This window comes from Elephas maximus, chromosome 9 (assembly GCF_024166365.1).
Source record: "Elephas maximus indicus isolate mEleMax1 chromosome 9, mEleMax1 primary haplotype, whole genome shotgun sequence".
In the NCBI taxonomy this organism is placed as follows: domain Eukaryota; kingdom Metazoa; phylum Chordata; class Mammalia; order Proboscidea; family Elephantidae; genus Elephas; species Elephas maximus.
The window spans coordinates 108,867,914-108,924,923 of NC_064827.1; the positions used below are offsets into that span (position 1 = coordinate 108,867,914).

A 57,010-nucleotide genomic window follows, 5' to 3' on the forward strand; every position below is an offset into this window, starting at 1 on the left:
AAACAAAAAATTAATAACAGAAGGAAAACTGGGAAACATACAAATATGGGGAAATTAGATAACATTCTATTTAAAAAACCCAACTGATCAAGGGAGAAATTAGAAAATACTTAGAATTGAACAAAAATGAAAACACAACATACCAAAATTTATGAGATGCAGTGAAGACAGCACTCAGTGAGAGATTTAGAATGGTAAATGCCTACATTAAAAAAGAAGAAATGCAACGATAAAAATAATGCAAGAGAGATCTCATGTCAATAAACCTAATTTTACAACTAAAGGAATTACAAAAAGAGAAAACCAGGCCCAAAGTTACCAGAAAGAAGGAAATAACAAAGGTAAGAACAGAGATAAATGAAGGAGAGAATGCAGAATCAAAGAAACCATAGGTTGGTTTTTTGAGATCAATAAAATTAACAAACGTTTAGCGAGACCGACAAAAAAAAGGCAGTGAAAGATCTAAAATTAGAAAATAGAGACATTACACCTGACTCTACAGAAATAAAAAGGATCATAAGAGAATACTTTGAAAAACTGTAGCATTAATAGATTAGATAACTTAGAGGAAACGGACAAATTGCTAGAAACACATAAACTTCCTACATTTACTCAAGAAGAAATAGAAAATCTTAATACGCCCATAACAAGTGAAGTGATTAAATCAGTAATTCAAAACTTCTCAAGAAAGAAAACTCCTTGACCAGATGGCTTCATTGGGAAAATTCTATCAAACATTTATAGAAAAGTAAAAAAAAAAAAAAAAAAGTTTTTTTTCACAACTGCAATACTGATTAAACATTTCAAAAAAAATAGAAGGAACACTTCCAAACTCATGCTATAAGGCCAGCATTACCTTGATAGCAAAGCCAGAGAGACACCACAAGAAAACAGCAGACCAATATCCCTTATGAATATAGATGCAAAACCCTTAAAAAAATGCTATTAAACTGAATTTTAAAAAGCTAACAAAAGGATTAAACCCCATGATCAAGTGGGATTTATCCCAGGACTGCAAGGGATTCAGTGTTAGAAAATAAATTGATGTAATACACCACATTAGAAGAACAAAGGAAAAGAATCGTATGAACAACTCAATCAACACAAAAAAGCATTTCACAAAATCCAGTGCCCCTTCACCATTAAAACACTCAACAAGCTATGAATGGAACGGGAATTTCTCATTATACTAAACAGTATTTATGAAAAAACCCACCGCTAATACCATACTATATGGAGATCCTACCCCTTAAAAACAGGAATAGGACAACAATACCTGCTCTCACCACTGCTACTTAACATCATTCTGGAAGTCCAACTTAGATGAATTAAGCAAGAAAAAGACAGAAAGCCATCCAAAACAGGAAGCGAGGACGGCAAGACTGTTGTCTCGCTTACGCTGGACATTTAACCAGGAGGGACCAACTGATGGAGAAAGACATCATGCTCAGCAGAGAAAAACAGAGGGTCAACAAAAAAGAGGGAGACCCTCAGTGAGATGGACTGACACCGCAACTGCAATAATGGGCTCAAACATAGCAACAAATGTCGGGACGGCAACAGCAACTAAGAACAACAACAAAGCAGGAAGGAAGTAAAAGTATTCCTCTTTGCAAATGACATGAACCTATATATAGAAAACTCCCAAGGTTCCACAAGAAAGCTATTAGAGCTCATAAATGAATTCAGCAAAGTGACAGGATACAAGGTCAACCCACAAAAACCAGTCAGGATTCTATACATTAGCAATGAGCATTCTGAAAAGTAAATTAAGGAAGCAATTCCATTGATAATAGCATCTAAAAGAATACATATCACACAATAAATTTAACCAGGAAGGTGAAATGCTTGTACACTAAAAACCATAAAACATTACTGAGGTTTTAAAAACAAATAAATGGAAGGACATTTTGCATTCACAAATTGGAAGACTTAATGTTAAGATGCTAACACTACCCACAGGCATCTACAGATTCAATGCAATCCACATTAAAACTCCAACAGCCTTCTTCGCAGAAATGTAAACAATCCTCAAATTTATGTGAAACATCAAGGTGCCTCCAGTATCCAAAACGATCTTGAAAAAGAACAAACTAAGATGACGTATACCTCCTGATTTCAAAACATACTATAAAGCTACAGTAATCAAAACCAGCCTGGTACTGGTAAAATGTTACACATGTAGACCGATGGAATAGAACTGAGTAGCCAGAAATAAACCCATACACCTACGGCCAACTGATGTTCAACAAATATGCTAAATCCAATCATAATGCTTCAGGACCTAGTTTTTGCTTCAGGGTAATGCTTCAGAACCTAGTTTTTAACAAATGAATTCTTAGATGTCACACCAAAAGCATAAGCATTAAGAGACAAAAGCAACAAATTGGACTTCATCAAAATTAAAAACTTTGATGCATCAAAGTGAAGTGATAACCAAGAGACCAGCAGAAAAATTTTGCAACCATGTGTCTGCCAAGTGTTTAAAATCTAGAATATATAAAGCACTCCTGCAACTGAAAACAGACGATGAACAGCCCATTCAGAAAATGGGTAAAGAACATGAATAAACATTTCACTGAAGAGAATATACTCATGGTCAACAAGGACATGAAAAGTTGCTGAACATTATTAGTAATCAGGAAATGCAAAACAAAACCACAATGATACCACTTCACCCCCACTAGAAGGGCTATGATGAAAACAAGAAACACCAAAATGAAAACAATAGGTGTTGGTGAGGATATGGAGAAGTTGGAACCCTCATCCATTGCTAGTGGGGATGCAAAATGGTATGCCTATGTGGAAGAGTTTGATAGCTCCTCAAAAAGTTAAACACAGAACTACGATGTGACCCAGCAATTCCAATGTAGATATATACCCAAAACAATTGAGAGCAGGAACACAAACAGAAACTTGTACACCAATGTTCACTGCAGCACTATTCACAATAACCAACAGGTAGAAACAACCGAAATGTCCATCAACAGATAAATGAATAAAGAAAATGCTGTATATACATATAATGGAATATTACTTAGCCATAGAGAAAAGAAATTCTGATAAATACTACAACATGGTAGTAGTATGAACCTTGAAAACATTATACCAAGGAAATCAGTCACAAAAGAACATATTGTATGAGCCCACTTAAATGCGATAGGCTAATGTCTGGAGACCAAAATTTATTAGTGGTTACCATGGTGGGAGGAAGTGGCGGGGGGGGGGGACAGTCATTGGTTAGGAATTGATTTTCTGTTAATGGTGGTGGAATAATTTGGAAAAGGATAGTAGAGATGGTTGCACATTATGAATGTAATCATTGTCACTGAATTCTACATATAAAGATTGTTGAATTGACAAATGTTTTGGCATATGTATTTTTAATAGGCACAACTATCCACCATTTTTTCAAAGTAAATTCAAGAAATATTAATGATGGTAGTGGTGGTTCATAATAAAACAGTACCTAACACATATATGACAACTGCCATGTGCCAGATGTTCTTCCATTTGCATTAGATAAATTTAATCACCATAGCAACCTTACAATGTAGGTGATAAAAAAAACAAAAAACCTTACAATGTAGGTGATATGATCCCAATTTTGCAGATGGGGACACTAAGGTACACAAATAGTGTCCTATCCAATGTCCCACAGGGATCTGGTATTTCAGCACATGGAGTCTAGCTGCAAGTACATGTTATCAACCACTATGTTATATATATCACCAACCCCTGCAAGAAAAGAGCAGAGGACCCTACGTGACACTATCATAAGACAGCACAAATGTAGATACTGCATGGGTTATAGAGGATTAGGATTTACACAATGCAACAGCATTATTTGCCTAGGATGGCCATAACAGAGTACCACAAAATGGGTAGCTCAGAAATTTGTCGCAGTCCAGGAGGCTAGGAGTCTGGCAACAGGGTGTCAGCCATGTTGATTCCTTCTGACAGCTCTAAGAATCTCTTCCATGTCTCTCACCTATCTTCTGGTGATGAATGGCTTCCCTTGGCATTCCACGGTTTATAGATTCATCTTCACATGGCTGTCCTTCCTCTGTCTCTGTCTCTCTTCTCTCTTTTATAACACCACTCATATCTGATTAGGATATACCCTCTCCAGTGTGATCTCATATTAACATTTTCAAAGACCCTATTTTTAAGCAAGGTCACATTTGGAGGTACCGGGGGTTGGGAGTTCAACATGTTTTCAGGGTACACAAATTCAATCCACGACACCAAGCTATGCAGGCACTTCACTGAAGCATATAAAGAATATGGAAGATAGAGGCTATTTTCTTACTGGGCACCACTATTCACAGCTACTCTTCAAATTAATCAGGGTCATTTTTACAATAACTGTTTGTGGCCTTTATATTTTATATATTGGTAACACTAAATGCATTGCTGACCCTGAAGCAGTACAAAAGTTTACAGAAAATATCGTTTGGCTTTTTTGCCAAAGAGGCCATCCTGTAACAACGGTTTTTCCTATACACAAATGCGAAGACAATAGCAGAAAGGGGATGAGGGATGGCACTTTTTTTTTCAAACATTTCTCAGAAATGGTTTATTGGTCAAGAGCTATCTGGAAAAGCTAGGCTTATATCATGGTAGTTATTAAGCACAGAGTACAGAATTCCTTCTACAATGACGTGGGCTCCATCACATATCAAATAGCTATTAAATGGCATGCGTACATACAGACAAGTCCTACAAAGCCCAGGGAATATTCACGTACACATTTAATGCTCTGGCTCTGGTAATGCACTTTATTCCTGGTTTTTCAGAAGCTTTCTATACCCAGGGCATGTCTATAAATATTTTGTAGTGTTATTAAAAGTTCTGACATTACATATAAAGAGCTGTGATGTAAAAGTCTCTAGATAAAGGTTTCTACACACATTTTCCAAGTTGATAGATTTCCCTCAGAACAATCGAGATAAAGTTTGAAAATTTGTTGAAAACTTCCACATATCCAGAACAATTTATATCCTTAATTACATGATATTTAATGAGAAATTTCTTGGTAAAGACTGCCCTGTGTCTGCTGAAATGCTGGACTTCTCCACTGGTATTAATACATCATTAATAACGAACTGTGGATTAAGACTTAAAATCACTTAAGGATGTGGTGAGGACTCTCTCCCGTGTGGTTTTTCCATTATACACTGAGTCTTGACTTCAAACACAACCATGTTCATAGGCTGTATTAACTGAGGGATCTCTACATAACTAGTACAGCCAAACCTGAAAAAGCTCAGTAGAAAATAACTTATTTCTGTATCACCAAAACTTCAACACTGTACATGGGGGGAATTTCCTCGGTCACTCTTGGACCCTGGCTTCTTCCATTATGTGGCCTTGTATCTTCTGTTCACGCGTCCCAAGGTCTTCAAGTGAGTAATTTCTATTCCATTTTGATGAGGAACATACACAGAACATGGAAGATTTGAAGGGGTATCTTTTATAGGACTCATCACTGACCCCCACATTATAAAATGAGTCATAAATTAGTGACATACCCCACTTGAAAGAAATACTGGTTGGGAAACTTACAACAGGCGTGAGCTTAGGGAGGAGAAGAAATGGTTATTGGTATAAAATTAGTCAATATATGACATATGGAAATTACCAGTGTGTAAGTCAAGTTGAAAGTTGACCTCTGGTATGAAGGACGGTCCACATCCCTGATCTGCCTAAGATTGCTTTTGTATGTGTGTTGATATACTATGATATCTGTACCCTCTGAGAATTTTTTGCTGTATTGAGAAAGGTGGCTTCCAATTACTAGTCATCACACTTCACATTCTAGGTTTTCTTTACTGTGTCATTCCTCTGATGTTCAATGACCTGTGAGATTTCCAGAAGAATGTCTGCACATTTACCTTGCTTTTAGAGAACTTCTGTGAAATATGAGTTTTCTGAGGGCTAAGTTCATACTTTTTCCTATATTACCTTCAACAGCTTTCTTGCCTGGGTGGGTAAAAAAGTGAGGTCTGACTTTCTGTGAAATGTCCCATATTCATTACATTCATAGGGCTTTTCTCCTGTGTGTCTGCTTATGTGCAGTGAGAGTCGCTTTTTTGAAGAGATACTTCCCACAGACATTATATTCATAGGGTTTTTCACTATATGAGTTATTTGATATTTTCTTATTCCTGACTTTGGCTTTGGCTGAAAGTTTTTCCACATTCACTACACTCAAAGGGTTTCTCTCCTGTAAGTACTCTCTTATATAGTAAGAGGGATGACTTCCAGCTACACGTTTCCTGTATTTGTCACATTTATAACCTGTGTGAGTTCTCTGATGATCTCCAAGATGTGACTTCTGGCTGAAAGCTTTCACACATTCATCACATTTACAGGGTCTATCCCATGTGGGAGTTCTCTGGTGACTTCTGAGGTATAACTTCTGGGTTAAACCTTGTCCACATTCATTACATTCATAGAGTTTTTCCCTGGATGTGTTGTCTAGTTTATAATCTGAAGTCTGATTGACAGTGGAAATTTTTCATTACTATCCTAGGGTTTCTATTTTGTGTGCATTCTCTGATGGACTCTGAGGGTTGCCTTAGAGCTTAAAGTTTTCCCGCATTTATCACATTTATATGGTTTTTCCCGCGTATGTGTTTTCTGATGACCTCTAAGATGTGACTTCTCTCTGAAAGCTCTCCCACATTCATTACATTCATAAGGTTTCTCTCCTGTGTGAATTCTATGATGTCTCATCGCTCTTGATTTCCTGCTAAAAGTTTTCCCACATTCAATACATTCAAAGGGTTTCTCCCCTGTGTGAGTTCTGTGATGTACCGTAAGGTTTGACTTCCAGTGAAAAGATTTCCCACATTCATTACAAACATAGGGTCTCTCACCTGTGTGAGATCTCTGATGTTGTGTTAGCTCTGACTTATTCCTGAAACCTTTTCCACATTCATCACATTTACAGGGTTTCTCCCCTGTGTGAATTGTCTGATGAATTCTGATATATGATTTACAAGTGAAAGATTTCCCACATTCATCACATTTATAAGGTCTTTCCCCTGTGTGAGTTCTCCGATGACCTCTGAGAATTGAGCTCTGGCTGAAACCTTTTCCACATTCAAGACACTCATAGGGTTTCTCCCCCGTGTGTGTTCTCTGATGACTTCTGAGGATTGAGTTCTGGCTGAAACTTTTCCCACATTCACCACATTTATAGGGTTTCTCTCCTGTGTGAGTCCTCTGATGTTTCCTTAGGGCTGATTTATCACTGTAAGTTTTCCCACATTCATTACATTTAAAGGGTTTCTCTCCTGTGTGCATTCTCTGATGTAGTGTGAGGTTTGACCTCCTGCTAAAAGATCTCCCACATGCATCACATACATAAGGTCTCTCACCTGTGTGAGTTCTCTCATGTTTTCTTAGGTCTGACTTATACCTGAAACCTTTCCTACATTCATTACATTCAAAGGGTTTAACCCCTGTGTGAGTTTTCTGGTGTTCACTGAAGCGTGACTTCCAGCTGAAAGATTTCCCACATTCATTACATTTATAAGGCTTCTTACCTGTGCACTTGCTCTGATGTTTGCTTAGGTATGACTTCAGCTCGAAAGCTTTCCCATGTTCACTGCATTCAAAGGGTCTCTCCCCCAGGTGAGTTCTCTGATGGTTACTTTGTTCTGAGTTCTTCGTGAAAGTTTTCCCACATTCATTACATTCACAGTGTTTCTTCTCTGTGTGAGTTTTCATATGGAAAATGAAGTATGACTTCCTAGAGAAAGATATTTCACATTCTTTGCACTCATAGGGCTCTATGCTTGTATGAGTTCTCTGATGTATGTTTAAGGCTGACTGGAAGTTAATGGTTTCTCTGCATTTGTTATACATACAGGATTTCTCTGCTATGTGAGTTTTCTCACATACTGTAAGGGCTGAGTTATGGCTGAAGCTTTTTCCACATTCAAGTGGTTTCATCCCTGTGTGAGCTGTCTGATGTCCTCTGAGATCTGAGTTTTTGCTGGACATTTTGTTTACTATGTCTTTTCTCTGAAGTTGAGTTATCCTAATGAAATTAACCCCATTTTTGTTAAATTCATTTTCATTAAGTTCACAGGTACTCTTCTCTTCTGTGTGAATGCTATGAGAGACAAGGGTTGACTCATGTAAGTTTATACCATATTTATTATAAGTATAGGATTTTAGTTTTATGTGAGCTGTCCTAGGTGTAATGAAGGTTGCCTTCCCATAGAAGGCTTTTCCATTTTCGTTACATTCAAAAGTTTGCCCAAAAGTCTGAATTGTCTGATGCTGAACACACGCATCCTCCTGACTAAGGGTTTTCACGTCTTGATTATAAGCTAAAGATTTCTCTCCAGTATTCGTTCCCTTATCTCGAATAGTGAGACACTTCTCACATGCATTAAACTCATAATCTTTCTTTCTTGAAGACCTACAATGTGGAACCAACGGTATGAGACTCTGGTAATCAGGCCCTGTAATGTCACACTTACAGGGCATTTTTCTTGAAGTAAATGTATCTATGCTCTGTGTACATGGTTTTCCTGAAATTTTCTCTTGTTCAGTTGTCAATATTTTATTGGTGGTGAATAAAACTTGCCAAAGATGTTTGTCTTGGTTTTCCGGGCTCTTCTCTAACCAGTCATCATGTTGGCAGTCTTCTAAAAATTAGAAAATTAAAAACAACATATGAGACTGAACATATTTTTCATTGCTTAAAGTCTCCTGGTGGGTAAAAACATACTCAGTTGAAGGACATCATTGTAAAGTAGGGGTTGATAAACATTCTTTGTAATGTCAGGATAGAAAACGTTTTAGGCTTTGCAGGCTACACGGTCCCTATCACTAGTCAGCTCTATTGTTGTATGAAGGCAGCAACTGACTATATATAAAAGAACTAGCACGGCTGAATTCCAAAAATCTACAGGTAAGAGTTCAGATATGGCCCAAAGGGCTACAACGTGCCAACCCTTGTTCCAGAGTCTCAGCTGCTATCCACTATATTTGGTATAAAACCAGAGAAACATATTAGGGTCTACTACATCTAATGCGCTTCTGTTTCTCCTTAAATCATTTACAATTGTTGATTGATAGATCTTGATGATATTTATTTGTTGCATAAATAATCAAAAAATTTATTCTGTCCTTTAAAAATGGTCTGTATTTTATAATTATTATTCAAATGACCTCTGTAATGTATTTAATTGTGCCCCCCAAAAGAGTATGTTAAAAGCCTAAACTCTGTGCTGGTGAATGTCACCCTTGTTTGGATACGGGATCTTTCTTTGGAGATATTACCAGTCAAGTTAAAGAGGTCATACTGGAGTAGGGTGGGTCCTAATACTGAATGGTGTCTTACAAAAGCAGAGATCAGACATGGAGACAGAGTCACACACATAGGGGAGGGTGGCAGGTGAAGACACATCTACAAGCAGTAAAGGAATGCCAAGGACTGCAGGCAGCCACTAGAGGCTAGGAGAGAGGCATGAAACAGTTCCTCACTCAGAGCCCTCAGAAGGATTCAACATGGCCGACATACTGATTTAGACTTCAAGTCTACAGAATTCTGAGGCAATACATTTTTTTGTTTAAAGCAACCCACTTGTGGTATTTTGTTACAGTAGCCCTAGGAAACTAAGATATCTTTTTTCTAATTTAATGTTTTGCCTGAATTCAATCTTAAGTGATAAATAAAAGATCCCTGCATTATTTCTATGATTATTGGTTCATTAATTCACTACAGGCAGTCCCTGGATTACCAACAAGTTCTGTTTCTAACTCTGTCTTTAAGTCAAATTTGTACATAAGTCAGAAGTTAGATATGGTTTGTATCTAATACCACTTAGTCAAATGTTTCTCTTAGTATATAGTAGAGTGTGCCTTTCTATGCATAAAAACATTATAAAGAAACACTTCCAGATACACTAAAACATCTCCAACATAATACATAATAATATTTTAATGCACCTTGCAAAGTAGTGCCCATTTGTTATTATAAACCATTTTATGTACCTCAAATTTTTATGGGAGTTACTTCATAACCATGGGATGTATGTAAGTCAGAAGTTCCTAACACAGAGACTACCCATATTTTATATATTAAACTTTCCATATAATTTTTTAGGTAGATCTCTTTGGTACAATATGATAGCAATTTCTCTTATTGGTGACTCTAACACAAAGACATTAGTTGATATGGCAGATATGTTATCTTAAGTTATGCAGAGCTTACAAGAGTTCTGATTTTGTTCTGTTAAGTTTTTCTTCTAATAATCAGGAGGGTTGTACTGTTGCTCTATTAGGTAGCTTTCTAATTACAAACATATATTTCATTAATCATCTATCGAGAGAGTATCTAATTGCTATGGGTCAAAAATGGACTCAATGGCACCTAACAACAACAGTAATTCTGCTGCAGGTAACCAATGAGAAAATTGTTTTCTCTCTCTCCCTTCCAATCCTTTAACTCCCATTTTGAGTTGCTTTCACAATTTTATTTAGTTTTTAGCACTTTACTATTAAATACAACTCTATTCCTTGGTTTGTGAGCTGTAAATAATTTATTTCGGACCCCAGCTTTTGAAGATGAGAAAATCAACACAGTTATATTGATCACCTTCCATATTTTATTGGATCTATGCTTTATAAATTTCCAAACAGAAAGGGCTCTAAAAGCATCCACTTCTAGCTGATCACTGTAGATTCAATTTCTCCTGAATACCTTCTGTTAGTATTAAATATCTCACCTGGGTAGCTCCTGTTTAGAAAGTCCTCGTCTAATAAGCTTGGATCTTTTGCTTGCTCCAGCTTTAAGATCACTTCTGGTTTTGTAAAGCAATACCCTGTAAATAAGAAATGATTCAGGATTTGATCAGGTGATGGGCTTCTATACTTATGAATGGGAAGGAAGGTATAACTTAGCTGCTGCACATTAAATGTGATAATTTGATGCTTTTGGGGGTAAGGTAACAAAAGGAATAAATCTCCTTATTCCCTGAATCTCAACCCTAACTAACATCAAATTTTAATAACAGTCCAGGTGTACTGGGTTTTACAAAAGGGACTACAAGGGACTTACACTTTTGGCCATGATGAAGTATCAGGGACCAATTTACCTTGCCATGTCCAACTGATAACCATATAAAATTAAACAACAGGAAGTGCAGAGCAGGGATTCCTAAGAAAAGAGAAACAAATTAGGTGAGTCCTATGACTGCCACAGCTTATAGCCTGGAGAGTTTCCAGGCCAAGCACAGAAAGAAGAAGCCAAAGGAGAGCCTGAGAGTCTCAGTAAGTTAAGGAGCTACTGCTGGGAGTTTAGGAAGTTCAAGGCAACTAGAATTTGTGGGACAAAATACTGAAAAAGAAAGAGCTGTACTAAGGGAGAGCCATGGGGATTTGCAGTAAGGTCTCTGTGAATCTTCCACGGGGTACTAACTTTTTCAACAATATAAGGAAACTACCAAATGTTGGTGGAAAAAGCACCAGAATAGAATAGGCTGAAGGGGCCCTGGTGGTGCAATGGTTAAGTGCTCGGCTGCTAACCAAAAGAAAGACCAGCAATTTGAACATACCAGTGGTTCCATGGAATAAAAGATCTGGTGATCTATTCTCGTAAAAATTATAGCCTAGGAAATGATACAGGGCAGGACTACTCTATCACGTAGGGTCACAATGAGTCGGAATCGACTCAGCACACAACAACAACAGAGTATGCTGAAAAGTCACCAAAGAACATAAAGAGGTGGGAATAGAATAGAAAAATCTCTTTAACAGTCTGATAATGCAGTAGAATAATATAATGAGTACTTCCTTAGTAGAAGGACCAAATTAGTCCTATACTAAAAGGTGCTCTGAATCCAAGATAATAAAGCTTAAAAGTAAACCCTGAAATGATTAAACTAGCCCAAGTAACTACATTCCCTAAAAAGTACAAAAATATTTAAAAGAATTCAACACATCTGTGAACGAACAAAGTAAAATTCACATCATGCGGCATCCAATCAAAAATTACCTGGTCTGCAAAGTAGGCACATATGACCCTCAAACAGGAGAAAAGCTGATCAATAATTTAGTGGGCAGAATTGTGTTCCCTAAAAAGTCTTAACAGCCGAGATCTGTGACTGTGATCTTATTTGAAAATTAGGAGATGTAATGAAGATGAGATCATACTGCATAAGGGCAGGCCCTAAATCTAATAAATGACATCTTTATAAGAAGACAAAGATTTGGAGAAGAAGAAAAACACACAGAGCCAAGTGAAAACAGAGGCAGAAATTGGAGTGATGCACCTACAAACCAAGGAACGCCAAAGACTGCTGACAATCACCAGAAGCTAGGAAGAGACAAGGCAGGTTTCTTCCATAGAACCCTCAGAGGGAGCATGGCCTTGCCAACAGTAGGATTTTGAACTTTAGTCTTCTAGTCTCCAGAATTGTGGGAGAATAAATTTCTGTTGTTTAGCCACCAGTTTATAATCATTTGTTAAGACAGCCCTAGAAAACCAATAGCAATCAAAAGAGAATAGAAAGTGACACACAGGATAAAAAAGCAACATTGAAGCACAAAAGAACAAAGAAAACTGCATTCTACAGAGTTACACGGTAACGTCTGCTCACCCACTGAGATGAGGTGGCTGTAGTTCTCCAGCATCACATCTCTGTATAGGATCCTCTGAGCAAGGCTCATGTACTTCCACTCGTCTTGGGTGAACTCCACAGTCACATCTTTGAATGACAACGATGCCTGTAAAAATACATTTTTGGTCAGTCTGAAGAGTTCAGAAACAGGCGACATGCAACACACTTTTGGAAACGCATCATATCTACTGTTGAAAATTTAAAACAAAATATAAATGAGTTTTTCTTAGACCTTGGAAGTATCACACAATTAGTACAAACATTATTCTCATGTCCTAATTTGTTTGTATTTCGTTATAAAATATATGCATACACTAGCAGTTAATATATTACTGGATAAAGCTTACCATCTTTGTTTTAGATAAAGTTATTATAAATAGGCTTCCAGTAATCTTCCAGATACCCTAATACAATCAGGACTGTCCTGAGCACTTTCTAGGGTACACACAACCAATGCTCTCTCATGGTCTCAATAAAGACCTTGATGTAAGCCCTGGGGTTATCACACACCATCAAACTTGTATTTCAGAAGCAATGTTCAAGAAGTATAGAGTATTTTAAAAGCAGTTAAAAAGAAGAGACAAATTCAAGAGATGAATACCTATATTAAGGAAATACAATAGGGATAAAGATAGGAAACTAATTTTAGAAGAGAAAGAAACAAAATTTGATCACTGATTTATTGGGCATTTACACAGAAAAAGCACATAAGCAGTTAGGTAGATGTTGATGTCATTAATTGAGGCTGGAAGTATAGAGTTGGGCAGAGGATCAGTATACAATCTTGCTTTAATCTTAGCTATGGAAAATATAGGTGGAATTATCCGTGAGCACATAAGGGAAGTCTAGGATGAAGATAAAAATTTAGGAGCCGTTAGCCATTAAGGGGGTAACTAAAGTCATAAGAGAATATTCACTGTCTCAGAAAGAATCTACACACTGAGGAAAGAAAATGACCACGTGCAAAATTCAAGAGTGCACCAATTTTAAGAGGCTGGCGGAAAAAGAATAGGCTAAGGAGTAAGTTTCTAAATGGTGAGAAGAAAAACCAGAGTGAGTAGAGTGTTAAAAATTAAGAGAGACCATTTCAGCATAAATGATTCCTCTAGTTTAAGATAATAACTGTTGTCTGTTTGAGGACAGACTGTAGTGGAGCAATGCTGGAAGCAGTGACAATTCAGAAATGATTTCCATAATCCCAGCAAATGGTCATGGTGTTAAGGGTGTTAGCAATGGTATTACTTTAAACACCTCAGCTTTTGAATGTATCTTGCAGGTAGAGTCAGCAGTATGAACGCGCCTGTTTAACCACAATTTGCAAATGTGTGTACTGTCAATCTAATTTTTGTAAAAATAATAAAGTCAGAATTATCTTTTCTTAGACATAATCCCATAATATTACCTAAACAAAGGAAGAGAGAGATTTGTGCTTACAAATTGGAAAACTCAATATGATATCAATTCATCCCCAACTGATCTACAGACACAGAGTACTCACAATTAAAATCCAGGAAGCTTTGCTCAGATACATTATAAAACGTATACAGAAAAGCAAAGGACCTAGAATATCCAAAACATTTTCGAAAAAAAGAATACATTTGGAGGACTCACATTACCTGATTTCAGAACTACCTGTACACAAGCAACAGTAATGAAGAACATACAGTATTATCAAAGAAAACAGATTCAGCTGGAACACAATATAAAGTCTAGAAATACGTGTGTGTACTATCTACTGATTTCCAAAAGAGGTGCCAAGGCAATTCAATACAGAACGTTTATACTTCTTAACAAATGGTGCCGTAACTTTCAAAGTGGACTTGAATTCAATGTAAATGTACACTGCAAATTCTAGGGCAGCCACAAAAATAATTATAAAATGATGGAGAATTGAAATGCTAAAAGATGAAAGAAAATGGAAGACTATAAAACACTCAATTAAAACTGAAGACAGGGATGGGGACCAAGATGGCTGACTAGGTAGAAGCTTCTGCTGATCCCTCTTGCAACAAAGACTTGAAAAAACAAGTGAATCGATTACATACGTGACAATCTACGAACCCTGACCATCAAGCATAGAACTAAGGAGTTGACCTGAGTGACAGCGCAGTGAAAGGCCATGAACTGAGGCAGCGATCACTTCCAGAGCCAGCATGCCATGCCACAGCCTTGGGCCCTCGCAGTTCCCTGGAGCCAGAGCTGTGGGGCTGATCGCAGCTTATTGAGACGGGGCAAGCATGGGACGCAGCCCTGGCTCCCTGGAGTAACCTTGGCGGGGACCCAGCCAGTGCACGCAGGCTGCATGCTGACATGGCTGATAGAAGAACGAGAAACCACAGGGGAGCAGCGACTGGTTTCAGAGCCTGGCGTGCGGCGTCCCAGCCAGAAAACCTTGGCGCTGGGCTTTGGCCTAAACGTGCAGGAGCTGATCACGGCTTCCTGAGATGGTGCAGGCACGGGACGCTGCCCTAACCTCTGGGGGTGATCTTGACCCAGCCAGCGCACACAGGCTACACGGCCCTCTGGAATCTCAGATAAAACAGTCCTCACCAAACAAGATCAGTAACTTTGTCTATCTTGCTGGCGCTACTCTCTCCTATCTATCTGATCCCTCCCCTCCCTGCCCCAGCTGGCTTCATTAACATTGGAATTCCCTGGGCCAGGAAGTGAAGTGCTCTGTGGGGGGAAGGGGATTTTTTTTTTCTAACCCATTCTCCTGGCCTGAGAGAAGCAGCAATTAACAATCAGGGGGAAAAATCCTACCCTGACTTCCCTAAGCTGGAATAATAACACAGAACCAGCTCCAGCCAAGAATAAGAGATCCATGGTCTTTGGCTTTCATCCCTACAGGGAACCAGGTGGCTATTATAATGCAAAGGCAATTCTGATAGAGATCTGACTGTAATTGTTTTAGCTGAGCAGTAGAAAGGCAAGTTTTGGAGGTCTGATACCTCTACCTATTCAACAGAGCCCTCAGTGATCCACAGCAGGGAACTGAGGGCTAAAGCTCCACCCACACCACCTAGCCACCTGCTAAAGGAGTCTGAGGATAGTGACGTCTACCAATCTTTAGAGGTACAAGCATTGGGTGCCTAAGGTACAGCTGCAGAGCACACCCACCACAGTACTCTAAAGAACAGACACACTCCCAACTCACTGACACGTGGGGGAAGGCTGTCAGCATCCTGCCCTCCTCGGAGTGTGACCCCCTGCCGTTACTAGAATCTAGTACATACAACCATTGCCACTACTCCTCTAAGTTAATAAGTGACAGTCTACACCACACACTTGGTGACCCAAAATCAGGACACCTAAGCTGATTCTATTCAAGAATAGTGAATGGACTCATAGGCTCATGTATCTGGTAACAGCTCAAACCAGCTGGTAACAGGACATAAGCGATTCAAAGGGTACAACAATCAAGGTAGCACAATCTAGTAGCCCATCTGGGTATAATGAAAAAAACAAGAAGATAAGACTCAGTGAGCAAATATAAAATAAATCATTACAATATCTGATAGATGGCTTGGAGACAGCAGTCGATATCAAATCACATAAAGAAGCAGACCATGATTCCTTCTACAAACCACCAAATCAAAGAATCAAAATCTTTCCCAAATGAAGATACATTCCTGGAATTGCCAGGTGTAGAATATAAAAAACTAATATACAGAATGCTTCAAGACATCAGGGATGACCTCAGAAATGAAATAAGGCAGGCACTCTACAGAAAAAGCAAAGAAACACACTGATAAAGCAGTTGAAGAAATCAAAAAGATTATTCAAGACCATAGTGAAAAAATTAATAAGATGCAAGAATCCACAGAGAGACAGCATTCAGAAATCCAAAAGATTAACAATAAAATTACAGAGTTAGGCAACACAATAGGAAGTCAGAGGAGCAGAATCAAGGAACTGGAATACAGAGTGGGGGAGTTGGAGGATAAGGCAATTGACACCAATATAAAAAAAAATTTTTTTTTTATAGTTGAAGAAAAGTCAGATAAAAGAATTAAAAAAAATGAAGAAACCCTAAGAATCACGTGGGACTCTATCAAGAAGAGTAACTTGCGTGTGACTGGAGTTACAGAACAGGGAGGGATAAAAGAAAATACAGAGGGAATAGTTGAAGATCTGTTGGCAGAAAACTTCCCTGGCATTGTGAAAGATGAAAGGATATCTATCCAAGATGCTCATCGAACCCCATACAAGATAGATCCCAAAGAAAATCACCAAGGCATATTATCATCAAACTTGCCATAACCAAACAAACATAAGGAGAAAATTCAAAAAGCAGCCAGGGATAAACGAAAAGTCACCTACAAAGGAGAATCAATAAGAATAAGTTCAGACTACTCAGCAGAAACCAGTCAGGCAAGAAGACAATGGGATGACATATATAGAACACTGAAGGAGGAAAACTGCCAGCCAAGAATCATATATCCGGCAAAACTCTCTCTCAAATATGAACGTGAAATTAAGACATTTACAGATAAACACAAGCTTAGAATTTGCAAACACCAAACCAAGGCTACAAGAATTACTAAAGGAAATTCTTTGGTCAGAAAATCAATAATATCAGATGCCAACACAACACAAGGTCGCAGAACAGAATATCCTGATATCAACTCAAATAGGGAAATCACAAAAACAAAATAAGATTAATTAAAAAAAATGCTGAAAACGGAATCATTGAAGTCATTACGTAAAAGATTACAATAATCAAAAAAGAGGGACTAAATACAGCAGGCACAGATCTTCCATATGGAGAGGAAACTAAGGCAATATAGGACAACACAAGTTAGGTTTTTACATAGAAAAATAGGGGTAAATATTAAGACACCACAAAGAGGTCTAACAATTCCATACTTCAGAATAAAAACCAAGATAAACATAACGACTCAGCAAAAACAAATTCAACTACTATGAAAATGAGGAACTATTTATATAGAAAAACTTCTCCGCACAAAAAATTAAGTGGAAAAATGAAATTGTCAACAACACATAAAAAAAGGCATCAAAATGACAGCGCTAAACTCATCTATAATTATGCTGAATGTAAATGGACTAAATGCACCAATAAAGAGACAGAGAGTTGCAGCTTGGATAAAAACAACACAATTCGTCTATGTGCTGCCAACAACAGACACACCTTAGATTAGACTTAGGTTGTAGTTGTTCTTAGGTGCCGTCAAGTTGGTTCCTACACAGCGACCCTATGCACAACAGAATGAAACACTGCCCAGTCCTGAGCCATCCTTACAATCGTTGTTATGCTTGAGCTCATTGTTGCAGCCACTGTGTCAATCCACCTCATGGAGGGTCTTCCTCTTTTCCACTGACCCTGTACTCTGCCAAGTATGATGTCCTCCTCCAGGGACTGACCCCTCCTGCTAACATGTCCAAAGTATGTAAGACACAGTTTTGCCATCCGTGCCTCTAAGGAGCATTCTGGCCACACTTCTTCCAAGACAGATTTGTTCATTCTTTTGGCAGTCCATGGCTCATTCAATATTCTTCACCAATACCACAATTCAAAGGCGTCAACTCTTCTTCGATCTTCCTTATTCATTGTCCAGGTTTCACATGCATATGATGTGACTGAAAATACCATGGCTTGGATCAGGCGCACCTTAGTCTTCAGGGTGACATCTTTGCTCTTCAACACTTTGAAGAGGTCCTGTGCAGCAGACCTGCCCAATGCAACACGTCTTTTGATTTCTTGACTGCTGCTTCCATGGCTGTTGATTGTGGATCCAACTAAAATGAAATCCTTGACAACCTCAACCTTTTCTCCATTTATCATGATGTTGCTCATTGGTCCAGGTGTGAGGATTTTTGTTTTCTTTATGTTGAGGTATAATCCATACTGAAAGCTATGGTCTTTGATCTTCATTAGTAAATGCTTCAAGTCTTCTTCACTTTCAACAAGCAAGGTTGTGTCATCTGCATAACGCAGGTTGTTAATAGTCTTCCTCCAACCCTGATGCCCCGTTCTTCTTCACATACTCCAGCTTCTTGGATTATTTGTTCAGCATACAGATTAAACCAAATCAAAACCAAGCCCAGTGCTGTCGAGTCGATTCCGACTCATAGCGACTATACAGGACAGAGCAGAACTGCCCCATAGAGTTTCCAAGGAGCACCTGGAGGATATGAACGGCTGACCCTTTGGGTACAGCTGTAGCACTTAACCACTATGCCACCAGGGTTTCTGCAGATTAAACAGGTATGGTGAAAGAATACAACCCTGACTCACACCTTTCCTGACTTTGAACCAATCAGTATCCCTTTGTTCTGTCCGAAAAACTGCCTCTTGATCTATGTAAAGGTTCCTCATGAGCATAATTAAGTGTTCTGGAATTCCCATTCTTCGCAGTGTTGTCCATAGTTTGTTATGATCCACACGGTCAAATGCCTTTGCATAGTCAATAAAACACAGGTAAACATCCTTCTTTAAACATCCTTCTGGTATTTTCTGCTTTCAGCCAGGATCCATCTGACATTAGCACGTCCTCTCCCGAAATTGGCCTGAATTTCTGGCAGTTCCCTGTCGATATATTGCTGCAGCCATTTTTGAATGATCTTCAGCAAAATTTTGCTTCCATGTGATATTAATGATATTGTTCTATAATTTCCACATTCATTTGGATCACCTTTCTTGGGAATAGGCATAAATATGGATCTCTTCCAGTCAGTTGGCCAGGAAGCTGTCTTCCATATTTTTTGGCATAGACCAGTGAGCACCTCCAGTGCTGCATCTGTTTGTTGAAACATCTCAACTGATATTCCGTCAAGTCCTGGAGCCTTGTTTTTCGCCAATGCCTTCAGAGCAGCTTGGACTTCTTCCTTCAGTACTATCGGTTCCTGATCATATACCACCTCTTGAAATGGTTGAATATTGACTAATTCTTTTTGGTATAATGACTCTGTGTATTCCTTCCATCTTCTTTTGATGCTTCCTGCATCGTTTAATATTTTCCCCATGGAATCCTTCACTATTGCAACTCGAGGCTTGAATTTTTTCTTCAATTTCTTTCAGCTTGAAAAATGCCGAGCATGTTCTTCCCTTTTGGATTTCAATCTCCAGCTCTTTGCACATGTCATTATAATACTTCACTTAGAGACAGAAATAAACTAAAACTCAAAGGATGGAAAAAAATATATCAAGCAAACAACAATCAAAAAAGAGCAGGAGTGGCAATCTTAATTTCTGACAAAATAGACTTTAAAGTTAAATCCACCACAAAGGATAAAGAAGGACACTACATAATGATTAAAGGGACAATTTACCATTAAGATATAACCATATGAAATATTTATGCACCCAATGAAAGGGCTGCAAGATACACAAAACAAACTTTAACAGAACTGAAAAGTGAGATAGACACCTCCACAATTATAGTAGGAGACTTCAACACACCACTTTCAGTGAAGGATAGGACATCCAGTAAGAAGCTCAGTAGAGATACGGAAGATTTAATTGCTACAATCAACCAACTTGACCTCATAGACTTATACAGAACACTCCACTCAACGGATGCAAAGTATACTTTTTTTTTTCCTAGTGCACACGGAACATTCTCTAGAATAGATCACATTTCAGGTCATAAAACAAACCTTTGCAGAATCCAAAACATCGAAATATTGCAAAGCATCTTCTCAGACCATAAGGCCATAAAAGGAGAAATCAAGAACAGAAAAATCAGGGAAAAGAAATCAAATACCTGGAAACTGAAAAATACCCTGCTCAAAAAAGACTGGGTTACGGAAGGCATTAAGGAGGGAAAACAGAAATTCATAGAATGCAACAACACTGACAACACTTCCCATCAAACCTCTGGGACACAGCAAAAGCAGTACTCAGAGGTCAATTTATATCAACAAATGCACACATACATAAAGAACAAAGGGCCAAAATGAGAGAACTGTCCCTACAACTTGAATAAATAGAAAGAGAGCAACATCAGGCACCAGAATAAAACAAATAATAAAAATTAGGGCATAATTAAATGAATTAGAGAACAGAAAAACTACTGAAAGAATTAACAAAGCCAAAAGCTGGCTCTTTGAAAAAATCAACAAAATTGATAAACCATTGGCCAGACTGACTAAACAAATACAGGAAACAAATAACCCGAATAAGAAAAGAGATGGCCCATATCACAACAGACCCAACTGAAATTAAAAGAATCATATAAGATTACGAAAAATTGTACTCTAACAAATTTGAAAACCTAGAAGAAATGGATGAATTCCTAGAAACACACTACCTACCTAAACTAACACAAACAGAAGTAGAACAACTAAATAGACCCATAACAAAAAAAGATTGAAAAGGTAATCGAAAAACTCCCAACAAAAAAAAAGCCCTGGCTCGGACAGCTTCACTGCAGAGCTCTACCAAACTTTTAGAGAAGAGTCAACACCACTACTATTAAAGGTATTTCAAAGCATAGAAAAGGATGGAATACGTCCTAACTGATTCTATGAAGCCAGCATATCCCTGATACCACAAAAAAAGAAATACAGAACTATAGCCCTCACGAAGTTAGATGCAAAAATCCTCAACAAAATTCTAGCTAACAGAATTCAACAACATATCAAAAAAATAATTCACCATGACCAAGTGGGATTTATACTAGGTATGCAAGGTTGGTTCAATATTAGAAAAACAATGTAATCCACCATATAATAAAACAAAAGACAAAAATCACATGAGCTTATCAATTGATGCAGAAAAGGCATTTGAGAAAGTTCAACACCAATTCATGATAAAAACTCTCAGCAAAACCCGTATAGAAGGAACATTCCTCAACATAATGAAGGGCATTTATACAAAGCCAACAGCCAACACCATCTTAAATGGAGAGAGCCTCAACGTATTTCCCTTGGGAATGGGAACCAGACAAGGATGCCCTTTACCACTGCTCTTATTCAACATGGTGCTGGAGGTCCTAGCTAGAGCAATTAGGCTAGACAAAGAAATAAAGGGCATCCAGATTGGCAAGGAAGAAGTAAAAGTATCTCTATTTGCAGGTGACATGATCTTATACACAGAACACCCTAAGGAATCCTCAAGAAAACTACTGAAACTAATAGAAGAGTTCGGCAGAGTATCATCAAACAAGATAAACATACAAAAATCAGTTAGATTTCTCTACATCAACAAAAGAACATTGAAGAGGAAATCACCAAATCAATACCATTCACAGTAGCCCCCAAGAAGATAAAATACTTAGGAATAAATCTTACCAAAGATGTAAAAGATCTATACAAAGAAAACTACAAGGTACTACTGCAAGAAACCAAAAGGGACCTACATAAGTGGAAAAACATACCTTGCTCACGGATAGGAAGACTTAACATTGTAAAAATGTCTCTTCTACCAAAAGTAATCTATAGATACAATGCAATTCTGATCCAAATTCCAATGATATTTTTTAATGAGGTGGAAAAACAAATCACCAACTTCATATGGAAGGGAAAGAGGCCTCAGGTAACCAAAGCATTACTGAAAAAGAAGAACAAAGTGGGAGGCCTCACTCTACTTGATTTTAGAACCTATTATACAACCACAGTAGTCAAAACAGCCTGGTACTGGTACAACAGACACATAGACCAATGGAACAGAATTGAGAATCCAGATATAAATCCATCCACATATGAGCAGCTGATGTTTGACAAAGGCCCAGTGTCAGTTAATTGGGGAAAAGATAGTCTTTTTAACAAATGGTGCTGGCATAACTGGATATCCATCTGCACAAAAATGAAACAAGACCCATACCTCACACCATGCACAAAAACTAACTCCAAATAGATCAAAGACCTAAAAACAAAGTCTAAAACGATAAAGATCATGGAAGAAAAAATAAGGAGAACGTTAGAAGCCCTAACACAAGGCATAAACAGAATACAAAACATTACTAAAAATGCTGAAGAGAAACCAGATAACTGGGAGCTCCTAAAAATCAAACACCTATGCTCATCTAAAGACTTCACCAAAAGAGTAAAAAGACCACCTACAGACTGCAAAAAAATTTTCAGCTACCACATCTCCAACCAGCACCTGATTTCTAAAATCTACATGATTCTGCTAAAATTCAACCACAAAAATACAAACAACCCAATTAAAAAATGGTCAAAGGATATGAACAGGCACTTCACTAAAGTAGACATTCAGGCAGCTAACAGATACATGAGGAAATGCTTTTGATCATTAGCCATTAGAGAAACGCAAATTAAATCAACAATGAGATTCCATCTCACTCCAACAAGGCTAGCATTAATCCAAAAAACACAAAAGAATAAATATTGGAGAGGCTGTGGAGAGATTAGAACACATACACTGCTGGTGGGAATGTCAAACGGTACAACCACTTTGGAAATTGATTTGGTGCTTCCTTAAAAAGCTAGAAATAGAACTACCATACAATCCAGCAATCCCACTCCTTGGAATATATCCTAGAGAAATAAGAGCCTTTACACGAACAGATATATGCATACCCATGTTTACTGCAGCACCGTTTACAATAGCAAAAAGGTAGAAGCAACCAAGGTGTCCATCAACAGATGAATGGATAAATAAATTATGGTATATTCACACAATGGAATACTACGCATCGATAAAGAACAGTGACGAATCTGTGAAACATATCATAACATGGAGGAACCTGGAAGGCATTATGCTGAATGAAATTAGTCAGTTGCAAAAGGACAAATATTGTATAAGACCAGTATTATAAGATCTTGAGAAACAGTTTAAACTGAGAAGAACACATTCTTTGGTGGTTACAACAGGAGAGAGGGAGGGATGGTGTGAGAGGGGTATTTACTAATTAGATAGTAGATAAGAACTAATTTAGGTGATGGGAAGGAAAACACTCAATACAGGGGAGGTCAGCACAACTGGACTAAACCAAAAGCAAAGAAGTTTCGTGAATAAACTGAATGGTTCGAAGGTCAGCGAAGCAGGGGCAGGAGTTTGGGGACCATGGTTTCAGGGGACATCTAAGTCAACTGGCAGAATAAAATCTATCAAAATATTCTGCATCCTGCTTTGAAGTGTGGCGTCTGGGGTCTTAAATGCTAGCAAGCGGCCATCTAAGATGCATCAATGAGTCTCAACCCACCTGGATCAAGGGAGAATGAAGAACACCAAGGACACGAGGTAATTACGAGCCCAAGGACAGAAAGGACTACATCAACCAGAGACTACATCAGGCTGAGACCAGAACTAGATGGCGTCTGGCCACAGCTGATGTCTGCGCTTACAGGGAACACAACAGAGAACCCCTGAGGGAGCAGGAGAACAGTGGGATACAGACCCCAAATTCTCATAAAAAGACCAGACTTAACGGTGTGACTGAGACTAGAAGGACCCCGGAGGTCATGGCTCCCAAACCTTCTGTTGGCCCAGGACAGGAACCATTCCTGAAGTCAACTCATTAGACATGGATTGGACTGGACAATAGGTTGGAGAGAGATGCTGATGAGGAGTGAGCTACTTGCCTCAGGTGGACACTTGAGACTACGCTGGCATCTCCTGTCTGGAGGGGAGATGGGAGGGTAGAAGGGGTGAGAAGCTGGCATAATGGTCACGAAAAGAGAGACTGGAAGGAGGCTGCAGGCTGTCTCATTGTGGGGAGAGTAACTGGGAGTATGTAGTAAGGTGTATATAAGTTTATATGTGAGAGACTGACTTGATTTGTAAACTTTCCTTAAAGCACAGTAAAAATTATTAAAAAAAAAAACTGAAGACAGCAAAAAAAAGAGGGAATGATAAAAAGAAAACAAAGTTCAAGTGCAACAAATAAAAAAGAGTTATGAATATGGTAGATAGTAATCCAACTATATCAATAATAATTTTAAATATGAATGGTCTAAATACACCAATAAAAAGAGACTGACAGTCTGGATTTAAAAAAAGAAAAAAGACTCAACCACATATCCACAAGAAACCCATTCTAAATAAAAAAGACACAAATAGATTTAAATTTAGGAAACATAGAAAGATATGCCATGCTAAGATTAATCACGTAAAACTGGAACACTTATATTAATTTCAGACAAAGCTGACTTCTGAATAAAGAAAATGATCAGGAATAAAGAGGGGCATTACATAACAAGAAAGGGATCAATTCCAAAAGAAGACATAAAATATATATATATGGAAACCCTGGTGGCATAGTGGTTAAGAGCTATGGCTGCTAACCAAAAGGTCGGCAGTTTGAATCTACCCGGTGTTCCCTGGATACCATATGGGGCAGTTCTACTCTGTCCTATTTGGTTGCTGTAGTCAGAATCGGCTCAATGACAATGGGTTATACATATAAGCAAATACATATATACATATAAAACACATATATACACACACACATATACATACACGGGCACACACACGAGGTAAAAACTGGTAGAACTGCAAGGAAAGACAGACAAATCCACTGTTATAATTGGAAATTTATTACATCTACACCAGTAACTGACAAATTCAGTGGGCAGGAAATTACTAAGATATAGTTGAACTGAACAACCCTACCCACCATGTGGATATAATTGACATTTATAGAATTCTCTATCCAAAAGCCACAGAGTAAACATTCTTCTCAAGCTCATATGGAATATTCAACATGACAGACTACATTCTGGGCCATAAAAAACATCCTGACAAATTTAAAGGGCTATAAATCATACAAAGTAAACTCGCAGACCACAGTAAATTTAACTAAAAATCAGTAACAGAAAGATATCTAAAAAAACCCCAAATATTTGGAAATTAAGCAACTACTATTAATAACACATGGGTCAAAGATGTCTCCAGAGAAATTAAAAACAGTTTTAACTAAATTAAAATATGACTTCAAAACAGGATGTAGCAAAAACAGTGCTTAGAAAGAAATGTATAGCATTCAATGCATAGATTAGTAGAAGGAAGAGCTAAAATCAATAAACTAAGCTACCTTAGTAAACCTGAGAAAAAGAGCAATATAAACCCAAGAAGCAGAAAAAAAAAAGTAATAAAAAAAACGTTAAACATAAACATTGTTGTTCTCAGGTGCCACTGAGTTGATTTTCGATTCACAGCGACCCCTGTGTGACAGACCAGAACTGTTCCAGAGGTTTTCTTGGCTGTAATCATTATGAAAACAGATCACCAGGTCTTTCTCCCACAAAGCTGCTGGGTAAGTTTGAACTGCCAACTTTTTGGTTAGCAACTGAGCGCTTAACTGTGGAGCCACATGGCTTCTGGTTAAGCATTAACCAATGAAACTGAAACAATAGAGAATCAATGAAACCAAAGGCTGGCTCTATAGATTATAAATATCAGAAACTAAAGAGGGATCAGTACTACTGATTCCACTGACATATATCCCATTGATGATAAGAAAAATTATAAATCCTATGCCCTCAAATTTGAAAACTTGCATGAAATGGAACAAATATTTGAGAGACACAATTACCAAACCTCACACAAGGATAGATAAGCTGAATAAACTTACATCTAGCAAAGAAATTAAATCAATAATTAACAATCTTACAAAAAAGAAACTACCAGGCTGAGACGGTTTCACTGGTGAATTCTATAAGGACGCAATAATACCAATTCTCTACAGTCTTTTCCAGAAAACATAAGCAAAATACAGAAACAGAGAACACTTCGTAACTTATTCTTGCTACCCTTACACCAAAACCAGAAGACAACATTACAAGTAATGAAAACCTTAGAAAATTGCTCGTGAATGTAGTGTAAAAATCCTCAACAAAACATCAACAAATTAAATCCAGCATATATAAAAGGAATTACCATAGCGCAACTGTCATGAATTGAATTGTGTCTCCCAAAAATATGTGTCAACTTGGCTAGGCCATGATCCCCAGTATTGTGTGGTTGTGCTCCATTTTGTGATCTGATTACCCTCCATTTTGTGATGTCTTGTAAATTCCAGCCTCTATGCCCTACATTTCCGTCATTTTGTCATACTGTGCGGGTTTGTGTGTTGCTGTGATGCTGGGAGCTATGACACTGGTATTCAAATACCAGCAGGATCACCCATGGCAGACAAGTTTCAGCTGACCTTCCAGACAAAGACGGACTAGGAAGAAGGGCCCAGCAGTATACTTCTGAGAATAATTAGCCAGTGAAAAACTTAAGAAGAGCAGAGAAACACTGTCTGATATAGTGCCAGAAGGTGAGCCCCTCAGGTTGGAAGGCACTCAAAAGACGATGGGGGAAGAGCTGCCTCCTCAAAGTAGAGTCCACCTTTACGACATGGATGGAGTTAAGCTTTCAGGACCTTCATTTACTGATGTGGCAGGACTCAAAATAAGAAATAATAGCTGCAAACATCCATTGATAATCTGAACCTGGAATGTACAAAGTATGAATCTAGGAGAATTGGAAATGGTCAAAAATGAAATGGAGCGCATAAAGATCAATATCCTAGGTATTAAAAAAAAAAAAGGTATTAGTGAGCTGAAATTCACTGGAAATGGTCATTCTGAATTGGACAATCATATGGTCTACTACGCTGAGAATGACAACTTGAGGAATGGCGTTGCATTCATCGTCAAAAACAACATTTCAAGACCTATCCTGAAGAACGATGCTGTCAGAGATAGGATAATATCCATACGTCTACAGGAAAGACCAGTTAATACGATTATTCAAATTTACGTACCAACCACTAAGGCCAAAGATGAAGAAATTGAAGATTTTTACCAACTTCTGCAGTCTGAAATTGGTCATACATGCAACCGTGATGCCCTGATAATTACTGCTGACTGGAATGCAAAAGCAGGAAACAAAGAAGAATCAGCAGTTGGCAAATATGGCCTTGGTGACAGAAACAATGCTGGAGATTCCATGATTGAATTTTGCAAGACCAATGACTTCTTCATTGAAGATACCTTATTTCACCAACATAAATGGTGACTATACACATGAACCTCACCAGATGGAATACACAGGAATCAAATCGACTACATCTGTGGAAGGAGATGATGGAAAAGCTCAATATCATCAGTTAGAACAAGGCCAGAGGCTGGCTACAGATCAGATCATCAGTTACTCACATGCAAGTTCAAGTTGAAACTGAAGAAAACTAGAACAAGTCCATGGGAGCCAAAGTACAACCTTGTGTATATCCCACCTGAATTTAGAGACCATGTCTAGATTTGATGCATTGAAAACTAATGACTGAAGACCAGATGAGTTGTGGAGTTGTGCAAGGACATCATACATAAAGAAAGCAAGAGGTCATTAAAAAGATAGAAGAGAAAGAAAAGACCTAAATGGATGTCAGAAGAGACTCTGAAACTTGCTCTTGAATGTCGAGTGGCCAAAGCAAAAGGAAAAAATGACGAAGTTAAAGAGCTGAGCAGAAGATTTCAAAGGGTGGCTGGAGAAGACAAAGTAAAGTATTATAACGACTTGTGCAAAGATCTGAGATGGAAAACCAAAAGGGAAGAACACACTCAGCATTTCTCAAGTTGAAAGAACTGAAGAAAAAATTCAAGCCTCAAGTTGTAATACTGAGGGGTTCTACAGGGAAAACATTAAACAACACAGATGATGAAAGGAATACACAGAGTCACTATACCAAAAAGACTTGGTTGTCATTCAACCATTTCAGGGGGTAACTTATGATCAGGAACCAACGGTACTGAAGGAAGAAGTCCAGGCTGCACTGAGGGCATTGGCAAAGAACAAGGCTCTGGGAATTTGCAGAATACCAATTGAGATGTTTCAACAAACAGATGCAGCACTGAAAGAGCTCACTCGTCTATGCCAAGAAATTTGGAAGATAGCTACCTGGCCAACCAACTGGAAGAGATCCATATTTACGCCTATTCCCAAGAAAGGTGATTCAACCGAATGCAGAAATTATTAAACAGTATTATTAATGTCACATGCAAGCAAAATTTTGCTGAAGACCATTCAAAAGCAGCTGCAACAGTACATCAATAGGGAGCTGCCAGAAATTCAAGCCATATTTAGAAGAGGATGTGGAACCAGGGATATCATTGCTGATGTCAGATGGATCCTGGCTGAAAGCAGAGAATACCAGAAAGATGTTTACTTGTGTTTTATTGACTATGCTAAGGCATTCGACTGTGTGGATCATACCAAATTATGGATAACATTGTGGAGAATGGGAATTCCAGAACACTTAATTGTGCTCATGAAGAATCTCCACATGGCTCAAGAGGCAGTTGTTCAGACAGAACAAGGGGATACTGATTGGTTTAAAGTCAGGAAAGGTGTGCGTCGGGGCTGTATCCTTTCACCATACCTATTCAATCTGTATGCTGAGCAAATAATCTGAGAAGCTGGACTATATGAAGAATAATGGGGCGTGAGGATTGAAGAAAGACTCATCAGTAACCTGTGTTACGCAGATGACACAACCTTGCTTGCTCAAAGTGAAGAGGACTTGAAGTACTTACTGATGAAGATCAAAGATGATAGCCTTCAGGCTGGATTACACCTCAATGCAAAGACAACAAAAATCCTCACAACTAGACCAATAAGCCACATTATCGTAAACGGAGAGGAGACTGAGTTCATCAAGGATTTTATTTTACTTGGATCCACAATCAACAGCCATGGAAGCAACAGTCAAGAAATCAAAAGACACACTGCATTAGGCAAATTGGCTGCAAAAGACCTCTTTAAAGTGTTGAAAAGCAAGGATGTCACCTTGAGGACTAAGGTGTACCTGACCCCAAGCCATGCTGTTTTCAGTTGCCTCATATGCACGCAAAAGGTAGATAATGAATATGAATACCAAAGAACTGATGCCTTTGAATTGTGGTGCTGGTGATGAATATTGAATATGCCATGGACTGCCAAAAGAACGAACAAATCTGTCTTGGAAGACGTACAAACAGAATGCTCCTTAGATGCAAGGATGGTAAGACTACTTCTCACATACTTTGGACATGTTATCAGGAGGAATCACTCCCTGGAGAACATCATGCTTGGTAAAGTAGAGGGTCAGTGAAAAAGAGGAAGACCCTCAATGAGATGGATTGACACAGTGGCAGCAACAATGGGTTCAAGCATAGCAACAGTTGTGAGGATGGCCCAGGACTGGGCAGTGTTTCATTCTGTTGTGCATAGGGTTGCTATGAGTCAGAAGTGACTCGAGGGCACCTAACAGCAACAACAACATGCCTGTGGTTATGGTCCCACTAGCGAGTGAGCTGTCTATTATGTTAATGAGGCAAAATTAGATTATGCTAATGAGAATTAGGGTGGGATACAACATCCTTACTCAGGTCACAGCCCTGATCCGATATAAGGGGAGTTTCCCTGGAGTGGGGCCTGCATCACCTTTTATCTTACAAGAGATAAAAGGAGAGAGAGGCAAGCAGAGAGAGAAGACCTCCTACCACCAAGAAAGAACAGCCAGGAACAGAGTGTGTCCTTTGGACCTGAGGTCCCTGTGATGAGAAACTTCTAGACCCAGGGGAAGACCGATGACAGAGAGAAGGCCTTCCGCTAGAGCCAGCGCCCTGAATTTGGACTTCTAGCCTCCTAAACCATGAGAGAATACATTTTTTAAAAAGCCATCCACTTGTGGTACTTCTGTTATAGCAGCACTAGATGACTAAGACAACTACTAAGTACAAATTATTCAAGGTGTGCAAAGTTGGTTCAACATCTGAAAATCAATCACCATATTTTATGCAATAACACGCACATCTACATTTTTTTGCTAATAAACCAAACCAATAGCAACAGTAAAAAAATTAGCACAGAATTCTTACAGAAATACCTTGCAGGGGAGGAGAAAGGGTGTGGTTGGCAAAAACCGTAAAATACACGCATTATTTGCATAAAAATATGCTAATGTAACCTACAACATCGACAGACTAAGGAAGAAAAATCTTACGATCATATCAATAGATAAAAAAAAATGTATTTGATGAAATGCAAGACTCGGTCATAATAAAATCTGTAAGTAAACTAGGAATAGAGAGGAACTTTCTGAACACGGTAAACAAACACAGATAACCCTCACATCATACTTAGTGATGAGAAAGTACATGCTTTCCCGCTAAGATCTAGAACGAGTAAGCATATTCCCTCTACTACTCCCACTGAACACCATATCAGAAGTCCTAGAAAATGTGATGAGAAAATAAAAGGTGTACAGATTTCGAAGAAATAAAACTGTCATTTTTTGTAGGTGATATGACTGTTTATACAGAAAATCCCCAGGAATCAAAGAAAAAGAAACAACAACAAAAACTCCTGGACCTACTAAATGATTATATAAAAGCTGCAGGATACAAAGGTAATATACAAAATTCCATTTCTTCTCTATAAACCAGCACTGAACAGTGGAATTTTGAAATGAAAAATAATACCATTTACATTAGCACCAAAAAAAAAAGAAAAGGAAATACTTAAGCATGAATGTAACAAAATACATACAAGTTATATGTGGGAAAGTACAAAACCCTGATGAAAGATCTAAAGAAATCAAGAGATATTTCCTGTTCATGGATTAGAAGATTCAATATTAAGATGTCAGTTCCTCCATATTTAAGCTATAGGTTCACTGTTATTCCAATCAAAATCCCAGTACATTATTTTGCAGATATTAACAAACTAATTCTAAAGTTTATGTGAAAGTCAGATGACCCTAAACTGCTAATACAATACTGAAGAACAAAGTCAGAGGTCTGCTACTACTAACTTCAAGACTTACTATCAAGCTATGGTGATCAAGATGGTGTAGCACTGGTGAAAGAATGAACCAAATGGATCAGCAGAACAGGACAGAGAGCTCAGCAATAGATCCATACAAATATAGTTAACTGACCTTTGAAAATGGAGCAAAGTCAACCCTATGGAGAAAGGAGACCTTGTTCAACAAATGGTACTGGAACAATTGGACAATCACATCAAAAAAAAAAAAAAAAAAAACCTAGACAGAGGCTTTACACTTTACAAAAAAAATAATGCAAAATGAATCTCACATCTATATGAGAGCACAAACCATAACGCACAAGAAAATCTAGGTAACCTAAAGCTTTAAAGAGTTTTTTTAAGATACAATACCAAAAGCATATTCTAAAAAATTGGTAAGTTGGACCTGAGTAAAATTAAAAACTTCTGCTCTGCAAAAGATAATGTTTAGAGAATGAAAAGATAAACCACAGACTGGGAAAAATATTTATAAAACATTTATCTAAAACAGGACTTATTACCAAAAAATACAAAGAACTCTTAAAACTCAACAATAAGAAAACAAACAACTCAATTAAAAAATGAGCCAAAGAACTGAAGAGACACCTCACTAAAAGAAGAAATACAGATGACAAGGCTATGCAAAGATGCTCAAAATCATGTCTTGTTATGCACTGAATTGTGTCCCCCAGAAAAATATGTTAAAAGTCCTAACCCCTGTACCTGTGATTGTGACCTTGTACAGGAATAGTGTATTTCTTCGAAGACGTTGTTGGTTAAATTACGGAGGTCATACCAGAGTAAGGTGGCTCCTAAACCCTACTGAGTGGTGGCTTATATAAAAGAAGAAAATGGACAGACACACGAGAACAAGGCACCATGTTGAGGATGCATCTAAAAGCCAAAAAATGACAAGAAATGCCTGGGGCTGCAAGAAACTGTAAGGGATAAGGAATGATCTTCCCCTAGAGCTGTCAGATAGGCCATGGCCCTGCTGACAACCTGAATTCAGACTTCTAGACTCCAGAACTGTGACACAATAAATTTCTGTTCTTTAAAGCCATCCACGTTGTGGTATTTCACTACAGCAGCCCTAGGAAATGCAGACATATGTCATTAGGGAATTGAATATTACAATAACAATGAGATACCATGAAATGCCTACTTGTTGTTGGGAGCTCTGGGGGTGCAGTGGTTAAGAGTTTGGCTGCTAACCAAAAGGTCGGCAGCTCAAATCCACCAGCTGCTCCTTGGAAATCCTACAAGACAGTTATTCTCTGTCCTATAAGGTAGCTATGAGTCAGAATCGATTTGACAGCAATGGGCTTTTTTTTGGTTTTGTCGTTGTTGTGTACCCTTGAATCAATTCCGAGTAACAGTGACCCTGTATGACAGGGTAGAACTGCCCCAAAGGGTTTCCTAGGCTGTAATCTTTATGGGAGCAAATCTGTAGGTCTTTTCTCCCGTGATGCCGCTGGTGGGTTGGAACCACTGACCTTTTGGTTAGCAGCCAAGCACTTAACCATTGTGCCACCAGGCCTCCTATAAATACTTATTGGAATAGCTTAAAAAATTTTTTTTAAATGACAATACCAAATGCTGACAAGGATGTGAAGCCACAGGAACTATCATTCATGGCTGGTGGGAAAGCAAAAGGTACTATAACTCTGGAATACAGTTTGACACTTTCACACAAAAGTAAACAGTCTTACCATACGATCCAGCAACTGTGTTCCTAGGGATTTATCCATGTGAATTAAAAACTTTTATCCACAGAAAAACTTGCACACGAATGTATATAAGCAGCATTATTCATTTTTGCCCTAAACTGGAAGCAACAAGATGTCCTTCAAAAGATGAATGGATAACCAACTGCGGTTCGTCAATAAAATGGAATATTATTCAGCAATAATAAAATGATGTGAACTATCAAGCCATGATAACAAACAGAACAACCCAAATATAGGAACCTTAAATGCCTATTGCTAAATGACTGAAGCTAGTCTGAAAAAGGCTATATACTATATTAATCTAAGCATACAGCATTCTGGAAAAAGCAAAACTATAGAGATGATAAAAAGATCAGTGGCTGCCCAGAGGACTGGAAGTGGAGGGGGAGGGTGGGACGAACAGGTGAAACACAGGATTTTTAGGCCAATGAACTATTCTGTATGATACTCCAGTGGTGGATACATAACCTCATGCATTTGGCAAAACCCAGAAAACTGTACAAGACAGAGAGTAAACACTAACGTAAACTATGGACTTTATGTGTCAATACGGTTTCATCAATTTTAACAAATACACCACATTAATGTGAGATGTAACACGTTGTCATGGATTGAATTGTGTCCCCCCCAAAATATCTGTCAACTTGGTAATGTCATGATTACCAGTATTGTATGATCATCTACTATTTTGTCATCTGATGTTATTTCCCTACGTGCTGTTAATTCTATCACTATGATGTTAATGAGATGGATCAGTGGCAGTTATCTTGTTGAGATCTACAAGATTAGATAGGGTCTTAAGCCAATCTCTTTTGAGATATAAAAGAGAAGCTAGCAAAGAGACATGGGGACCTCATACCACCAAGAAATCAGTGCTGGGAACAGAGCACGTCCTTTGAACCTGGCGTTCCTACGCGGAGAAGCTCCTAGTCCAGGGGAAGATTGATGACAAGGACTTTCCTCCAGAACCAACAGGGAAAAAGCCTTCCCCTGGAGCTGACGCCCTGAATTTGGACTTGTAGCCTACCAGACTGTGAGAGAATAAATTTCTCTTTGTTAAAGCCATCCACTTGTAGAATTTCTGTTACAGCAGGACTAGAACTAGACACATGTCAATAACAGAGAAAACTGTGAGGGAGAAGGGCAAGGAGATATAGGGACTCTTCTTACAATCTGCTTAATTTTCTGTATACTTAGAAAATAAAGCATTGTAACTTTCATATACAGTTGAGCCTTATTATTTGCAGATTCCATATCTGCAAATTCATCTACTTGCTAAAATTTACCTGTAACTTCAATATCAATACTGACAGGACTTTCCTGAACATTCTTGACATGCAGAGAGGGGTGAAAATTTTGAGTCACCTGATGCACACACTTACAGGCAAAATCAAACAAGGCAGCACTCAGACTTTGTTGCAGCTCTGATATATAAACAAGTATCCTTTAAGTGGTCTACTGAGTGCCACAGTTTTTGCATTTCGTGCTTTTGTTTTGTTGACTTTACTGTTTAAAACGGTCTCTGAGCACAGGGCCAAAGTGCTGTCTAGTGTTTCTAAGCACAAGAGGGCTGTAATGCACCTTGTGGAAAAAATATGTGTGGGAGATAAGCTTCATTCAGACATGCTTTATAGTGCTGTTGGCCATCAGTTCAATGTTAAGAAATCAAATATACATTAAATAAGGTGCCTTTAAACAGAAACACACACAAAGCAATGTAATATATTAACCAGTTGATGAAAATGTGTCCACACTCACAGGAACCTAACCCTCTATTTCCCTTAGGAGCAATGGATTGGTTTTTGCTAACTTACTGTTTGCAGTGACATAGCCACTGTGAATTAGAATAGACTCATACGGCAGAAGCAAAAATAATTAAAATGGTACACTAAGAAATACCTGTTTAATACAAAGAGAGTGATAAAAAAGGAACAGAAAAACACAATAAGACATTAATACACACATAAAAGAAAATAAAATGATAGATATAAGTACTGTCTTATCAGTAATTACATTAAATATAAACAAATTAATCACTCAAAATAAAAGGCAGATTTTGGCAGAGTGGATTAAAAAAACATGATCCAACTATATGCTGTCTACAAGGAACATGCTTTATACTCAAAGGTACCAACACATTAAAAGTAAAAGAATGGAATAAGACATTCCAAGGCAGCAGTTCCCAAAAGAGAACTGGAGTAGCTATATAAATATCAGATAAAATAGATGTGTAAGATAACAATTGTTACTACAGATAAAGGACATTTAATACAGATAAAAGGGTCTATCCATTGAGAAGGCATAACAGTTATAAACATATATGCACCTAACAACAGAGCCCCAAAATACATGAAGCAAAATCTGACAGAATTCAAGGTGAAAAAAAAAAAGTTCAACAATAATAGTGGATGACTTCAATACCTCATTTTTAATAACTGATGGAACCAAAAGCTAGAAGACCAACAATAAAAAACTTGAGCAAAAATATAAACCAACTAGACCTAACACATCTTAGAACACTCTACATGAAGAGCAGAATACATATTCTTCTCAAATATACATGGAATGTTCTCCAGGACAGACCATACTCTAGGCCATAACATAAGCCCTAGTAAATTTAAAAGAACTGAATCATACATATATGTTCTCTAACCACAATGGAAGAAACCAATAACAGAGAATATTTAGAAACTTCACAAATAAATGAAAATTAAACAGGAAACCACTTAATAACCAATGGTTCAAAGAACAAATCACGAGGAAAAAATAGTTTAAGATGAATGAAAGTGAAAGTACAACACATCAAAACCTATGACAAAAAAGAACCTATGGGAGGAATGGAAATTAAAAGCTCTAAATGCCTAAATAAAGTGGAAAGATCTCAAATCAATCACATGACCTTCTACAACAAGAAGCTAGGAAAAAAGCAAACTAAGGCAAAAGCAAGCAGAAAGAAAGAAAAAAATCAAGAAATTACGGAAGTTAATGAAATAAAATTTAGAAAATAAAGAAAATCAACAAAAACCAAAGTTGGTTCTCAGAAAAAGTCAGCAAAATTAACAAATCTTTAGGTAGACTGTTTCTTGTCGAGAAACAGATAATCTGAATAGACATACAAGAGGTAAAAAGATTGAATTAAAAATAAGAAACTTCCCACAAATAAAAGCCTCAGTCCACATGGCTGTACTGGTTAATTATTACCAGTTACATAATTAACAATAAATTTTCACTAATTTTTCCAAAAAAATAGAAGAGGAAAGAACATTTTCCAGCTCATTATATAAAGCCAACATTATCCTGATACCAAAACCACACAAAGATATCACAAGTAAACTGCAAACAACTACTTCTTATGAAAATAGATGAAATAATCCTTATCAAAATACTACCAAGCCAAAACCAGTAACAAAAGAAGTATTATACATCATGAACAAAAGGTATTTATGTTAGCAATGCAAACAGGGTTCAACATAAAAAAAATCAATGTAATACACCATTTATTCACTGTCTTCCATCCTTTGTTAACGGCTTCTCCTGAACACATTCAATTCCCTTAGAAGACATATAATTTGCAAATTCTTTCTTTCTGGGAGAGTTGCCTTTTCACTTTTTTTTAATTAAAAGAAAATTAATAGATGAAGTCCAACTTATCCTTGATTTTTCTTTTTTTGGCTGCTTTTTGGGAGTATGTGGGTGGTAAAAACGGTTAATACACTCAGCTGCTAACCAAAAGGTTGGAGGTTTGAGTCCACTCACAGACACCTTGGAAGAAAAGCCCTGGAGATCTACTGCCAAAAAGTCAGCCATTGAAAACCCTGGGCAGCACAATTCTACTCTGACCACATGGGGTCACTGCGAGTCAGAGCAACTTGACCTCGACTGGTACTAGTAACACAAAACAATGTATATTTTTGAGCTGTCTCTCCTCACCTGAAAACATGCTACATGAGGGCAGAGATTTTTTGTCCGTTTTATTTACTTTTGCCTATTTTGTTCACTGCCGGTTAGAAGAATACGTACTATGCAGTTGATGCTCATTTAATGAATGATGAAAGAACACATCTTTTGCGAGTGGAAATACAAAATGGTGCAACCACTCTGGAGGATAATGGAGCAATACTTATGAAAATAAAAGACTCATTTAACCTCTGACCAGGTCAACCCCCTTCTACCATTTTATCGTATGGTTGCAACCCCTTCCACCCGCGCACACACACATGAAATTATTCTTATATAAGCTGCAATACCCGTAAAAAATTATTTAATAACTTTCTTTGCAGAAATAGAAAGTCCAATCCTCAAATTTTTATGGAAGGGTAAGGGACCCCAAATAGCTAAAACAATCTTGAAGATGAAAAATAAAGTAGGAGGACTCACACTTCCTGATTTCAAAACATACTACACAGCTACAGTAATTAAAACAGCCTGGTACTTGTATAGCAATAGACATATACACCAATGGAACAGAATTGAAAGTCCAAAGATAAATCCATACATCTGCTGTCAACTGATTTTCAACAAGGGTGCTAAGTCCATTCATTCAATGGGGAAGAAGAGTTTCTTCATTAAATGATGCTGAGAAAACTGGATTTCCACATGCAGAACAATGAACCAGAAACCATGTTTCTCATCATACACAAAAACCAATTCAAAATGGATCAAGGACCTAAATGTGAAAACTAAAATCATAAAATTCTTAGAAGAAAATGTAAAGGTGAGGCTGTGGAATCTAGTATTTAGCAACAGATTATCAGATATGATAACAAAAGCCCAAGAAGCCAAGACAAAATAAATAGAACCTCACAGTGAACAAAAAATTTTGTATATCAAAGGACTTTATCAGCAAAGTAAAAAAGGAGCCTACAGATTCGGAGAACATTTTCAGAAACCATATGTGAGATAAGGGCCTAATAGCCAAAACATATATAAAACTTCTACAACTTAACAACAAAAACACAAACAATCCAATAAAAAAAAAATGAGCAAAGGACTTGAACAGAGGTTCACCAAATACTCAAGTGAAGATAATCAAAAAACATTCACACAAGCACATAAAAAGATGCTCAATATCATTAGCCACTATAGCTGTTAAGTGCCATTAAATGGGTTTGGCTCATAGCGGATCCTACAGCCAAACAGCCATTAGAGAGACGCAAATCAAAACCACAATCAGATCATCACCACAATGCCATTAGAATGGCAATGATTTAAAAAAAAAAAAAACAAGAAAGAACAAAAACAGTGTTAGCGAGGACATGGAGAAATTGGAACCCTCATTCATTGCTAGTAGGAATGTAAAATGGTGCAGCTACAGTGCAAAACAGGTTGGCAGTTCCTCAAAAAGTTGAACATAGAACTACCATATGACCCAGCAATCCCAATCCTAGGTACATACCGAGAAAACTTGAAGACAGGAACTCAAACAAAAATCTGCATACCAATGCTCATTGCAGCACTTTTTACAATAGCCAAAAGGTGAAACAACCAAAATGTCTATCGACAGATGAATGGATAAGCAAAATGTAGTACACAGGTAGTCCTTGACTTACAATGTATTTGAGTTATGATAAACTGCACATACGACCACTGGGTTTTTTTAAAATCTTATTGTTGTAATATGTACTACATACAACGTTGCAGCACATAACTTGCTGATATTATCATTCCTGTACCAACCCCCAAAGACGGATAAAGATTGGATTTATAGATACTGATATTAAAAGACAACAAGAATGAAAAAAAAAAATGAGATATTCAACTTACATCGGAACAAATTTACTACGGCATTGTCAGAACAGAACCCTGTCGTAAGCTGGGGACTAGGTGTATACGTACAACAGGATATGAGGCAGCCATGAAGAGAAATGAAGTTCTGATGCACACCACCACATGGATGAACCTTGAAAACATTATGCTGAGCAAAATAAGTCAGTCATAAAAGGGCAAATACTGTATGATTTCACTTGTATGAAATAAGCTAATATAAAAATCAAAGATTATTAATGATTACCAGGGATAGAGGGGGAGGAGGAAAGGGCGTGTTATTGTTTGGAAGGTGTTGAATTTATTTTAATGGTGGTGGTGTGTTTTGGATGCAGCTAATGATTAATAGTGGCACAACATAAAAAATGTAATCAATGGCATTGAGTTTTAAAGGTGGAAGTTCTTGTGTTGGTGGATGCAGTGGGATCAATCACTTTTATATGGCCTTTCTCACCATGGTTTTGTAACTCCCACCAAAAGACTGAGTGGAACTATACAAATGAGGGCTTGTGGCCCGACGTGGAGATTGGTCCGTTTTGCCATCCCGCTAGGCTTAAAATGAGCCATCCCAGAGGCAGGAAGGAGGATCTCACCACCACCAAGAAAGAAGAGCAAGGAGTGGAGAGTGTCCTTTGGACCCAGGATCCCTGAGCTGAGAAATTGCAGCAACAGAGGCAGGAGACAGCGTGGTGGGCTTCCCCGCCCACAGAGCAAGAAAGCTGAATGTGTTTGGGCAGGAGGCTGGCTGGCCGAGTAGGGTACCTCTGGGCACTTGGTAGAGCTAGGTTTGCTGACCCACGAAGCTACAGGTTAGCACTTTGACCCAAGGCTTACTGGCAGTGTGGGGTACCTCAGGACACTTATCAGCAGAGCCAGAAGAGCTCTGTAATACTTGCCAGAGCAGGGCAGAGGCTGAGGGCCAGAGAAAGGCATGCCAGTGGGCTCAGCTGAGAAGAGGCTGTCCTGATAGAGGAGCTGTATCCTGAGTGTTCCTGAACCTGAATCATAACCTGTTACTTCCCTAATGAACTCCATAGCTGTTGAGTACAGTCTGTGTGCTCTGTGTGGCCATTACAATGAATTATTGAACTCAACAGAAAAGTAATGCTGTGGAGGGATGGCTGGTGTTGGAACTGGTAAAGGACATAGAGAGAGAAAAGATGTCCCACTTCCACCTCACAGGAATCAGCCTTGCGCTGTTGATCTTAATTCTCCTTTCTCCTTGTGAAGTTAGAAGAGGTCAGACACCTCCGCCAGACCGTTTTTACAGCAGATGTTTTGGTGTGTATGTTTTCACAAGAGAAAACACTTAGATTCAAAAACGTAGAATTTGCCTTTCTTTGGGGCTTCTGGACATGGTGAGACTATTCACGCAGGGGAGACAGTGTGGATGATGGAAGCGTCATGCCAGGACCTCTCCCAGTCCTTGCCTGATGTGTCTCTCCGATTGCATCCTTTCTGGTTATAATGAATGGGTAACTGTTTCTCCTAGGTATAACAAATTGTCAACTTCGAAAAGCAGCTAAGATGGATGAAAGGAAACCAGAGTCTTTGGCCTTCAGGAAAGATTTTCAGGAATACCTGGCTCAGCAGATCCATCATGTGAACATGAATTCCGGATCAGTTAGTGGGAACAGAGAAGCGGGGGCTCTTCAGGGAACTGAAACAGACGGCGATTAAAAGGGACGGTTGAAGTTTCCCTGAGTGAAAACTCAGGAATGTTAGCACACGGGTTCGAAAGGACCTCTGACAAGGAGCTCGAATGTCAATACTGCACCTATGCTGGCAAAAATGACAGCCCAGCTTATTACACATATTAGAATCGACACAGGTGAGAAACCTCATAGATGTCGCTTATGTCCATTTGCACCTGTTTATGAGCTTCATCTGGATGCCCATATGTGTTCCCATCCTGGAGAAAAAACATGCAAATATGAGTTATGTTCCTTCTGCTGCAGTGATTGGAGTAACCTGTCCCATCATCGAAAATGCCAGCATAAAATGGTACCAACTAAAGGTGCTAGGTCTTTCTCGAGCATTAAGAAAATGTGTGTTGGGGACGGGGGGGCGGTTAACAGAAGAAATCAAGTAACCTGGGGTACAGTAGAAGAGCACTAATCAACTCAAGAACACCTTCCATGGTAGTTCAAAAACCACCACCTTAAGGATTTCACCCACGAAATTCCAAATATTCAGACTGATTTCTATGAAAGTATGATGCAAACCACTCCCACTGGTGCCTACCAAGAGGCCCCCAAGAACTCACGGTTGACAATCCTTTAAATCGGCTCTTGCTCTAGCAGGACAGCTGTCCAATTTGCCACCTGAAAACCAAAACACCACATCCCCTGATAGAGTTCCCTGCCCCGATGAAAAGCCATTCATGGTTCAGCAGTCACAAGTACTCCTCAGAGCTCCTCTCCCACAAGCCCTGAGCCTTGGCCATCACACAAAGTGGCAGGTCTGAGCAGTGAACCAAGTGCCCACACGAGTACTCCCAGCATAGGAAACAGCCAGCCAGCACTCCAGCCCCAGCCCTCATGGTCCAGGATCCTCAGCTTCTGCTCAGCTTCTGCATCGCAGCCAGAACTGTGACATGTATTTTGCAGACAAAACTCTTTACGTTAAAGAGCCCTGGTGCACAGTGGTTAAAGGCTCAACTACTAACTGAAAGATCGGCAGTTTGAACCCACCAGTTGCTCCACAGGGGGAAAATGTGGCAGTCTGCTTCTGTAAAGATTACAGCCTTGGGAACCCTATGTGGCAGTTCCACTTTGTCCTATAGGGTCACTGTGAGTTGGAATCAACTCAATGGCAGTTTGTTTTTTTTTTAATTCCTTACACTACTCATATAGGATGCTGTAGATATGAAAACCCTTTCCAATGTAATATGTGTGGATGCAAACAAAAAAACAAGTATGATTTTGCCTGTCATTTTGCAAGAGAGAAATATAACCGACACGGACTGAAAACCATCATATCATGCTTTGTTTTTGCCATTTTGTGTTTTCTGGGGTTTCTTTTTTGTCATCCCTAGTAAGATATCTGCTAATTTAAAGTTTATACATTATACTTATAGAATATTAGTTTGACAATGGAAACATAATTGTCCCCCGCCCTTTTTTTTTTTTCCATAAAAATCTAGCCAAGGCCATTTATGTGTTAGAAGAGCTAGACAGATTGATGTCTGTTTTTTCCTTTTATTTAGACATTTGAGACCTAGAATCTAATCATAATCTTATAGATGTCCATTTAAATTTCCCACATTTATGGTCTACAAACACTTCAAGGCTTATCCATGCTCTTGATATTTTCAATATATATATTGCAAACCAAAAAAACCAAACCCATTACTGTCAAGTTGATTCCAACTCATAGCAACCCTATAGGACAGAGTAGAACTGCTCGATAGGGTTTCCAAGGAGTGGGTCATGGGTTCAAACGCTGGACCTTTTGGTTAGCAGCTGAGCTGGTAACCACCGCACCACCAGAGTTCTACATACATTGTAAAAAAAAAAAAAAAAAGCTAGCTGTTACTTCTGCCATATTTCACAAAGTAAAATACATGACTTTCTTTCAGAAAATCTGGTACATATTATCCTCAGTGTTTAGTAGGGGAGCTGTCTTTAAATTTGCTCTGAATTGGAATACAATTTAATTCAGATAGTTTAAGTGGAAAAGCAATAGCATCTTTTCAACTGATATAATGAAATTATTTCAGTGCAGTAAATCTTTTTTCCACAAGGTGAAATATAAAGCAGTTTGATTTTTTTTAACGAAAGTTACAAAAATATGAAAGTTATGAATGGACGTTCAGAAAAGAAACAAAATCTAAGACATTAAATTGAAAATGTATTATCTTTTCCTTCCATAACTGAAGAAATTAGGGTTTAATACTTTAAAAAAAATGTTGTTTCTAGTTTAAACATGTCAGCTTTCCATTGGATTTTTATTACACATCCAGTTAAAAAAAAAAAAAAGAGACACACAGAGGCAAATAAATGAGAGCACAAGAAAAATCAGAAGAATATCTATAAAGATGTCTTCTTTTTTCTTTTAATTTCAACCTTTCATTTAAATCCTTCATTTTGATGTTATCAGCATCAGACGAGGTTGCTCTCATTCCTCTGATGATAAAAAGAGGTACAATGGAACGTCATTCATCTTATTAGTGCTAAAAAAAGCCAGTCCTTCGAAAAAAATCTTTGACACTTCCTTTTCCTGCCTTCTGTCCATTTTATGCCCATTTTATGGGTGCAGAAACACATGGAAAAACGCGATGGTGAACTAACATTTACATGAGTGCATGTGTTCAAAATGGATTCTGGTGTCCTCTTCAGAGTTGGCCAATTTAAATAATTTCTGTGAATTCAAATTGCAATTTTATCAGTCTTCATTACAGTGAAAAAACTATGGAAACTGTGAATTGTCACCTTAGTAGAAAACGATAAAATGGTGTGAAAATGGGTATAAAATGCATTTAAACTTGATATTTGTTTATTAAAAAAAAGACTTGTTAAATAAATCTAGAGTCATTCACTTTGAATAGAAGGCTATTGTTTTTATATTGTATAATAACTAGCTTACTCTGAAAAATAGCTTGGTCAAACAACAAAATATATTGTTACTAAAAAAAGGGAGAATTTGCTATGAAAATGTAAAGAAAATACAAGAAAAAAATGAAGGACCCAGAGTTGAGATATGACCAGTCAACAAACTGATTCAATAATCAAAACCTTCATAGACACATACCAAAAAAAAAAAAAAAAAAACTTCCATGAAGTCCTACTGACAGATGTTTCACAAACTTTATAAAGAAGAGGTAATTCCCTCATGTTAGTTAAAGAAAAAAAAAGTGACAAGAAAAAGTGGAAAGTTTCCCCAATTCCTTTTATGATGCTATAACCGTGGTATCATAAATGGACAGAAACATAGAAAAGAAAATTACAGGCTTATCTAACTTATGATGAAGAAGTAAAAATCCTAAAATAGTATTAGCACAATAAAAAAATATGTTAGCAAAAAGTCCCAAGAAACAATATAAAAGCAATTCAGCATGTTCATTACCAAAAACCAAACCCAGTGCCGCTGAGTTGATTCTGACTCATAGCAACCCTACAGGGCAGAGCAGAACTGTCCCATAGAGTTTCCAAGGAGCGCCTGGCGGACTCAAACTGCTGACCTTTTGGTTCACAGCCGTAGCACTTAACCACTACGCCACCAGGGTTTCCTAAGTAGGATCTATATAGGAATTAGGAAACCCTGGTGGTGTAGTGGTTAAGAGCTACAGCTGCTAACCAAAAGATCGGCAGTTCAAATCTACCAGGCATTCCTTGGAAACTCTATGGGACAATTCTGCTCTGTCCTATAGGGTCACTATGAGTCGGAATCGACTCAACAGCAACAGGTTTTTGGTTTTATATAGGAATTCAAGAATGAGTTAACATGAGAAAATCTATTATACTATTAAAAAATTTTAAAGGCAAATACACAGAGACCAAAGTTTATTAGTCATCACTAGGGGCTGGGGGGAGGCAGGTTATTACTTATGGAGTACTGAGTTTCAGTTTACAGTGATGAAAAAACCACACTGATTAAGGGTATGTTGCAGAGTCCATTATTGCAATTGCTGTCAGTAAGTTGTACACCTGTAAAAAGCTGAACTGGCAAAAGTCGTGTCACAGATATATTCACAATAACAAAACAAAACAAAAAAAAGCGTAACTGCTGAGGCTGCTTATGCATAACCAAAACCTCATGGGATTTAGTTCCTTGGTTTGGAGGTTGAGGGTCACGGTTTCATTGGACATCCCAGTTAATTAGCCTAACATGTTTAGTGTTTCTGTTCTACCTCCTAGTTCGTTGAGTGCCTGGGGTCTTAAAAACTTACAGCCTGCCCTTCAAGGCACAACTGGTCTCTATTTGCCTGGAGCAACAAAGAAAGTGAGGAACAGTAGGAAGAAATGGATGTACAGCTAATTGCATCCATGAACAACTGCCTCTTTTGCCTTGGATGGTGCCTGGCTCACTTTACTGAACATTTTGATCAGAGACTCCGTAGAAGAACCCTGATCAAAAGGGGGAACTCACAGGACAGAATTTCATATGCAATCCAGAATTTCTGGAGCCATGGTGGCTGGATGAACCACCCCCCGCTCCCAAAACTACTGCCATGAGAGCCAAAAATACCCTCTGAAATCTTCTTGCTAGCTTAACTAGTAAAGAATGTCTGCATTGAGCATTGTGCTCTGTTAAGATCTACCTATATGGGATCAAATTGACAACAACTCAAAAGTTTAGACAGGAACCTTAGGGGACAATGAGTTTGTGCTAATGGGGGAGAAACGACGTAGAAAAGGAGGGTGAGAACGGCTGCACAATTTGAAGAATGTAATCCATATCACTGAATTCAAAATGCAGAAACCGTTGAATTGGTGTACTTTTTGCTGTGTATATTCTCAACAACAAAAAAGATAAAATAATTTAAAATATTTGAAAGATAAAAGAAATAAGCTTTATCTTTGTTCTAACACATACAGAAAAAGTATTCAATATAATTCAATACATATCCATGACTAAACTGAAATCTAAGCAAACTGGTAACTGGGAGGAAGCTACTTACTCTGAACAAAATTACCTATCAAAAGCCAACAGTAGTGGAGCCAAGGTAGCGGAAAAGACAGATGCTTCCGTTGAGCCCTCTTTACAACAAAGACCCCAAAAAACAAGTGAAACGAGTATATTTGCGACAAGCTGGGAGCCCTGAGCAACAAAGGCAAGCTTAGACAACAAACAGAGGGGCAGGGGGAAGAAGAGGCCGTTCAGAAGTGGAGAGGAGTTACCGGACCTGAATCGCGGGGAGCCCTCAGGCACCATTCCCTGAGCGGTGGCGGCAGTGGCGCCAGCGGGCTGGTACTAGCATTCGCCTGCGGCTTCCTCAGGGAGAAGCAGACAGCCACACAGCCCGCTCACACCTCCGGAACCTGAGGAGAACGGCGTGCTCTCAGCAAAAGCTAAATACTTGCATATATGTTACCGAACCCCCCCAACCCCCAAGCAGGCTTCAGTGGCTGAATCCCTGGGCTTGAGATAGACCCTGGTGAGCACCTAGAGCCATCCTCTCGGCCTTGGGGAAGGAAAAAATTTGCAACTGGGGGGAAAAGATAATTTGCTAGCTCCATTAACCGGGGGAGCTCAGGACAAAAGCGGCTCCTGTCCAGGCATAAACCGTCCGTGGACCTTGAGCACCTTTCCCTTCTACATGGACCTGTGTGGGCCTATTTCAGGAGAATATGCCCTTGTTGCAGACTCCAACCGTTTCAGCTGTGAGGTGGAGAGAGGGGTGTCTGACATTTGACATTGCTTTGCCTATTAAACAAGGTCCTCACCTACCCACAACAGGGACATAAGGACTGGTAGCCCCACTCAGGTCACCCAGCCACCCACGACAGGGGTCCAAAGATAACTGGTACTTCCCAGTCCTTACAACCAAAAACTTTGGGTGCCCACGGTCCCTCTGCAGAGCCCACCCACCAGCATGCTCTAGGGAACAGAGACGTGTTTTTCTCAGAGACACTCGGGGCTCGGTTCTCAGCCCCTTGCCTTGTTCAGACCGTGACCCCCTGCTCCAATCAGATACTGGTACATACTCCAATCACCCCTTCCCCTCTAAGACTGTAGGACAGAGCCTGTACCACACACTTGATATCAGCTACCTGGAAACCTGAGCTGAATTCATACAAGAAAACTGAATGGGCTCCTAGACTGATATACCTGATAACAGCTCTAGCCAGTTGGGGACAGGACACCAGAGCTCCAAAGGTGAAAATAATCAAGCTAGCTCACTCAAGCAACGCACAGGGGTATACCAAAACAAAACAAAGCAAGCAGCTACAACACAGTAAGCAAGCATAAACTAACACAAAAACTTATCGATGGCTCAGAGACAACAGTCGATATCAAGTCACATAAAGAAACAGACCATGATCACCTCAACAGGCTCTCAAAACAAAGAATCCAGGGATCTTCTAGATCAAAGTGCATTCCTGGAACTATCAGATAGAGTCACTATGAATCAGAATTGACTCAACGGCACTGGGCTTGGTTTGGTTTTGGTTAGAATACAGAAGTTTAATATACAGAACCCTTCAAGACATCAGGAAGGAAATGAGGCAATACGCAGAACAAGCCAAGGAGGACACAAATAAAGCAACTGAAGAAATCAGAAACATTATTCAGGAACACAATGAAAAGCTGGAAAAATCCATACACAGCAATCAGAAATTCAGAAGATAAACAATAAAATTACAGAATTAGATGACTCAATAGAAAGTCAGAGGAGCAGAATTGAGCAAGCAAAAGCTAGAATTTCTGAACTCGAAGATAAATCACTTGGCACTAATATATTTGAAGAAAAATCATATAAAAGGATTTAAAAAAAAAGAAGAAACATTAAGAATCATGTGGGACTCTATCAAGAGAAATAACCTACGAGTGATTGGAGCACCAGAACATGGAGGGATAACAGAAAATACAGAGAGGAATTGTTGAAGATTTGTTGATATTCTGAAAGATGAGAAGATATCGATCCAAGTCAAACTCCACATAAGGTAGATGTTAAAAGAAAGTCACCAAGACATATTATAATCAAGCTTGCCAAAACCAAAGATAAAGAGACAATTATAAGAGCAGCAAGGGATAAAAGAAAAGTCACCTATAATGGAGAGCCAATAAGAATAAGCTTGGACTACTTGGCAGAAACCATGAAGTCAAGAAGGCAATGGGATGACATATTCAAAAAATTGAAGGAAAAAAATTGCCTGCCAAGAATCATATATCCAGCAAAACTGTCTCTTAAATATGAAGGTGAAATTAAGACATTTCCAGATAAACAAAATTTGAGGGAATTTGTAAAAACCAAACCAAAACTACAAGAAATACTAAAGGGAGTTCTTTGGTTAGAAAATCAATAATATCAGGAATCAACCCAAGACTAGAACACTGGGCAGAGCAAACAGAAGTCAACCTAGACAGGGAAATCCAAAAAAACAAAGCAAGATTAAAAAAAAAAAAAAAAAGCCCAACACAGGGTAACAGCAATGTCATTATATAAAAGAAGACAACATTAAAATAATAAAGATGGACTAAGAAATGTAATCATACACCTTCCATATGCAGAGGAAGATATGGCAATACAAAGAAATAAAAGTTAGTTTTAAATTTAGAAAAATAGAAGTAAATAATAAGGTAACCACAAAGGAGACAAACTATCCTACTCATCAAAATAAAAGACAAGGGAAAAATACAGACTCAGCAGAAACAAAATCAACAACAATAATATGAGGAAAGGATAATATATAAAGAAAATCTACTCAGCACATAAAATCAAGTGGGAAAAAGAAACTGTCCACACACACAAAAAGACATGAAAATCATAGCACTAAATTCATACCTATCCATAATTACCCTGAATGTAAATGGACTAAATGCACCAATAAAGAGACAGAGAGTGGCAGAATGGATTAAAAAACAAGGTCCATCTATATGCTGCCTACAAGAGACACACCTTAGACTTAAGAGACACGAACAAACTAAAACTGAAAGGATGGAAAAAATATATCAAGCAAACAACAATCAAAAAAGAGCAGGAGTGGCAATATTAATTTCTGACAAAATAGACTTTAAAGTTAAATCCATCAGAAAGGATAAGGAAGGACACTATATAATGATTAAAGGGACAATATACCAAGACGATATAACCATATTAAAAATTTATGCACCCAATGACAGGGCTGCAAGATGTATAAAACAAACTCTATCAGCGTTGAAAAGTGAGATAGACAGCTCCACAATAATAGCAGGGGACTTCTACACACCACTTTTGGTAAAGGACAAGACATCCAGAAAGAAGATCAATAAAGACACGGAAGATCTAAATGCTACAATCAACCAACTTGACCTCATAGACATACAGAACACTCCACCCAACAGCAACCAAATATACTTTCTTTTCTAGTGCACATGGAACATTCTCTAGAATAGACCACATATTAGGTCATAAAGCAAGCCTTAGCAGAATCCAAAACATTGAAATATTACAAAGCATCTTCTCTGACCATAAAGCCATAAAAGTAGAAATCAATAACAGGAAAAGCAGGGAAAAGAAATCAAACACTTGGAAACTGAACAATACCCTGCTCAAAACAGACTGGATTATAGAAGACATTAAGGATGGAATAAAGAAATTCAGAGAATCCAATGAGAATGAAAACACTTCCTATCAGAACCTTTGGGACACAGCAAAAGCGGTGCTCAGAGGCCAATTTATATCAATACATGCACACATACAAAAAGAAGAAAGGGCCAAAATCAAAGAATTATCCCTACAACTTGAGCAAATAGAAAGAGAGCAACAAAAGAAACCCACAGGTACCAGAAGAAAACAAATAATAAAAATTAGAGCTGAACTAAATGAAACAGAAAACAGAAAAACAATTGAAAGAATTAACAAGACCAAAGGCTGGTTTTTTGAAAAACTCAATAAAATTGAAAAACCACTGGCCAAACTGACAAAAGAAAAACAGGAGAGGAAGCAAATAACCTGAATAACAAATGAGATGGGCGATATTACAATAGACCCAACTGAAATTAAAAGAATCGTATCAGATTACTATGAAAAACTATACTCAAACAAATTTGAAAACCTAGAAGAAATGGATGAATTCCTAGAAACACACTACCTACCTAAATTAACACAAACAGAGGTAGAACAACTAAATAGATCCATAACACAAGAAGAGATTGAAATGGTAATCAAAAAACTCCCAACAAAAAAAAGCCCTGGTCCAGACGGCTTCACTGCAGAGTTCTACCAAACTTTCAGAGAAGAGTTAACACCACTACTGCTAAAGGTATTTCAGAGCATACAAAAGGACGGAATACTACCAAACTCATTCTGTGAAGCCACCATATCCCTGATACCAAAACCAGGTAAAGACACCACAAAAAAAGAAAATTACAGACCTATATCCCTCATGTATGTAGATGCAAAAATCCTCAACAAAATTCTAGCCAATAGAGTTCAACAACATATCAAAAAAAATAATTCAGCATGACCAAGTGGGCTTCCTACCAGGTATGCAGGGATGGTTCAACATTAGAAAAACAAATAGTGTAATCCACCACATAAATAAAACAAAAGACAAGAATCACATGATTTTATCAATTGATGCAGAAAAGGCATTTGACGAAGTTCAACACTCATTCATGATAAAAACTCTCAGCAAAACAGGAACAGAAGGAAAATTCCTCAACATAACATCACCCTAAATGGAGAGAGCCAGAAAACATTCCCACTGAGATCGGGAACGGGACAAGGATGCCCTTTATCACCACTCTCATTCAACATTGTGCTGGAAGTCCTAGCCAGAGCAATTCGGCTAGATAAAGATATAAAGGGCATCCAAATTGGCAAGGAAGAAGCAAAAGTATCTCTATTTGCATATGACATGATCTTATACCCAGGAAACTCTAAGGAATCCTCCAGAAAACTACTGAAACTAATAGAAGAGTTCAGCAGAGTATTGGGATACAAGATAAACATACAAAAAATCAGTTGGATTCTTCCTACACCAACAAAAAGAACATTGAAGAGGAAATCACCAAATCAAGGCCATTTACAGTAGCCCCCAAGAAGATAAAATACTTAGGAATAAATCTTACCAGAAATGGAAAAGACTTATAAAAGAAAACTACAGTACACTTCTGCAAGAAACCAAAAGAGACTTACATAAGTGGAAGAACATACCTTGCTCGTGGATAGGAAGACTTAACATTATAAAAATGTCTATTCTACCAAAAGTGATCTACACATTTAATGCAAATTTGATCCAAATCCCAAATCCAACCCAAATCTCATTCTTTAATGAGATGGAGAAACAAATCACCAACTTCATATGGAAGGGAAAGAGGCCCCGGATAAATAAGGCATTACTGAAAAAGAAGAACAAAGTGGGAGGCCTTACTTTAACTGATTTTAGAACCTATTATACAGCCACAGTAGTCAAAACAGCCTGGTACTGGTACAATAACAGACACATGGACCAATGGAACAGAATTGAGAATCCAGATATAAATCCATCCACATATAAGCCGTTGATATTTGACAAAGGCCCCAAAACAGTTAAATGGGGAAAAGACAGTCTTTTTAACAAATGGTGCTGGCATAACTGGATATCCATCTGCAAAAAAATGAAATAAGACTCATACCTCACTCCATGCACAAAAACTAACTCAAAATGGATCAAAGACCTAAATATAAAATCTAAAACGATAAACATCACGGAAGAAAAAATAGGGAAAACGTTAGGAGCCCTAATACATACATAAACAGTATACAAAACATTATAAAGAATGTAGAAGAAAAACTAGATAACTGGGAGCTCCTAAAAATCAAACAGCTATGCTCATCCAAAGACTTCACCAAAAAGAGTAAAAAGACCACCTACAGACTGGGAAAAAGTTTTTAGCTATGACATTTCTGATCAGCGCCGATCTCTAAAATCTACACGATACTGCAGAAACTCAACTACAAAAAGACAACCCAATTAAAAAATGGGCCAAAGATATGAATAGACACTTCACTATAGAAGACATTCAGGTATCTAACAGATATATGAGGAATGTTCACGATCATTAGCTACTAGAGAAACGCAGATCAAAACTACAACGAGATTTCATCTCACTTCAACAAGGCTGGCATTAATCCAAAACACACAAAATAATAAATGTTGGAGAGGCTGTGGAGAGACTGGAACACTTCTACACTGCTGGTGGGAATGTCAAATGGTACAACTACTTTGGAAATTGATTTGGTGCTTCCTTAAAAAGCTAGGAAAAGAACTACCAGACCATCCAGCAATCCCACTCCTTGGAATATATCCTAGAGAAATAAGTGCCTTTACATGAACAGATATATGCACACCCATGTTTATTGCAGCACTGTTTACAATAGCAAAAAGATGGAAGCAACCAAGGTGCCCATCAACGGATGAATGGATAAATAAATTATGGTATATTCACACAATGGAATACTACGCATCGATAAAGAACAGTGACGAATCTGTGAAACATTTCATAACATGCAGGAAACTGGAAAGCATTATGCTGAGTGAAATTAGTTGCAAAAGGACAAATATTGTATCAGACCACTATCATAAGAACTTGAGAAATAGTTTAAACTGAGAAGAAAACATTCTTTTGTGGTTACGAGAGGGGGGAGGGAGGGAGGGCGGGAGAGGGGTATTCACTAATTGGATAGTAGATAAAAACTACTTTAGGTGAAGGGAAAGACAGCACAGAATACAGGGCAGGGCAGCACAATTGGATTAAACCAAAAGCAAAGAAGTTTCCTGAATAAACTGAATGCTTCGAAGGCCAGCGTAGCAGGGGCAGGGGTCTGGGGACCATGGTTTCAGGGAACATCTAAGTCAATTGGCATAATAAAATCTATTAAGAAAACATTCTGCATCCCACTTTGAAGAGTGGCGTCTGGGGTCTTAAACGCTAGCAAGCAGCCATCTAAGATGCATCAGCTGGTCTCAACCCACCTGGATCAAAGGAGAATGAAGAACACCAAGGACACAAGGCAATTAGGAGCCCAAAAGACAGAAAGGGCCACATGAACCAGAGACGACATCATCCTGAGACCAGGTTAGCTAGATGGTGCCTGGCTACAACCGATGACTGCCCTGACAGGGAACACAACAGAGAACCCCTGAGGGAGCAGGAGAGCAGTGGGATGCAGACCCCAAATTTTTATAAAAAGACCAGACTTAATGGTCTGACTGAGACTAGAAGGACCACGGTGGTCACGGCCCCCAGACCTTCTGTTGACCCAGGATAGGAACCATTCCCAAAGCCAATTCTTCAGACATGGATTGGACTAGACAATAGGTTGGAGAGGGATGATGGTGACATGGACACTTGAGACTATGCTGGCATCTCCTGCCTGGAGGGGAGATGAGAGGGTGGAGGGGGTTATAAGCTGACAAAATGGACACGAAAAGAGAGAGTGGAGGGAGAGAGCAGGCTGTCTCATTAAGGGGAGAGTAATCGGGAGTGTGTAGCGTGGTGTATATGGGAAACTGACTTGATTTGCAAACTTTCACTTAAAGCACAATAAAAATTATTTTAAAAAAAAGCCAACAGTAAACACTAGAGTTAATGGGGAAACCGTATATTATTTTCCCTCAAGACTGACTTAATCTACTTCTGTTTTTCCTTTTCCAGTTAACGCATGGACCCTGATAAACCTCATAAATCCATGACAATACAAAGTGGGGAACATAAACAGCTCACCTGAGACGTGTTCATTTTCTGCTGCTCTTGGGAGACTGTAGGGAATTGCAAAGGTTTAGCTGTGGGGACAGAAAGATGACTGGTGTTATGAGATCTGCTTGACTTAAAACAACTAGATTTATCTTCCAAATCTCAGTACCTCAGGCGGGGAGCAGCCTCCTGATGCGGATATGCCCTTTAGCACTTGGAATGGATCACATACAGACAGCAACACCTGTCCACAAGAGACTTTGAAGTGATCACATAAACTTGTCACATGAGACTTTAAAGTGATCACATAAACTTGAATCTTTTCATTGGTTAAATAGGAACTTTATTCATTTATTCATTTTTTTTTATTCATTTAGCAGTGATTTATGTATTCTTAAAACTGATTAACAGGAAAAAAAAAAACTAAAAACAAAAAATGGTTAGCAAAATTAAAACATACCAAAGGCAGTTCTATTCTGCATGCGTGGGGTTGCCATGAGTCTGAATCGACTTGACGGCAACTAACAACAACATATATTTAAATCAATATGCATATACTGGAGAGATACCTTTAAAAAAAAAAAAAGAGTACACCAAAGGATAAAACACTCTTTTTCACCAAAATTAATGTAGCAGTAAAATACCCAGCCTGCATCATTTACCTATTTTCCTGGTATACTGTTTAAGCCTTGAGTGACGACAGGGATTTCAAGGAATTGTAAAAATTATGTTTAAACTGAGTTGCAGCTTCTGAAAAGGCCCCTTTAATCAAAGCCTTTTGGTGGCTGACTCTTGACAGAGGGAACGGCATGTCTTTGACTCCTGCCTCTCACAAACTTGCTCGCCCTTGACTGCTCACTGATGCTCCCAGATGCCATTTGTTTAAAGCTCTTAAATGAGTCAGAGTACTCTGGAAACCTCAGTGAACCATCATTCTGCATTTCTCTGAGCCCAGGATAACATCACTAGTGCTATTAAGTGTTGATGGATATGTGTGACAGCAGCCCAGAATGTGTAAAGAGCAAAGAACAAAAAGATTTTGGGACATTTCGGAATAGGTGGGAACAGAATTTCCTTCCTCTGGCTGGTTTCCCCTCACCCCCAGACCTTGCACACACAAAATCTCCAATGAAGTGGCCCTTCCTGGGCAGACTACTCCTGCACCATCACAGCTCTTCTCAAAACTGGCCTGAATCCTCCACTGCCACACAGTCTGCAGTGGCTTTTGGAGGCGGCAGCATCACCAAGTCTGGCTCATTCTGGGCAGCAAGATCAAGAGCTGCTTCTGGCCAAGAAAATGTTGGACCTGCTCCTGCTGGGCCCTTTAACCTCTGTTCTAAAGATCTGGGAAGGGCTCAAAGGTCAGAGGCGCATTCTCTTCCAGGTAAGATTCCTGTTCCTGGAGATTCCCTGGTTCACAAGTACTGCTTTGATCCAGGGAATCTGGGACCTGGGCCTGGGAAACAAATTAAGGCCAAAACTCTGACTCTTGGAATCTATTATAATATTGGACTTAAATGATAGACAGCCAGCCAGTGCAGGAGCGGCCAGGAAGTTCCATCTGATCCAAGGGACCTGATGAGACACTTAAACCATTTACCAATTCCAACTCATGGCAACCCCATATATGTCAGAGTAAAACAGTGCCACATAGGGTTTTCAATGGCTGATTTGTCAGTAGATCACCTGGCCTTTCTTCCCAGGCATCTCTGGGTGGACTTGAACCTCCAATCTCTTGGTTAGCTGGCAAGTGCATTAACCATTTGCAGCACACAGAAACTCCGAAGACACTAGAAATTCAAGAATACATTTGCCACCTGATCTCACCCCATCTACATTCGCTACCAATTATGTCACTCAGGATTTGGAGACAGGCCACTCTTTCAAGTGCTATGAAGGCTGCAATGCTGGTTGTAGGCAGGTACGACATTAGAAAGGGCCTGAGACTGGGAGTGAAGCACATCTGCCATTGGATCCAAGCCTGTCTCCACTAACTTGTGGCCTGAGCATATCACTCTATCAGCCAGAGCCCCAGTTTTGTTTTGTCTGGAATGTGTATAGTAATACCATTTCCTTGTGGCATGATGCAAATGGCTAAGCACTCAGCTACTAACTGAAAAGTTGGTGGTTCGAATTCGCCCAGAGACGTCTCAAAAAACAAAAAGGGTGGTGGGGCTTGGAAATCTACTTCTGAAAGATCAATCATTGAAAACCCTTTGGAGCACAGGGTACTCTGAAACACACAGGATTGCCATGAGTCAGAACTGAGGAACGACAACAGGGTACGGTTTTTTGGTTCTGGCTCACAGAACTCAAGCTCTCACTGCAGACCCACCACCCGCGATTCAGGGCAAGTTCATCATCAACGTTATAAACACGAACTGCCTTCCTGTGCACAACATGGATTTATCCTGGTTGTGCGAACACCGGGCTGGGCCCACAATATCCCACCCCCCGCCTCACAGAGCACCTCCTCCTGATGAGAACTCAGTGGTCCCAGCGCCACCGGAGCCCGCGGACCCGGGCTGGGGATCACCCCACCGGCCACGCACTGGGGGTTCCAAGGGTTTCCTGCTCCACCCCCTGGGCACGAGCCCACACCTTGGGGATGGTCCCCTTGCACTCTTACGTCATCTGCGCTCTGAGAGCTTAGGGGCCGAAGCTAGGGGTCGCCCCTACAGGCCACGAAGGGGCAGCAGTAGAGTTTCCCAGGGCCTTCCCGCTCCCACCCCTGTGTAAAAGCCTACACCGCGTACATGGTCCGCACCCGTTCTTACCTTAACCTGCAACCCGCTTTCCGAGTAAACACCAAGCGTTCTGGAATGAACGGACTAGGCTACCACCATACATGCGCAGAAGGAGTCCAGAATCCTGTTCCCAGAGTGCTGCTCGAGGAGTCAATACAAGACTACATTTCCCATAAAGCACCGCCTTCCATTTTCAAGTAAATCTTTTGCCGCTGCTCCATTTTTATAATTTCATAATTTAGCCTGTTGGCGAAAGATTTTCTTTTAAAGATCTCTCCTGCCAAGGATTTCTCAGAGCCCAAAGGATTCTTTGTTAATACCGACAGCTTGATCTTCAAATTCATACAAAAAAGGGGGCGGGGAAGGGGGCTTATATGGAAACTCAAGGGATCCAGATTTGCCAAACACTTCGGAAAAGAACAAAGGGGGAGGACTACCACTTCCCGATTTCAAAATCTGAATTTTTACTCTACTAAAGAGCTACAGTAACCAAGACAGTGTGCTATGAGCATCCTTATGGATGATTTGATGGAATAGACTGGACATAAAATAGACATACGGATCAGTGGAATAGAATGGAGAGGCCAGAAATAAATCCTTAGATTTATAGTCAATTGAGTTTCATTAACTCAAAATGAATCATGTCCTAAATGTAAGAGCCAAAGCTAAAGCTATAAGAGTTAAGGGCTTCGGCTGCTAACCAAGACTGTCGGCAGTTTGAATCCACCAGCCCCTGGAAACCCTATGGGACAATTTTAGTCTCTCCCATAGAGTCATTACCGGTCACAATCAACTTGACGACCATGAAACTTATAGAAGACACAGAAGTAAATCTTTATGACCTTAGAATAGGCAATGGTCTCAGATATGACACCAAAAGTCCAAGTGGAAAAAAAAATTACATAAATTGGACTTTATTATTTAAAAACTTTTGTGCTTTGTAGACACCATCAAGAAGCTGAAAAAGTACTCCTGGATTGAAAGAAAGTATTGGCACATCATTTATCTGATAAGGGAATTGAATGTGTTCAAGGGTGGAAGCCAGTGGATAAATACTCCACCTCCTCTCCCAGGTGAAACCTTCTTAGGGAT

At 38.7% G+C, this 57,010-nt stretch overlaps 1 protein-coding gene and 1 pseudogene across 4 annotated transcripts; one reads left to right on the forward strand and one right to left on the reverse strand.

The window, feature by feature from the left end:
* Nucleotides 1-2,442: 2,442 nt before the first annotated feature.
* Nucleotides 2,443-56,039, reverse strand: LOC126082357 (zinc finger protein 782-like). 4 transcript variants are annotated; one of them, XM_049894867.1, is made up of 6 exons: nucleotides 55,955-56,039; nucleotides 53,202-53,260; nucleotides 12,627-12,753; nucleotides 11,087-11,185; nucleotides 10,755-10,850; nucleotides 2,443-8,669 (listed from the first exon to the last, which is right to left on the reverse strand). In XM_049894867.1, exons 1-6 carry the CDS (start codon nucleotides 56,019-56,021, stop codon nucleotides 6,544-6,546), a joined length of 2,574 nt encoding a protein of 857 aa, XP_049750824.1. In that variant the 5' UTR covers nucleotides 56,022-56,039; the 3' UTR covers nucleotides 2,443-6,543. The 4 variants fall into 4 exon arrangements, with proteins under 4 accessions (XP_049750824.1, XP_049750826.1, XP_049750825.1 ...); XM_049894869.1 differs by lacking the exon at nucleotides 55,955-56,039 and adding an exon at nucleotides 45,691-45,826; XM_049894868.1 differs by lacking the exon at nucleotides 11,087-11,185.
* LOC126083086 (zinc finger protein Pegasus-like) lies at nucleotides 40,371-41,880 on the forward strand (annotated as a pseudogene).
* Nucleotides 56,040-57,010: the final 971 nt, after the last annotated feature.

Excerpts from the sequence above, each read along its gene's own strand:
- LOC126082357 (XM_049894867.1), bottom strand. The coding sequence starts at position 56,021 with ATGTATGGTGGTAGCCTAGTCCGTTCATTCCAGAACGCTTGGTGTTTA. Across the intron at positions 53,261-55,954 it reads ACTCGGAAAGCGGGTTGCAG|CTAAACCTTTGCAATTCCCT; the intron begins GTTAAGGTAAGA and ends CTGTCCCCACAG. Across the intron at positions 10,851-11,086 it reads ACTTCATCATGGCCAAAAGT|GGTATTGCTTTACAAAACCA; the intron begins GTAAGTCCCTTG and ends TCTTATTTACAG.